This window comes from Gallinula chloropus (genome assembly GCF_964237585.1).
Source record: "Gallinula chloropus genome assembly, chromosome: 7".
NCBI classification, from domain to species: domain Eukaryota; kingdom Metazoa; phylum Chordata; class Aves; order Gruiformes; family Rallidae; genus Gallinula; species Gallinula chloropus.
In genome coordinates, this window is record NC_140092.1 from 14,859,322 (window position 1) to 14,931,170 (window position 71,849).

Sequence of the window (71,849 nt, forward strand, 5' to 3'; positions counted from 1 at the left end):
TTCCAGATGATGCTTCTTTCCACTAGCAGTTTTCTTGAGACCACATGGTTATGATTTTTCATTTAGCACTACAGACTTTGATCTTGCTTCTATTCCTCAAGCCCTTGAAGCCATCACGATTTTCTCCTGCATGATAAAGCAATCTCTTTGTCTTGAAGACGCCTCCTATCTTTGCAACATGGCCAATAACCTTATCTCCATACTAATACATACACCATTATGCATTTATGAGACTAATGAACAAGAGAACTCTTGCAATTTATCTTTAAGGAACTACATTAGTAAGTACCCATCTGTCTTTCCCTTTTAATCTTTGCCAGAGCCAGTTCCTTACTGACCTGCAGTTCCTCCAATATCCTTCTTCTCCATTTCCACTAGCAGTGCCATGCAGTATCATGCCATTTTTTCAACTCTGGAGATAGCTGAAATCTACAGCATTTCCTTTTTAGAGAAAAAGAACTCCATTTGACATCTTTCATAAACTTATATTGACTTTTTACTGATTTACAATTTGTCTTTTAATTGCATTCAATATTAAGAAATCTCATTCATTATATTTATTTCCAATATATTTTCTCAAGTATGTATTCATTCAGATTTATGTGAGGGTGGTGGCATCAGTAGCAACCTTCCCATCTTCTCCTCCAGCAGCCTACACTACATAAAATTGAGGTTTTTTTTTTAATCCTGGACATTTCAAGAGACTGGGGAAGGAATTAGAGACATCCTACCATAGCATAAGGAATTTTTATTTTCTTATTTCTGTTTTACTTAAATTCCTCAGTACAGATGACCTTGCTAACCATTTACTTTATTGATGTTTTTTCTTGTAAAATATAAAAAGATTATATAAATATCTTTTATTTATTCTTCAATTTATTTTAAACCATATCAACTGGCAATTGCTGAGTCTAAAGCTATTTTCAATAGATGATTCTCTTACAATATTTGTATTATTTCCAAACCCAAGACTGATGTAGCACCTCAGCTTGTTGACACAATGTTGATGAGGAATTTGTGATCTGTATCTCAGATTCTTTCATCTGTATCTCAGAAATCAACGTATTTCATAATGATGGGATTCCTGAGATCATTCATTCTGTTATTAACCTTCACTGTTACTGCCTCCTTAAGAGGCCTTATCCTTCAGTACCCCTTAACAACCATGCCTGTGATTTGTTATCCTGTCATGCCCATCACTAGTTGTTCCACTTTCTTCATTTTTGCTGCTCAAGACCCTCACTTTTCACAGAATTGTGCAAATACTGATTGGAAGGGATGCCGGGGGCAAGGTTGTCCAACCTCCACTTTGAAGTAGGACCATAGCCAACATGACATTGAGTCGCCTGTGGCTTTTTCTAGCTGAGCCTTGAAAGTTTCCAAGGATACAGACTCCATTACCTTCTGCCTCCCCAGTGGGCTATCAGGAGAATTACACTGTGCTCTGGCTGTGTTCCTTTTCCTTTAAGCATCTTTCCCAAGATATTAATTACCTGTGCAGTCTTTGCAATGTGAATTTTGTCATGTTGGGCGATTTTCCAGAGCTTTCTTCCAGCTCTCATCAGAATTATTTTAAACCTTACATCTGTGCATTGTTTCTTGCTGTGGACAAATGACTCTGAAGGAATCACATGACAAGTTTGCCAAACATTTTAATATACTACGGCTTTTGATAAAGGCCCGCTGCCTAATGTCATCCCCCAAGGAACTATCTGGAGTAGTCTTGGACAAATCGTAATGCTGTGATGTAAGACAATCGTACCTGTAACAAAGCAATCTTTTAAAAAGCTGTTTAATCTTTTGATTAGGAAAATGAGATCAAGGACATCTGCTCACTTGTCAGAATCATGCAACTCACTAAAATTCCTATTGAGAACAAGCCTATAACCAAAATCCTCATTAAACCTCAGTGAAAAAGCTAACAGTGAGTATAGAGTTTTCAACAGAGATTTCCTCAATTTCTGATGCATCTCTTCCCATGCCTGTGTATCCCATCAATTGATACACAATTGACCATAATATTTCAGAAGCTGGCATCCATGTCGATAATCTTGTTCTGTGTTTAACTCTTAATTTGACTTGTGATTCTTTCTATAGTGCTTACAATATCTTCATAATGCCAATACCTCCCCTGAATCCTACCTCCCTGTATTTTACATTCCCACTAAAGTAATTACTAGTGCCTATGCATAAGTAACCAAAGATTGCAAAAGAAGAAATGTAAGATAGGTCTTTTCTCCAAAAGTCGTAACACGGAAGGCTGAATTCAATAAGAAGTTATGAGCTTCAAAGAATAAGCGTCCATTACCAGCCACCATGGTCAATATATAAATCAGAAGCATTATGACTGAGTGAGAAACTTATCCTTGACTTATCAGTGGACTATCTGACTAATTGGTATTCTTGAGGATTTTTATATCTCAGTAAGAACATTTTCTGGGATATGGACAGCTTGATTTCATTCAATTTCACGCCACTTCAGCACATGATTAGATCAGATTTAAATGGATGGACTTTACCTATGACTGTTTGGAAGGACAAATCTAATTAACCTGATTGTCTTTCCATGTATTCTTTATCTTTTCTAAGTTCTAAGCTCTTATTGATTATCAGTGGCCACAAAAAAAACCCGAACAGTTGGATAAAATATGCATATACTTTTTTTTTTTGCAATGATTATGAACCTAGATAAATATAATTGAATTATACAGGATAAAATAAAAAATAGAGGGGTTAATTATATAAACTGACCTTCGGAGCATTTGCCTCATGTTTGGAATTGAATATGCTGTGAATGAATAAATACTGCCCTCCCAACAGCAATACAATGTTTACAGAAGACATGTCAATCCACTGAGTTTAAACAGTATCAAATATCATATGTTAAAAAAAAATCCCCATATCCCTGCAATGTAATCATCCATCCAGCTTTCTCTGACTGAATTTCTGAATGTGATCTCACAGCGAAGAATGCAGAAATGTATTGATTTCAGGGTTTATCTGTACCACAAAGCACTTTTGAAAATTCAGCACCTAGAGTATGTGGTAAAAGATGAAGAAGAATTTAGCAATATAATAAATGAGACCACTGGAACCTACCTCGGTTAGGAAGACATACTAGATTGTGTAAAAACTGTCTACACCCAAAAGCTTCTCTCCAAAGTCTCCCCTAATTATAATAAGGGTTTCTATATACACATGTAAAACATTTACTGCCTAGGTATTTTCATAATCACCACAGGAATGCAGATGATACTGACAGACATGAACAAACATGTAAAGATGCTTATGGACTAAACCAGAAGCAGCTTTGGGGGTGCAAAGAGCAAAAAAACTGCAACCCCTACATTTTCTGTAGTTGTGAGAAAAGTTTTGAACACGAACAGGGTGGGATTCCCCACATTCTGACTGTTAGACTTAAGTCGAGGGAAAATATCCAGTCTTTGGCTTGTGTGACCTTCAGATAGAAGCAGAAAATTTCTTGGTGGTTCATTTTCATTCATCTTACACAGCTTGCAAACTTCATTATTTATCTGCAAACATCTGCTTATTCTGGATGAGTGGCAGAAATATAACCCTGCTCATGAAAATCTCTGCTGAGAAAGACTGGACCAGAGATTACAGTGTTATTAGTCTTTAGCTGTTAGTGCAGTACCGTGTCAAGTGTCACCCTTGCCAAACTTTGTGGGTTTTTTACTAAGTTCATATAACAGACAGTATTCCAGAAAGGGAGTATTTCTTTGCACATTTTTATACATACATACATCTAATATTCCTCACATAATGGACTGAACTTCTCCTTGGGAAAGCTTACAGCTTTAGGGTTTTGTCCCTCGTTTTCTATTTATTCCCTTACAGTAGCAAAAAAGGAGCGTTTACCAACAACCCACAGCTGAGTTCGGCATTGATCAATACACTCTTCAGGCTTGCAGGAGGATGCTTATCAATCTTTCCTGCTGGGGGATTTCTAATCAGGCAGCACAGGTAGTGGAAATCTCACATCTATAATTCACTGAGTTCCTCCATTTGTTGATACAGTCTATTGCTGCAGAACTCTAAAATCTCCCTGATCTTCCTTGCATTTATTTAAAGAACACTTGCCCATCTGTCACTCCATTCTTAAGTTTCCAATATTTTTCATGTCCTTAGTGGATCTGGCATTGCAAATAAACCACCCTGGTAAAGCTGCTTTCTGATTCAATCACAGGCCAAGCCTTGTGCCATACCTCCAACCTTTAAAAAGATACATGTACATTTATAACAGTTCTTTGTGCCATCTTAAGCTTACACTTGCAGCTTCTGAGTCACTTATCTTCATAACACAGAGATATACCAAAATGCTGAAAGTTATGAAAATGATGACACAGAGAGCAGCTGGAAGGAATATCTTCCTATTTTGCACATCTTAAGAAAGGTTGTGGTTTATCATTTTCACTGCTTTGGCAGGGACTCAGTGATTAAAAGGGTAGTCCTTCCAGGAAGGGTGAGTAAATGGAAACTCCAGCTGTGAGGGAGAAGAAAGAAGACCATGTATGATATTGCTACAGACCATCGAGCAAAAAATCACAAAGCAATCTGGTCAAGAGAGACAGAAGACTTCTGTTTCTTTTTCTGAAAAATGTAACAGGCACTGACCCGATGTCCTTCATTGTTTCTCAAGATTTGGACAGCCAGCTTGAGATAACCACAAACAAGAACCAAATTGTTCATGACAACTTTGCATAAAAACTTATTTTAGCTTTGCGTTATACACTACTGACACAAATAATGGAGCTAGTTTGGCTGTGAGGAACTGCGAGCCTGTCGACCTTGGAGGAATGTTCTCTCTTTTATTCGAAATAAGTGAAATCTGTAAACAGATGTTAGCAACAGTACCTTCTTTCAAATCAGGAAGGACAAAAGAGATAAATCATTATCTGAACCTCAAGTGCTCCGTGTTGTAAGCTGGTGAACACCACGTAAACAACATGACGCCAGCTTCTGTTAAATTGAGAGTTGGTGGAACTGGAGATCACAGAAGATTGCATGCTTCTGGAAGTGATGCTACTTAAAACAAAATAAAAAGTTTAAATTTAAAACAACCTGTAATGCAAAAATGGCAGTTCTATAAAATATTTTATCATGGCTGCCAAAAGTTACCTAATAATAATTGTTGTGAAGTATTTCCAAGGTGTCTGTAGTAAGGTTCTCAGTCATTAATGTGAAACACCAAAAAGGCCTCCCTATTCTTCAGATATTCTGATGGGCTTCAAATCAGATATGGAGTGTTGAAAATGATTCATCTGAAGACACGTAGTGACTATGAAGGGAAGTGGCAATGGGGACTCAAGGAACTGTGGATTCCGTTTCCAGCCCAGCTATGATACAGCTTGTGTACCCGGAAGTAAATTACCAACCTTTTTGACCCAAAGTCTTCATTAACCATCTAACTCATAGTGACATCATGAGCATTAGTAAATTTGCAGAGTGTATCCTGAGTCTCAGCTGGAGCTAAACAAATGCAAAACATTGCATTTTTTTCTTTCATACATTTCTAAGAGATATTTTATAGACATGCTAAGCTGTTTTATTCTTTTTTGTCCAGGACTTCAAAGTGAGTTAGTGGAAGTAGGTGTATGTGTTTGGGCCTGAAAGGTCAAAATAGATCTCTTTTGCGTCTGTAACTTTTAAAATTAATAGAAAGCTAATCCCAGGTATCGTTATGGCCAATAAGTCTCCAATAGACTTATAAATTCACTGGGGGGCAACAGAGAGCTGTGTTAGTTCCAAATTTGTATATGTCTGTGCTGATCATGTTGGACTGCCACAGAGGAGAAATGGGACTGTATTGCTAATGAGGTAGATAAGTCCTCAGCAATTACAGTGATACTCTTCTGAACATCTGAACTATCAATCATCAATGAAAGCAAATTGGTGCCTTGATGGTCCGGAAGAATCCCCTTACAACTGTGGGAAACCAAACCATTAATAACACGGGAATCAATTTCTGCTCCTCCTCTCTGCTCAATCAGCAATACTACAGCAGAGGAGAATCGGGACAGGGAGAAGCCAATAGCTGAAACTCGATTCCTTAAGATAGAATTTAATGTCATCTCTCAAGTTTAAGTGAGCAGTAGTGTGGTCCAAATTCTCAGCAGGCAAGACTATGGAACAAGCAGTGACAACAGACGCAGAATGAAAGGGAAACTTGGGAAAAGAAAAATTTATATAAACCAAAGGGAACTTCTCAGCTGTAAAGGGCCAAGTGGGATATTCCTTATTACGTTTTCCAAAGTATTGCACTTTTAAAGCCATTAACTTTTGGGAATAAACAACAGTTTAACATTGTTTAAATGTAATGAAGGGCAATCTGTGAAAGACAACTTCTGCTAAATTAAAAAGTTTAGTGTTATGACAGAGAGCAAAGTAGACACTAGAAATTAATGTCTTGCACGCATGTGTATTCTGTCCTCCCCAAACTACAAATGCTAATAAATAAATAAGCACACCTGATAAAGACACGGATTTGTCGTCCTAGGTCCACTTAAGAAATACATAACCTTTAAGACTGATCAGAAGGGTTTGGGGTTTTTTAAACCCTTGTAAACTTTCAGTTTGGCAGCATTAAATACCTGGTGTTTTCAATGTGTATTGCCGCACTTCAGCTACATTAGAGAAATCTCTTGGCTATATTAATATTTTCTTTTGCAATAAAGAAAATAATCTGGCAATGGATAATCTTGATTTCACAGCACACTGACAAGTGTTTGTCAGTCTCTTTATCACACAATTGAAAACACCCAGCAGACACACTGAGAGTACTAATCCTGTAGTGCTGTTTACCTGGAGAGTCTCTTCCACCTGTAGAAAAATGGCCCCCAATTATCAGGTTGTTCTTGTGCCAACTTTGCAGCCACTTTAGTAAGAGATGAGTATCTGAGTAAAAAGTTGGAAATCAGGTTCTGCATCTTCAATTTTAAAAGTGTTAATTAGCCTCAAACCTTAATTTACTTTTAATTGTTATGGTATTAGAATCCCTATCAGTTGACTCTTTTTTGCTCTTTTTCCTGTCAACATACTTCATTACACATTCTTCTGATGTCTTCCTGAGTCTCTTCCAATCAATCTTCAAGTTTAATCATCCTAAGACAGAAATGAGGTTGATTGCGGATGTTGATTCCAGTGTCTTTGGGCACAAAAGTGTGGCTTTTTTCCCCTCCTAAAAAGTAATTTAAAGCATCTGGGAGTGATTAGAAACTGGAGCAGATGGCTTTATGGTGCTTGTGTTGCCAGAAGAGGGAACCTGCTGCACATTCTTGAGAGAAACCCAGGCACAAACCCCAAGAGGCTAAAGGAGCTGAAGGTCCAGAGGTTTCTGTCTTGCGGAGTGTGCTTCTTTTTATTTTACTTTGGTAATGCTTCAGCTGAATTATACTTGATTTAGAGTCTTCCAGCAAAGAACAGAAGCATGTTTGCATAGCTATCCAGCACAGATCCTTTTTTAAAAAAAGGAAGTAATTAATTTAAAGGTTCAGATTAATGGGGGATTAACCCTTTCTAAGACCTTGCAAATGGCACATGCTACATATTGTGGACTGAATAGGAGACTTTTGCTTTGTACCGCCCAACTTAGACCTCCTGTTGACATTGCCGATAGTACCTGGACTTGATTAAAGCTCCTTAGCTTTGAGGCTTAATCATTACCTGCCATAGGTTTAAGAAACACTGCTGCATGTTCAGTACTGCTTCCTGGATTTGTGTTTGGGCATGTGCAGCTTTGAAAAGGAGGTTTTTGGAGCCTTTTTACATTGTAGTGAACCAACAGCACTGTAACACATGGACACAGCCTGAAGCAGCGAGACACATTACATGATTTTTGTGTGACATTAGCGTGGCAGCATCAGGGAACCAGAAAGCCCTCTGCCTGGGACATCAAGACTCTCATTCCCATTGCTGGTATTACATGACTCCAGAAAGCCTATCTGGCCCTCACTGAGGAAACACTCCCCAGGGTAGTGCCGAAGCGAGCGTTAACAGCGTTACTATCACAGCACAGAGGCCCTGCGCAGCACGCTGCGCCACAGAGGCTGGGCCTGCTTGGGGCTGCGAGGCCCCGAGGCGCCGCACTGCAAGGGTCTGCTGCGGAGGAAGGGGCCAGTCCCTGCCGGACGGGCTAGAGGCCTTAGCAGCCACACACCGCTTTCCGGCAAGGCCTCGTGACGTTGCCAGGTGCGGTCGAAAACGTCACGTCGCCCGGCCTACATTGCCCGGCAGGCTTCGCGGTCGGTTGGAAGTGACGTTTGGCTGTGGCCGGGTAGCGTGCGGTAGTGGTGTTTTGCCGTTCGTGGCGTTTGCGGTGGGTCGTGGGTGGGCCGCGGTGGCGGCTGTTGCTGCTCGGCTCTGGGAGGCTGCGGTCGCCCCTGCCGCAGCTGAGGCGCTTCTTTCCCCGCAGGTGCGGCCATGGCGGACTCCACGCAGAACGGGCCCATGCAAGGCGGCGCCGGCGGCGGAGCCGTGGTAAGGAGCGCGCTGCCGTGGCGGCGGCGTTGGTGGGGGCAGTAGGCCGCGGCGTCCGCCCGGCTCCGGGCTGGGGGTTTTTGGGCCGACCGCGGCGCTCCTCCGGTAGCGCTGGCGCCCCTGGTGCAGCTGGGGTGGGAGGGACCTGCTGGGGTCGCAGTATGGCCGGCTGGGCGCCCGGGCGCGGGGAGGGCGAGGCGGCTCTTTCACTTTCTGATTGAAAACGCGCTGTTGCTGCGCCGCCCTTGCACATGTCTCCATCAGAGCTAGTTCCCTGCCGCAGCAGCTCTGTGTGCGAGGAAGGAGTGATACTGAGGCCCTTGCGGATTAGGTTAACTTCTGGTCACATAAAAAGAGAGTAAGGAGGGAAAAGCAGCCGTTGAAGGCTGGCTCAATTTGGAAACTTGTTTCAGCCCTTTCAGGTGAGAGGAAGGTGACGCTTGCCTCTTCTCTTAGGCACCAAATAGCCAAAAGTGTGTTGGGCTTCACTAGACCCCTTTTGTATGGGGCTGTATCAGGGCTGAAGAGGGCTCTGGCTGAGGAGAGTGTAACAACAGGAGATGTGCTAGATTACTGTTAAAAGCTTTTTTCCCCCCCTCTTTTTTTCTGAGGCCAAGAATATGTAGGTCAAACCGATGCTGTTTTCCTAGTGATGTAGTTATGCTAACTTCACCTAACTCCTTGTAGCCTGCCCCCCGTAAGAATTGTGGAGGTTTAGCCTCAGATGTGTGCAGTGAATTCTAAAAGGAGCCTTGAAGCAATAGACACAAAAGTCAGGTCTAAAAACCTTGCAGGATGCATTTTTGAAGCTGGCTGTTTAGTGAGGGTGGCATGTATAGGAAAGCAATACCTCCACAGAAGGTTTTACCCCTGTATTTGGTTGTAATGTACAAAGGAGCCTTTTGATTCTGAGGGAAGCTTAGCTATTTTTGATCTGGTTAGTAACAGTGTATGAGTCAAGTATCACACAGAACAAAAACATGCTCTTTGCTTCAAGCTATAATTTGATTCTATTCAAGGTTGGAGAAGGACTTGCAATTTAATATAGAAGGGAAGAATGTTCATTGCATACCAACGTTAAGATACCAACTTCTGCGGGGGTTGGGTTTTTTCTTTTCTTCTAATGTAGCAATTTCTGATGGCTAACAAGTTGGATACAGCAATGTGGATTTCCCGCTTGTTCACAGTTTACTGCTCAGCTTTATTTGTCTTGCCTCTTCTAGGGTATGTATTGTAATATTGCAAAATACATAAAAAACAACTATGTTTATTTTTGTAGAGTTATTTTTCATGTAAGGGTAAATTTCTGTTATTCAGCTTACTTGCTTTCTGTCAGAACACTTCACAGACCTTTTAGATTGGCTTTAAACTTTTTACATGTGTTTAGAAATTGTGTTGAGTAGTGGCAAATGCCTGTTCTTATGTGTAGTTATGGAGTAATGTATTAAGTTATTTTACCTTTGTTGCCCTCAGTAAGCCAATGTTAGGAGTTTTTGAGTTATATTTTGGTAACAGTCCTTCTGTACGGTAACAGAAATACTTCAGTATTGTGCAATTGTGATGCAATTCTCAAGGGTGAAAGACTTCTGAGCAGGGGCTTGGTTCATATGGTAACATCTCCTCTGATGATTTGCAGGTTGCATGAAGCAGCAAGCTTTTATCAGCGTGCCTTGCTGGCAAATGCTCTTACTAGTGCCCTCCGACTACACCAAAGGCTACCGCACTTTCAGCTTAGCAGGGCGTTTCTGGCCCAGGCTTTGCTGGAGGACAGCTGCCACTACCTGTTGTACTCTCTTATCTTTGTGAATTCCTACCCTGTTACAAGTATCCTTTCATCTTGGCAATGATGTAAAATAGCTTAACAACTTCATTCTTTTCATCAGCTGTGCTGCGACTCAAAACCCTAGAATACGTTTGCTATTCATAGAACATAACTATGTAAAATAGGAGGGGCTTATGTTGATGGATCCATGCTCAGGTCAATCACCTCTGTAACTAGTGCGGTCTAGTCTTGTGACTACTCAGATTGTCTTTCCCTGTGACTTCAGTGGGTTTCGTGGCCAGCCTCAAGTGATACTTTGAGAAGTTGGTGACTTTGATTTATTGCCAGTACAATATTTATATACAGCTTCTCACTGTAACTAGGTAGGACATATGTAGGGAGACATTCAGTAGTAGCTTTTTTGGGTAAGATATTAAAAAGATAAAATCTGCAAAAAAGACTTACTGCTGTAGCTTGTCAGAGGCTACATGCAAGAAGTGACTTTTCTTTGTGCCACTCTCTATGTATGGTTAATGTTCTGCTTTTAAAATGTCTCGGGCAGAGGAATGTGTATATGCTTGCTCTATAAAATCTGAATGCCTGGCAACAAAGAAACATCTTGTGTAGCATCACTTAATGAAAGAATATTATGAATACATTTGATAGATTTTGAGGATAATCTCATGTGTGCCTCATGCAGAAAGAATGGCTTACATCAGAAATGCACTGGTGTGTAATGGTGTATGCTGTGTGTTTATGCAGGTATGCAAAAGTACATTTTGAAGTTAATAGAAATGCATAGTAAAGAGGTATAAGAAGCAAAAGGAAGAACTATAAATATAGTTGTTAGACACATAGATGTCTTAATCTAGTATAGGTCATTTCAGCCAACCTCTTGCAAAGAGCCATTAAGCTGTGACTTCTATGTTTGCATAACTTCATGGAGAAATGAAGCACTTCTGCAGCTTATAATTTTCCTTATCGCTTGCTTCAGTGAGTATTTTTCCAGTTCTGCTGTTCTCTTTGCTTCATGCTGCCACATATACAAAGAAGGTTCTTGATGTAAGTATGATACAATGAATGCTGTTGGTATTCTTGGGGTTTGTAAACAGGTTTGAATTGCAGCTATGACTTCCTTTAGCTGCTCTGGAGGAGTTAGAGTGAAATTTCAGTATGGAGTCGTAACACAGAGAATCTGAGAAGGTTTCTCTTGCTTTTTTTTGGTTTGTTTTTCTATTTCTGTTACGACTTTGTATGTTTGAGGTCACACTGTTTTTCTTCAAATGCTGTTCTTTGAAGGAAGTAAATGCTGTGTAATAGTTAAGGTGTCTTTTCAAGCTAAACAATGCCCTGTGAAATGTAGTGTTCTGTTTTGGTAGTAAAAAAACAAACTGCAGGTTGAGTTGCTAGCAAGCAAAATACTTGCCAGTTGGACCTGCTGATTGACCATAGAATGGTTTCAGTTGGAAAAGACCTACAAGATCGAGTCCAACCATCTATCCAGGCCTACCAGGTCCAACACTAGACCATGTCACCAAGTACATCATCTACTCTTATTTTAAACACCTCCAGGATGGTGACTCAACCACTTCCCTGGGCAGCCTGTTCCAATATCTAACAACCCTTTCAGTAAGGATGATAAACTGCCTTGTGCAGCTCAGTGTTACTCCACTCTTTGGTGTTCATAACTAGGCTATCTTGCTACCACAGATGCTTCATTCTAGTGAACAGAATAAGGCTGATGAGCATTTCTGTGCAGTTGAACCAAAAAGGGGTGGGTGAGGAAATTGCAACCTCATGCTTTTAATTGAACTCTATGTAATTATGGAATTCCAGACCTATGGTAGTTTTCTTTGGGATACTAATTTCAACCTTTGAAGAATCTAGTCTGAAAATGCTGAAATGAGTTGTAAACGATAACTGTTAGTATTATGATTTCTTTATGCTAGAGAAGATAGGTGTAACTTGTATGTATTTTTGTCAATCTCTTTTGTTAAAGGCACGAAGTTCAAATAGTCTACCCTTTCTGAGAAATCTTTTAGAGAAACTGAGTGCTAATCAACAGAATATTCTAAAGTTCATTGCTTGCAACGAAATATTCCTGATGCCAGCTACAGTTTTCATGCTTTTCAGGTAAGAGTTGTCATAAATTTTTAAAAGCTAGAAACTTCACAAGATTACTCTTTGCAGTTGAGTGTTCTGTGGGTTGCAGATCTCCATCTTTCTGGTTCTGGCTGACCAAGACTTGAATTTAGAATTAAGTTTGATTTGTAAAATTCTCAGGTTGGTGCATTGTGAAATGAAAAACCATTCCCCCTGATATAACTGAACAGCAAATGACCCTTTCTTTTCATAGGATGGGTGACATTGTGGGGTCAAATCAAAGTTTTTCAGGTCTGTAACTTGTCTTCTCCTACGTTCAGTAGGTTTTATTTTGATTGCTGCAGTAGAATATTAAAATTTTCAGCTTCATTGAAGTGAAATCTGATTTTTGATGTCTGGATTATAGAAATGTAAGTGGCATGAAATTTCATTGTTCTGAAAGCATGGAGGCAGGAGTAGGTTGTGTCCTCTTCTGTGTTACATCAGACCAATGACCCATGTCCTTTTTTTTTTTTTTAATTTTTTTTGGCTGCATTTATTGTGCCTGCTGTGCAGCCTGTGTGATTAATGCCAGGGATCTTCAGCGTATGCCTGTGGGAATCCTACCGAAGTCATAGCATAGTGACCTGCCAGTCACTGAAGTTTGGGTCATTGCCTTTTAATATTTGGAGGGGAATAACACCTCTTGTTCTATACAATTCATAGCACAGTAAGACCATTTGTCCTGACAGTGGAAGGGAGGCTTTATTTTCTTGGAAGTTGATAGGATGCATAATTTGTCTTCATCTTTCAACATGTTAGCCGAACACTTCAGTGCTTCAGTTCTGAAGAATTCCATTTTGGTTGGTATACAAACTGGCAGATATGCCCTGGATCCAGTATCAGAAACATTCAAGTACTTTAAACTTGTCTTCAGAGAACTTTTTCCTTTTTCTCTCATTATAGAGAATTTAGTATGTGAAGTATTGCTGCTTGATTAGTCATCTAGTACATACTGAAGCTGGGACTGGGAAAAAATGGGTTTATCTTACTTCTTCATGAGCTGTTTCCCAGATCTTAAAACACCTCTAACCTCCTCCCTAGCTCCATTCTAAGCAGACCTCACTCTAGTCATGATTTCACTCCCTTCTTCCCCCCCGATCGCAGCACAGGGTGGGGCAGGGACTGGGAGATGGGGGCTTCGGTCAGTCCCTTGCATGTTGGTTTCCTTCTCGGCGGGGGGCATTCATTCCACACACTCCCCATGCTGCACCGTGGGGTCTCACCCACAGGAGATAGTCCTCCATGAACTTCTCCAACGTGAATCCTTTCCCACAGGGCTTTATCACTTTATCACAGTGTCTCAGTCCAAGTCCTTCGTGGGGTTATAAGCCTCCCCCAGCAAACCTGTTCTGATGCGAAACTCTCTCTTGCTCCATATCTCTTGGGCCGTGACTTTGGCCTTGAATTGCTTGTTGTTTGTAGTTCAGGCTGGCAGAAAGCTGTAACTGCTGCTTCAAGAAACTGTCTCAGCAGCACAGCCTCACAAAACTGCAACAAAGGGATATAAAGTGTTGCTTGAAATTTTTAACTGCTTCATTGAGCAGTTTTATTCTATGAGTTTCACCTTTCCTAAACGTATGTCTGTGTAATCTCTTGTCAGATCTAGATTATCTGAACCAGTGTGACCCCAATCTAGTAGCTCTTTTTGTGCCCAAGTAGTTTGATTGCTTTTATTAGTCTCTCTTTTTTCCCCCCATTGGTATTAAGCTCTACTTCTTTCTTCTCTTTCAGTGGGCAAGGGAGTCTGCTCCAGCCATTCATTTACTACAGGTTTCTTACATTGCGGTACTCCTCTCGGCGAAATCCATACTGTCGGTAAGCACTACGCTGACTTCAGGAGTTGGTGTTTAACTGGGTAGTGTGTAGGCATTCAGAAATTTTTCATTTTAAAATGAGTACATAACTCATATTATGAAATCTGCCAATGGTAACTGTAGAATGTGGTATAAATCTGCAAACAGTAATTGCAGAGTGTGGTACATACCTGGATGCTGACAAAGAACAGTTGGTTCAAGATTATGTTTATTTCATGTAACCAAACTTTTCTGAAATGTACCACTATCCTTGAATGGGAGCTTTCAGAATGTACCTGTGTAATTAAAACTACACTTTGGGAGAAGACATTATTTTAATGTTCTGCAACCATTTACCAAAAAGATACCCTTATTTAAGATCTATATGTTAGCAGGCACTTTGTGTAATGTCAGAAAAAAAGCTGTACATGATCTTAAATATTACTTCCTTTAGTTAAATTAATGAGTCAGGTTATTTATAATTGAAATAAAGCCTTATTTATTTTGTTTGAAAGTTGGTTAAGGCAATACAATTGCTTGAAACTTAAAACTGTAAATATTTCTGTGATGATTTGCTCAGGTCAGTGCTTTTTCAGAACTTTTCTTATGACAAGCATTGCATAGCACAAGATTTTCATGAAAATACTTTCCAGTCTGATGGCTGCTCGATTAGAAAATAGCTTACTAAAGTACCAAAGAAATGGCTTTTGTGCAAAGACAGCTCTGAGAACAATCAACTTAATCACCTCCTATTCCCTATTATTGTAAGAAATAATTGTTTCATCTTAGTACATTTTTTTAAAACAAAAAAAAAAGAAATCTATGAAGGTGATGAAGTTGTGTAATAATAAAACTAACTTTCAGTAGAACTAGTTTATCCAAGATGTTCTGCTGGCATTTATGTAGTTTTAAGGGAAACTTATGTCTGTCTTGTAATAGGGGTTTCTAGGGTGCAGGATTCTTGGGAGATGCAATGCAGACCCACAATGACTTCCTGACTCCTTAACAATACTTCAAAATATTACTTTTCTTAGCATGCTTTCCCCCCCCCCCCCCCCCCCCCCCAAAGGTGGGATTTTTCTCCTGTGTTTCTCTGTCCTCAGTTGTAAGTTGCTGGACTAAAGTTAATTGAAATGTTAGTGTTTAAAGGACAGAAGTCTGAAACTCTTGCTAGATACAGCAACACTGAGTTGATCTAATTAGAGTGTGTGTGGGGGTGTTGAGAACTGAATATGGATTTAGATTATACTTCTGATAAATGCTATAGGATTTTAAAACTCTTTGTATTTGATTTTTTTCAGGACTCTATTCACTGAGCTGAGGATTGTTGTTGAACATTTAATAATGAAGCCCTCATGCCCTGTCTTTGTAAGAAGGCTATGCCTCAGCAGCATTTCCTTTATAAGCAGATTGGCACCAACTGTTGCATAGCCAGATTTCAGGCACTTGTGTTTCGTGAACATTATGAGCAGCTGGCACTTCTGCTAATGATTATAAATTCCTGGTTTTACACTGATCTCACTCCAGGCTGTATAAAAATGTGTATATGCTTTTCTTGGAGATAATATGAAATATAGCATATCAAAAGCAAGTAATGGAAACTTAAAATTACTGTGCTCTCTTTCTAATCGGCGGGACAAAAATAGCAGCATCCTGTTTAAAACCTACTCAGTCATACAGAATTGTTTGGTTGTTTTTTTTAAATCAAAGATTGTTTGAGGTTGATTAAAACTAAGAAGTCTCTGCTCAGTAGATTTATGTTAGTTGGAACTATAGCTACTGTAGGATGGCTCCCATGGATAGCAGTTGGTACACATACCTAAGCAGTACACTTTGGACAGTATTCTTCTGCTTACTAAATGTTTCTGTAGAACCATTTTACCTAAATTACTATATGCAATGTAAAAATATGGCCCAATTTGAATTCAACAAAAGGGATTAAAATCTATCAAGTTGACATGGTTAATACCTTTTCGGAAGGAGAAGCTGTTCGTACTAATGTTACTTAAAAAGAGCTCTTCCAAGTTTCTACCTTGTGACATTAGTCTTACATTATGTTATTGGAAGAAATATCAAGAAAATTCTCTGCAGTTACCTTGTCATAACAAGATGTTTTAACAAGCCGAATTGCTGACCTGTAGGCTTTTCAGACAAAGATGCAATGCTTAAACTTTTAACCATCTCTTAAGTGAACTAATCAATGTAAACGAAGTAACTTTTGCAGAATCACTGCAGATTTGTTCTTGTGTCTACACAAATGTAAGACTGTAGTAATTCAGTCATGTCAGCTTTTTAGAAAATTAATCTGTAGCTAGCTCTATATAAATTGTTCTTCCAGTTTCTGAGACTCTCATTGTGATGGGAAATTTGCATAAAGGATTGCACCTGTTCAGGCAGTTTCTGAAACAAATGGCTGTAGGATTTTTTTGGCATGAATCCATCTGATGACTGATGTAGAGCCAGTGTCATGACTACAGCAGTGAATATTAAATTGAGTGCTGATTATGCATTCACCCGGCAGCTGAAAGGTAGGTCGTGGAGAAAGACTATTATCTGCCTGAACACAACTTCTTTCTGTAAATTCAAGGCAAAGTATTTGCCTGTACTTCTGTAGTTAGTGTTACTATTCTAATGGCATAAAGTTAAATGGATTTCATTGGCCTTTTGCAAACTTCTGTAGCACTGTACTTAAATATTCTTCCTTGGTCAGAGAAACCTTATGCGAAACACTCTAGTCTTGAAGGAAATATTTTCCCGAAACTATTGAGTTATCTTGTTTGTGATGTAGATATCATTCAGACTTTCCAGTTGCATTAGTTTGTTAGGTCAGAGCCATGTGTTTATAAACTTCATTTTTTGCTCAACCTCTTGGCACTGATGAACCAGTTGGCAATTTCATATAATACTCTTTGACTACTTGTCTTGCTCTCTGAACATGATTAGCTATTTATAGAACACTTGCACACTGCAGAAGCAACTGCATGCAGTAATGCTCTACAGCTGCTAAAGACTTGCAATGAGATTCACTATATGTATATCCTGTAATTTGAGGATTTTATAAAAAACTAGAATTTCTACTGCAATAAAAGGAGTGTTAAATGTAATCTGCTAGGCTCTTCAAACTTATTTCTTTTCTAACAGAACACTGATGCTTGAACCTGGAAGTTGAGCAGAATGCTGTCCTGTGTGTATGTGTGCATGTTCCTATATTCCCACTGCTGCTTCTGAATTGTGTGTTTCTAAATTAAAGGGAATTTTTGTCTTGTAAATTGCAAAAAATTATGACCCTTTCCTTCAAAACTTATTCTTGGGTTAAGTACTGCAACGACAGTATCGAATTGGAGCAGAAATCTACATGTGCTTATCCCCTTTTCAATTCTCAGCACTGTTCTGTGCCCTCTTTCATGTAACATGGTATATTTTTCAAGTGATGACAGCAGACTGTTCAAGTCTTTGCACCACTGTGATTTGAAAATTAATTGGGTCACCTAAGTTGATCTCCTGTACTGGGAATGGAAGGCAAATAATTACTTCCATAATTAGTGTAAGCGAAATAACATGTTACTTCTGAGAAAATGTCTGTTGTCTAAAACTGCTGTTATGGGTGCAGTCTATGGTTCCTTTAATTGTATGCTGTTACTAAGTTAGAGAGGAGCCTAAATTGGATCTCATGTATTAGACCTGTAACAAACATGCGAAGTCTTGAGATCCAGCTCTGTAAATGGATGAGGAAGATGAAAGGAAGTGAATGAGATTTCCAGAAGTAGAGGGTGGAAATACAGTGCCATGAAGTAGAGCTTATGTATTCGAATACCAGACTTCTTGTCAACTCTTTCTGTGAAGTCTTAAAAAATGTATCAAGAGGAAGAATATCTTATATATATGGGATTTGATTTGGGTAGTGCTACAATCTTAGCTATGCAAAGAGTTGCTTGACAAATGAGGCCTGCATTTTATTTGTCACCTGGTGAAACTTACCCCTCTGATGTGCCAAGAAAACATGCAACAATTGGGTAAGAATAACTTCCATGCAAAATAAATTGGGCAACTGACCTGCACTCTGCATCAACTTTTTTTATTATAGCTTTTAGGCTGCTAAAGTGGTAACACCAACTTTCCTCAATGGTGGCAAGAGCATTCTGTCCTTGTGCCTGCTTCCTTACTACAGTTTATGGCTGCTTTTATACTAACAATTCAGTTAAACACATGAAATGCTGGTTGTGCCCTAATAGCTTCAGAGTTTTTTGGTGAAGAGAACTGTGTGTTCATGTTGCAGTGCTGTCAACAGTTAGCTGTGATGCTGTAACAGAATCTGTGGTGGTAGAGAAATTTCTGCAACTCACCCTAAAAATACCCAAATGTGAAGCAGAAGAGTTTCTGTCCTACACAGAGGACCAATCTGCCTAATGTAACTGTTTCCAGTGGTGTAAATAATACGGGTTGCTGTTTTTATCTCAGCTTTAAGTTCCTGCTGTTGCATACATTCAGATCTGCCCCCTCCTCTGCACAAGCTTGCTGTAGAGGTGACACTCCAGCATAAGACTTGTCTGTTCTCACCTGTAGATAAATAAAGCATCAGGACCCAGTCAGTTTGTTGGAGTATCTAATGCCAGTTGGGATTTCTTACACACAGAGTAACTCGCTAATGCATCCATCCTTTCCTTTATTGTCTTATTTAATTGTATACTTTCATTGCCACTTTTGTGCTGTCAGTTTTCATGTTTTGCTCCCTTCTTTGTGTGTTCAAGGGGCGCAATATCTCTTAAATATTAAGTTACACATTTTAAGGATTTTTTTTAATATATTCATGAGCCACTATTTGTTCCAACCGTTTCTGAGCTGCAAACTATGTTTGTGATTGATTGTACTGTCCAGGCAAATAAAGTAGCTGCTTATTTTGTACAGTCTGTGTTGGACCTTTTTATTGTTGGGCACATGTGTTGCAACACTTGCTGTACAGATTCCTTGTTAATTAAGGAAGTACAGTTCTGACCCAGTTCACAGACAAGGATCTTGAGACATGGAAGGAAAGAACAGTCATCTGAAGCAATGTAAGAGCTCTGTCAGAGCAGGGAATAGGTAAAAAAAGTTGGATAGGCATCCAGGGGGAATTGATAGGTGTGGGTTTTTTTGTTCCTATGCTGCATATGACTTCTTGGTCCTGTTTTCAAAATGATACTAACTGCTGCTTAAACAGTTTCAAAATGAACTGTACCTTATGGTGCTCAGATTAAGGGTAGACCTTTGAGCTAGAACAGCATGTTCTTTTAAAGCGGTACCAAAAATTGATTCCTACTTCAGAGAGCTAGAGATGGTCCCTGGTATCTTAATCTTTCTGGTGAGGAAAAGTAACAGTAAGTTTGCAAGCACTTACATGCAGAATGTTAATAGGGTATGCTGATCTGTTGTAATTATGTATGTAATTTTTAATTGCTACAGTGCAAGTATTTGCAGTTAAGCTATATATACTGAAATTGGTTAGTGTATCTTTGTATTGTAACTTAATGTGCTATAGTTTCCTTAAAATCACAGGAAGAGTTGGGCTGTTTTAAATTGTCTTTTAAGGATAGAACCTTAAGCAGTCCTTTATTCCAAAGATGCATTATTAGTATGGATAATGTAATTGAATTTAATCTGAATGTGGATTCAGAAATATCTTTTTTATAAAATGTCAGCATTACTTATTAACTCTTCTGCAAAAGCTAGAGCTCTGTGATAATAGCAGATACTGTGCAGGTGAGGGAGTTTCATTGCTTAGTTCTGTGCCATCCAGATGGTACAAACTTCTAAAATGAATTGAAAAATTCATCTTTTACTTGTATTCAAGGACTGAGGCACAAAATGCTAATGTAAGGGCTCAGAGGGGAAATATAGTTCTCCTGCATATTTGAGAAAATGTGAAGCCCTTTCAAGAAAATCTAATAAACATAATAATCACAGGCTGCTGACACTAAGGAAAAAGCACCTCATTCGCTCTTTCTTTTATGCAGTGATTTACTGGTCCCTACTGATTTTCAAATTGGATCACTGCAGTAAATTATCCATGCCAGTACCTGTGAAAGAAAGCACTGGGATCCATATTTGTTTAGTGCTGTGCTTAAATCAGCAGGAATGATAAATTTGATGGTATGAAATTGGAAGTATCAAGGGCTTTTCTCAGTGAATGAGCAAGTATCTCCATTTGTAATTTATTGCGACCCTTTTTCGCTGTATGTGCTTTGTATGTCAAATATGTATTTTGAAACAAATTAAATTGTTTTCTGTATTGATACAGCTATGGTTTTGTTGATGTTCCTGAAATCAAATTGTATAGGGTTTTTTGGTCTGGATTTAAAATATTACCAATGTTGTCTTGCAAAACAGCACTTAGAGTTTGAATTACTGACCAACAGCTTCTTGTGTTAAATGTTGTAGCTGCATGTTGGGTGTTGTGGGCTTTTTGTGGGAATTTTTTGGTGTGTTTAGTGTAGGGTGTGGCAAGCTACTGTACTTTCTTTTTTTCCCCTGGTGAAAAAGGAAGGTTGTGCTGTATATCAAAACAAAAAGCTGATGTCTGTCATTGGAGCTGTTCTGCTTTACGTGTGGCATAGGTAACACCAAATTATGTGAAAAATAATTTACCTCTGTGCTGTATTTTCAGTGCAGGTATCAACAGAGGTGACTATACACCTGTGTTTTTGCAGGAGTCCTGTCTTTTTCATCTTAGGTTACTTTGTGATTATGATTATATCCCACTCCATAAATAACAGCTGCTGCTGAACTGCAAATGATTTGTAGCTAGAACTTGATTACTTGGAATTTATAGCAGTCTGATAATTTGTTTTGCAACTAGAAAGCAAAATGGTAAGCCAGTGTTGTTAATAGTTACCCTCTTCTTCTGGATTAGGCTTAGTTCATTTGTTGAATGTTAAATAGCGGACTTCTGTTCATCCCCAGTGCTGACTAGATGGGCTTTATTCTACCACAGTAGGTTGCCACCATTCAGCTCTGTTTTTTTGTAGAAGCAGTAGCATAGATTGTATTCTAAGGAACCATGAAAGACTTGGTTATTAAAAGAAGGCAATGGTTAATGTGAGTTCATTTCCCTTTATCCATGTTTCCCTGTGCCTGACCATGATACCTTGCTTTGTGAGGCGAGTGGCGTGTTGCAGTGGCCCGGATTCCTGCCTGGAGTGGGGAACCTGGCTTCCCTGAGAACAAGTGCAGATCACAGTGGTTTTGTTTGCTGTGTGTGTTCCTATGGATGTTCTTGTGCACCTTGGCCAATGTGAAGAGTAAGGTTACATTGGATGAAGGTGGTGAATCAGTTGGTTCAGAGATTTCACAAGAAAACTAAGCTGAAAATCAGAAATTCTAAAGGTGCAGGGCTAGATTGTCTGCAAGGGTTAAAGTAATGTGAACTATAGTTTTCAGAAAGGTAGAAATTAATAGAAGGAAGAATGGGGAGAAAAATAACGAGAATGCAGAAGAGTTCAGCTCTGTGATAAAAAGAGGTTTGGGTGCTATGTTGCTTCTATAAGCCCTGATTCACCATTCATGGTTTTACAGCATCAGTATCCTCTGGATAGTGCTTAAGCTTTCTAGCTGTAAATTATTTCTAATTTAGTCTCTACTAAAATACAATTGGAATAGCACATTCAGAGGCTGACATGTTGTAAGAGAGCTGACAGGCTGCTCTTGGTTTACTCAAAATGGAAAACGGCTGCAGTGGGAACTATGTGTTCCTGTCTATTTAATGTTTGAGGCTCCTGTAGTGGAAACCCAGAGAAATAAACACAAACTATAGTCAGGGCTTCTCTCTTTCCATATTGCTTTGCTACATTTTCATATTGGCAGTCTAGGGGAAAGTGTATGTGCAACCACATGGGGTTTTGTCCTGATGTATGTTTTGCTTCTGTGTGCAAAGATCATAGAATATGATGTGTAACTTAAAATACTTTTACTTACAAGGTAATATGCTTTATACAACAAGGCTCTAGAGTTTTTGCAGAAGGATACCTGAGGAAATGACCCTTATGGTGTAGTCAGCCTCCCATTTCTAATGAGAAATGCTGTATCAAGATCTTCATGCAATAGATGTATGAGCAATCTCTGTCCCGTAGCAAGAGGGTTCAGATGGCACAGAAACCCCCATACAAGCATACCATATATATATGTATATATTGCTCTTTAATCAGGTCAGAGTTTAGCAGCTTGAATGTGAATAAGGCTTTTTTTTCTGTCTTGATTTCATGAAATGTGGGCTTGAAATAGCTATTGAAGAGCCATTATTTACAAATAAAACTTAGGATGCAATTCCAACTATACTGAATTAAAATGTTGCCAGTCAATGAGAAACAAGGTCTTCTCTATGATTCTCTATAGTATTCTTTGCCATAGACAAAAAGTTGCTTAACATAGTTTGGATGTGCTGAAGTATGTAAACAGGGGGTTTCTCTTTTCATTGCTAGTGAGTGATAACTAATGGTTGTGATGCTCATAAATAAGGGTTTAAGGTTTTTGTCTTTAGGATGCTGCGGGTACACACCAAGAGGCACAGTCATTCACCATCAGTTGCTGTGTGCACTTGGCTGCTATCCCGTGCTGAACAAGCTTTACTTGATGTCCTTTTGCTTGTTCTTTGTGTCCTTTGTCAGGTTTCAGTGTTTAGCAATAGAAAGGTTCAGGCTGACCCATTGATGGTCTAAATCCTGGTTGACCACAACGCTGGTAGTATCTGTTAACTTGACAGTGTTATTCCAGTTTTATTATTTTCCTTCCTGTTTCATATTTGCAGCAACAAAACCAGACAAGGCAAATTCAGTTACTCAGCTGGACAAAAGAACATGAAATAATTCAGTAATTACATTTGGGTTTGGATAGGAAATGATAAACCTGAAGAAAAATATTTTTACAAGTAATTCAAGAGTTACCATCTCTTCTAGAGTATAGTAGATACTCTTCAGCAATTACGAATGTTTCCAGAATTTATATTATTTCAAATATTGTTTTGCAGGTAAAAGAAAGTAAACGGTTAGCCTTACTTTTCCTCTACTTTTACTGTTAGGCTCTTGCCAAAATTAGAAGCAGACAGCAAACCCTACATCAGCTGTGTGTTAGACCCCAACTAACATTGTTGAACTGACTCTACCTTTGCTACTTTACAACTTGCAGCAAATTTAGTCCTTAACTCCATTGCTATACATCTGTTACTTAATGATACAGCATCTGTTTCGACAGACTCCTGATTCACTGGGTAGGGCTACGATTGGACTATTGGGAAGATGGGTGTTAATTATTTTATGCAAGTATTTCACTTCAATCTGTCTCCATCGGGCTTCTATGAAAACTTGTACTGGCAATGCTAATGATTAGCTGGCTGGTAAAGAAGTTAGGTGCCAGCAGACCTTGTTCAAAATCTAATTGGGTATGTTAAAGACAGGCACCGTAATAATTCTCCTCAGCGATCACATGCTTTGTGGATTATCAGGTACATTCATTATCCCAAGTCCCTGCCAAGCGAACTTCTGGTGAGCTCCCATATTCCTCACAGCGTGCAAACGAAGCCAAGGAACCCAGAGGCAGTTTGTCAGGGTCACAGAAGCTACTACCAAAAATATTCTTGAAAAAATTAAAATTGCCAAAAAGCCTTCTTTTTAACAGAGAGAGTGTAAACTGCTGCCAGGCGGCCTGATTCCATGCACGGCCCTGAGCCAAACTGTAGGTGAGAGAGGCAGGAGGTGCCGCAGCAGGGCTGAGATGGGGACACACACCCCCGCAGCAGGGTGCTCCCCGGGCACCCCAGCACCGGAGACAGAAACAAACGGGCTTTTTGCTGGGTTTTGGTTTTTCAGCACTGGGTCAGGGAACTTCTTCTAGGGGAGACCTAAGGGTAGGGAAGAGTATTCCCCCATAAAAACCTCGCAGAGCTTCAGCGCGCCTGTTTTAATACTGTCTCCTACCGTGGCTTTACCTGTGCTAAGGCACCTGGTCCCCGTGCGTTACGCACACGCGTAACCCGCGCCCTCTTCTGCGAGCAGCAGCTGAACAGATCCTGAGCGGGAGGCGCTCCCGCCGTGTACTGCGGGCGAGCTCCTTTCAAGCGCCGGACCGGCGTGCGGCCGCCCCGTCCTTCCGGGGGCCAGACGCTGCTTCCTACCAACTGCGCTTAGACCGCCGCGGGCGCGGAACTGAGGCGCGCCCGGGTGAGGCGAGGAGACGCCGCGGCACTCGCCAGCGGCCGCTCCGCGCAGGCGCAGCGGGCGGGGCGGGTGAGTCAGCGGCGGACCCGAGGTCCCTTCGCACATCCGGGTGCCGCGGCACCGCCCACCACCGGCCTCCCGGTTACGGCCGCCGCCCGGGGCCAGCGGGGGCCGCGCCGGGCGTCTCCGATGCGTATCGCCGTCCGCTCTCCGGCCGCTGGCGTGCGGTGGGGAGCTCTCGGGCTCCGTGTGCGGTCGCCGCCATGATGCCGGCGCTGGCCGCTCAGCGGCGGGGCTGCCGCGGCCTCTATCGGCTGTACCTGCGGTGCCGGGCGGCGCCGCTCCCCCGCGCCTGCCACGGTGAGTCCCTTAGGGCCCGGCCCGCTGCGCCGCGCCGGCGGGCAGCCGGGAACCTCTTGGGGCGGGTAGGGCCGGGCCAGGTCAGGTCAAGTCAGGTCGGCGGACCCTCGCCTGCCCCGGCCGAGCCCCGTAGGCAGATGTAATGGCGTGGGGAAAAGCGAGCGCCGGCGCCCGCAGGCGTCTGGTGCCAGGCGGCCGCGGGCCCCGGCAGGGGCGGGAAGGGGTTCCTGTTGCGGCAGTGACACTGCCCCGGCTGCGGGGCATCTCCGGGCCGGGAGCCGCCCGAGAGCGCAGGGCGCCAGCCGAGTGCCCACTTTCCGGAGGGGGAAGCGTTCAGGTCGTAGCTGCCTGGGGAGGAGGCGAGGCGTGTCCCGAGGACCGCGGTGCCTCATCGCGGGTACCTTCACACGCCCTTTGTAGGCCTGCTGCCCTCTCAGCCCCAGTCTTACGTAAAGCTGTTACGTCACGCCCGTGCTGGGGTTGACGTTTGCGCTAATTGTATAAAACGAAGCGCAGCCTTAGAGGAGTTGTGTTGGCCTGAGAACCCAGTGCCAGCTTGTCCTTAAGGCACCCGGCCCCGTGTTTTAGATGCTGACCTGCGTTGTCCCTCTTCACGTAGTCGCTTATGGTTGAGGCAGCAGATGCTCTTTTTCTCCAGAGGTTTCTTGTCTTTTTACAAATTAGTAGGAAAAAAAATCCTCTAAACACACTGCTTAAGTTCCTGTTTTTCAATTGCTCTGGTATCACTGAAGTTTAGGAAAAAATGCTACTTATGTAGTGCCGTATATTGTAGTCTTTTACCAGTTGTAATCAGTAAGTTCACTGAGCTGTGCTGATTTTTCTGGGCTTTTGCCACACCAGCAATAATTAACAGTCAGTCAGAGCTTATCTGACGCCTTTTGGTGAAGTTCTCTAGGGTTTGGCTTGGTGCGTGGATGCATGCAGGTGCTTCGGTACTGTATGGGACCGAAAGGAGAGCCAAGAGACTCTTATGCAATAAGCAGTTTTATAAAATAACATTGCTTTGTTGATAGGTACATTGTTTCTGTATGATGAGTCATACTTTGTATGATTTGCTTTACAAGCACTGTATCAAAATTTTTTTTAAAAATGTTTTTCTTCCTCTAAAGAGTGCTTTCTAAAGCAGTTGGTTTACGTGTTGCATTTCTGGTTGGAGGAGTTATGTACCCTCTCTACACAAGTGTGTTTACTGCCTGGAAGAAACTGTTTCCTAACAGGTTGGCTTGTAGTGCGTAGAACTCTATTTTCACCTAGTGTTTTGAAGTCGAGGATTGCGTCCCCAGGGTCGTTTTTCAGTAGGCTTTTTTACATGCTTATCTTGTAATTTCTCTGTTGTAAATGGTGCAAGTTTTAAGATTCTTCTGTATAAAATGTTTTATGCAATGTTGTGTGCTTTTCAACATAATTCCTATAGCAAGTTGCTCCCAATGCGTAACTCACGTAGGTCAGTTTTTAACTGGTGAGCTGTGGTTTGTACAGAGCATGCATGGAGTGAAATGAAACTGCACTGCTGGCAAATAGTTTTGTCGGGGTGGTGTTTGTGCTTTCATTGGTACTTGTTTTTTAAAGGTTTTGAGGCAGTGTGACTAGAATGGGGCTTAATGTATCTGTAAGCCAATCTTATCAAGATCACCTAGAGTGTATGAGAAAAAAACCTTAACATTTGAATGAAGTTTAAAAGTGTATATTTGAGGGGAGGCAGTGAAAGCATGTCATGTACTCCCATTTTGTAATTCCTAAATGAGTAAAATAAGCACAGAACACTACTTAAAAACTAACTTTCCATAACTTCTGCTGGTATATAACTGGATCTTTTTTTCATTCCAAAATGGTTGCCTGTAACATCTTTTTCTTCCCCCTGTTAGGATGGCAGGCTTCAATGAAAGCTGGGAGTCTGTCATACATTATACCATGCAATCGTCTGCCTGTGCAGTTGATGAGTCAAGTGAGAGTTTATACCTCCAATGGTCAGAAAAAAGATCTTGGATCAGAAGGTAGAAGTGGGTCAACCCCTGAAGAAACCCTGCATAAAGTTGGAACAGGTAGTACTCACTTAAAATAAACAACATTTATATATGTGTAACAACTTTACATATTTAACTATGGATAACCTTTCCCCCCCAGTTGTGTGATATTATGGTTGAAGAATTCTTAGAATTTGTTGCTTATGGGCACCTATATATGAATTTTAAATACATGAAATTTATTTGTCATTCAAGTATTTAAAGGATTTAAGTTTAGAATAATCAGATTTAAGGTGATGGTGAGAAAATGTGGATGTCAGAAGGGATTAGTTAACTTAAGAGAGAAGAAATGGAATGTATTACTTGACTTTTACCACTTTGCTTGTTTGCTTGAATTCTTTTTGTAGCATTTAACACTTGTGTGAAATGAGTTTGTGATAAAAATTGAATGAATGTGACTACTGAGCACTCTGACTTCTCTGGGTTAAGCTACAGATGACTGGTAAAGAAGGCTGAGCTGTTTGGTTTGCTAGAGCTTTCTAATCTGACTTTGTCAGAACTGCAGCATTCACATTAAATTCTTGACACAGTGGGCATAACGTGACCCTCCTTGCTGTTTAGTTTGATTGTCAATCTTGTGCCAGTTAGGTGTTTGCTTAAGTGCAGGACTACACAGATATGTGCTTGGAAGACTACTGTGCTTAAGGGATAACGAATGCTTTTTGAAATGAAAGCTCACTTTCTGTGTGCTTTTGTCTAAAACTAGTTGTTTTATTAAAGAAAAAATTCATCTTTTCATTGTCAGGCTAGCAGGTTTTCATTCTTTCTTTAGTACTAACTTGTAGATTCTTAAGGCTTGCAGTAGTCTTCAAAAGCTAACTATAGCCAGCTAAGAGTATTGCATTTCTGATGTTTGAAAGTCCCAAAGTGATCGTAAATGTTGTTTAGAGTGTAACAATTAGATAATGTTCCTTAAGTCTGTGATTTGGTTTTAGGAGAGGATAATCCTTAAAACTGTTTATGTTTCTTGGAAAGTTTTCTAGAGGGTGAGATTCTTGCAGAAGAATGTCTGCCTGAATACAGTCGAAGACTGTAGAGCCAGTTGTAGTTGTTGATATCTTCTGGGTTCTCAATGCGCAGTTGAAGATGGGACAGCTGAAGATAGGATAGCACTATTGCCTTCAGGACTGCCTGAAATTTGTAGAATTGATGATTGTCATCAAAAGGGTCGTTACCATCTTCTCTCATGGGTATCTAATTACTCCCTCTTTTGTACTGGCATTAATGATCTTTAAGTGTGTCTTGTAACAAAAAATAGTCACTTTCTTGTTTTGCAGAGCTAGGGTTCAGATGGATTGGTAAGTTGATCCTGCTCACTGTCTCTGAAAAGGCTGGGGAGCCTCCAGAGAGGCTGCCAGCCTTGAGTCCTAGTAAGCCTGGAGTGGAGCTGCACCTCACGGGCACCCTGAGACTTACCTTTACTTTTGGTGGGGGTGGGGGGGAGTGGGGACTGATACATGCAGTGTATATGAAATTGCAGCTTAGAGATACTGTGTGTAGATGAAGAAACACTTTGAAATTTATTTAGGAATGCATGTGGTTATATGCTCGCTTCACATAGGGGTGTTTTGTGGGGCCTAGTGGATACAGTGTTCTAATGCATTATGGGCATATATTTAAGGAAGCATGTTTTGATAGTATTCTGAAAAAGTAGTAAACTACTTTTGATGATTCCCATACTTTTCCAGCAATTTAAATATTTAGCAAATAATGGATCTCTTTTGGGCCTCCATTTCTTGGTCAGGAAACTTGAGAGATGCTTTTCCTGGTTTTGTGATACTGAAAATATTAATGTTGTTAATCTTGAAAGTTCCATTGTATGAAACTCTACTGGTCTGAAAAAACATAGTTGTGAATTGAAGTATTTCCTATTTTTCTCACTAATGAGTAGAATTTTGTTCAGTGTCTAGGCTGAGATAGTGAACTTTAAAAGCATACCTGATGTGATCTCTGTGCATAGATATAAATATTGGTATTTTTGTGCCTTTTCCCCCCTCTGAATTATGGCCCAATCTTCTGTTAAATAATTTTGGTGATATTTCTTTTAGTGACATAAATGGTTGCACGCAGACTTTCTGAAAAGAATCTGCTACAAAATTTTGGCTGAGCAATCTTAGATCAGCTGCCTGGTGTGTTAAACCAGGTACGAAAAGAAAGGAACAGCAAAGTGTTCTTTCTTTTCAAGTCGTACAGTAACTGATAGGGGTGACTAGTTTAGGAATGCCAGTTTATTTTCTGGACCAGCCTTATTTGTTGTGTAATAAGATCAGTTTCATAAATTTGTAAGTGTTACTGTGCCAAGAAAGTATGCTTGGATTGTTATTAGCCTTAGTCCTCAGCTGCTGTTAGGGCAGTAACTAATTGCCTGATGAAAAGATAGTTATGCAGTCTGAGCTTCAAGAATATCTGACCTTTGAGTAATTTGAGTAGCGTGTTAAGCTAGGAGTGTCTCATTAATTATCGCAAACCTGCTAGAAAAAAATTTTTTTTAACATATTTTTTAATATGTATTGCAGTAAGAGCAGTTTTAATTTTGCTAATGACTGTGGATGTGTGGCAGACCTCCAGTGTTAGAGAGTAGTATTGAATATGTTGTGGTGATTTCTTAGAATAATTTTTTTTTGGTTCTGAAAGCTATGTTGAGGTGTATGAGATAAGAATACAATATTTGTATTTTTGAGTAGTACCTCCGATTTCTAAGTAGAAATCTCACTGAAATTACTGGACATTATTATTTTCCAAATGACGAGTTTCACTAAATAGGTTATGTATTTATATAAATATATTTTAATGTGGGTTTTTTTTTAATTGAGTCATATCCTCAGATTTCAGAACCAGCCAAAATGCTTGGGTTTCATTCTAGCTCCATCTTGTGACAGAAGCATTCTGGATTTTAATTTGAATATTCTATATGTTAATGAGCTGACTTTTCATAACTGAAAAAGTTTCAGTTCCTTAAAATTGAATTGCAGCTTAAAAGCTCTGTGAGACTCAGGTGATCAGCAGCCATAAACTGTACAGAACTCGTATCTACTTACTTAAAATTTTGCATAAAACTTTCTCCAAGCTAAATACACTTTCTGAAGTATGTCACAGTTTGGTGGTCTCCTGCAAGCTACTATGAATTTATTGATCAATGCTATATTAAATATATATATATATATTTTACTGTTTCTGTCTTTGATTAGAGTTTTAAATGTTGAAAATCTAGCAAAAATACTTGTAAATTGTAGGGATGGAAAGCAATATTAAGATACGTTCTTATTTTGCTACATCAACCACCAAACTTGTTACTAAAATGAAAAAACTATCCTTTCATATTTCCAGCAACCTTTATTTTTATTTTACAGGACAAGATACAAGCAGTGCAGGTCAAAAGCCGTCCTTCCTTAAAGAGCCAATCCAAGTAAAAGGTAAAGAAATGCTTCCTGTATTGAGACTTCACTGCTGTCTGCTAGTAGTCAAAAAAGATACGTGTAAGGAAACTCTGGTTCCTCTTCAACTGTGTAACAAACTACGTGAATATCATGTTAAAACACAATTACATGTCAGCTTTTTTTGATACCTGGTAGTTTGAAAATGACTTCTGAAAAATCAAATACATCAGTATTCCTTCTAAACACTTGCTCTTCTATGTCTGTTTTTAATTGTTTCACTTAAGCTAATGAGTTTGTCACGAAAAGACTGGGTTTTTTGTCTGTTACCACAGTCTGTCCTCCTTGCATGTTTTCAGGCATCGTCATTCACCATCTCAGACTTAGTATGGCTAAGCTGAATACTTGATCTTCTCCTGTTCCTTGTTCTAAGTCTTCCTCTGTTTCTTCTTATTGCTCAGTTAATCTAATCAGTATTGCTTCTAAATATATTTTGACCACATGAACTGCCTAATCTGAGTCCTGCAATGTTCCCATTTCTGCTAGTAATAAATATGTGCTTCTGTCTTTAGCTACGTTATTAAAAAACATAAGTGGATAAAACACGAGCATAACGTTCTTTCATGTTTTTAATGTATCATGACTTAATTTCACTCCATCTTCACTGCAGTAGTTTCTGTTATGTTATTGTGAGAATTATGCTTTTAAAAATCTCTACTGTTGTTGATCACTCAGCTTTCTGTGTATGGGATAAACTTTTATCAAAACAGATATTGCTGTCTGTCTTTAAACTCTGTCAGAAAAAGTATCTTAAGTGACTCAGCAGGCTATAAACTCTTATCAAAATTACTTCCTGTCTTTCCCTACATTTAAAGAAACATCAATCATAATGCTTGTCAGTAACAAGATGAGATTGGTGTCTCTCTGTGTATTTTTCATAGAATTTTGTCTACATCCTTTATATCAGTTTCTTTGTGTCTGTTGTCACATTGCGTGCAGGGGGAGTATAAAAGATAGATAGGAGAAATTAGATGGATTGTGAAGTAGTTGTAAAAACAGATATATCTTTCAGTGAGTAGGGAGTTTTACCTCTCTAGATTATAGACGTGCAAGTAAAAGCATTTATGTTAAAGATTTTGATAGTGCCTCGAAGGTAGAATTCTAGTGTTTAGATGCTGCTGTGTCTTAGTAATACTTGGATCAATAAGTTACTAAGACAGTGACATTTTTAAAAGATCACTAATTTAAAAATCTGTGCTATTTAAAGTGCTTTGTTTACATCCTCTTTTATTTGGCTTCATCCTTCTCTTGGAAATACCAAACTGATTTTTTTTTCCTTTACATGTATTATTGGTTTTATACTGTTGTTTGAACTGGGGGTCGGATTGTTCAGATATGCTGCAAAGTACAATTGGTTATAGTATTCTCTTTTAGTGAAATTTACATGTGTTTCTGAAAGGTGGATTAATGTTTGATAAATCCTCAAGTTATTTTTTTACTAAGGTTAATACACTTTGGACATATATTTGTTTTAAGTAAGATAGGAAATGTTTAAAATGTTCATCCCCTTATTATGGAGTTTTTTGGTGGTGGGCTTTTTTGGTAGGATTTTTTTTTTGTTGCTTGGGTTTGGGTTTTATTTGGGTTCTTTTAGGAAACCTGTAATTTTTTTGTCACCTTTGCTCAGGAGCATTATGGGATGAATGTGATTACACAAGTACTTAAAACAGTTTTTTTAAGTTCAAGCTGGGTGACAGCAATCAGGTTATTAGGGTAAATAATAATACTGATTATCTGTAGTGTTAGCGGATTGTTGAGTGCCAAGCAATGTATTTTGCCTTTAAGCTTTCGAAACTCAGAAATATGGCAATGTAGAACTCTGGGAAACTTTTTCTCAAAGTATTTAAATACAGTATTTTTCTGTAAGTAGCCTGTGACTTACGGAGACATTCTGGCCTAACTATAGAAATTATTCCAGTCCTGTGATCTTGCCTGCAGAATTTGAGCTTCTTGTTTTCAGTTGTGTTCTTCAGTTCTTCAGCAATTGTAACTCTTCTTCCAGTGTGCATAATGTTTTTGATGGAAGTGAGTGTATAGTGACTTAGATTTGAAAATACAATGACGTTATACACATATTGACAATTAGGAAATAACGGAATAAATTTTAAATTCCATTTATCCTTTTTCTGAATAGGTGTGGTATTCTTTATTACTTTTCTAATTGCATGAAAATCTGATATGAGTACATCTTCTGTCTGTACAAAGCATTATAAATAATAAATGTATATTTTTGTTGTAAGTGACCAATATTAAATGTGTTTCCAAAAGTAGTAGTTGAGGAAAGTGGCATGTACAGTCTGTCTCAGTTCTCTGTATGGTCTGCAAAGGACAAAAATAACTATAGAACATTGATTAAGCATTGAGGAAAGAAAAAAGAAATGGAGCTCTTTGTTGCAATTTTGTTTGCTAGAGCAAGGGTTTGTGTGTTCAAATGCTAAGTAGTTTAACACCATCTCTGATGTCAGAGTTGGAAAGGTAGCTGACAGTGGCAGTTAAGTATGTGGAATGTTTTGAGTCCTGAGCTACAACTTAGTAGATAGTGTTTTTAGGGGTAAATAATTCTACTCTTACTCATTTCCACTCTTCACTGCAAGTTTTCTGTCTTGCTGACAGCAGTGCTTTCAAGATCTACACTTGTAGGTATGACAATAATAATACACTGGATTGAATTGCCTCTGGAAGTTTCTGCTTTAGTCTTCATGAGTGACTTAACTTGCTTATCTATTTCTGTTTTTAAGTGAAAGCAGTCCTTAAAAAAAGAGAGTATGGACCAAAATACACACAGAATAACTTCATCACTGGAGTCAGAGCAATAAATGAGTTTTGCCTTAAATCCAGGTATGTTGTGTTTGGGTTGAAATTCAAATTGTGAATATTTGTTTGTTCGGATGTGCTTCAAAAGTAATTGTGAATAAAAAGTGATTTAGCACAGCAACTTTTTCTAAATGTGTTTTTGGTACACATAACAACAAGTGGCTGAAGTTAGTTCTTGTTTACTTAGATTAGGAATTTGCACTTATGTTTGCTTGTTTCCATAGTGGCTTCTTAAAATAGTTTATTTGTACTTACATGGCCGTAAGTCTAGGTGGAGGGGAGGTGGTGTTCACCTCTAGAACAGCTGGTCATAGAGGAGAATGACAGTTAACTCTTATTTTAGCATTTTGGGGTCATGATGATTTGACATGAGTGTCTCTAAAACATCAGTGGAAACTTTGTTATGTGAGGTCTGTAACTTGGAATGAAGTGGTTCATTGTCACCTGACTATAGTTATTTGATTCATATTTACTGCCTTTTCCTATGTGCCATGCCTGCCAGCAGGCTTTACTGAGTGTCACTGTAGTTGAGGTGTCTGTCAGATTTCATGCATGGTGTGTGTGACCCATATTAGATCTAAAGTCTTAGCAGCTTTAACTTTTTACGTGGTCACTGTCCCTTCCCAGTTTTTACTTATAATGTATGTTACCAAACTGGGTCTTTGGTGAAAATCCAGTGGCAAGTCATGTCCTCTGCTATATTTTTGTCGCAACCGGCTGCTTGTGCAGAGAAATAACTAGCTAAAGTTTTGCTGGGTTGACTGAAATGGGGGGGGGAGAACAAAAGCTAAAGAAAAAGTGAAGATAATTAGTTGGGCTAAAAAACCCCCAACTAAATCCTTAATGCTATATCTCAGTGTAGGTGCTCTAATGTATAACTTAGCGAGGAAATGTATGTGTTCTCTCGAGTAGTCTTATTATATCTAACCTTTTGTAGCTTGTGCTGGCTGTGTAGGTTCTTACATTTTTATGTCATGTGACTTCTGATTTCCATGTAGAGCTCTTAAGATATGAACCCTCTCATTTAGCACTTGTGCAAATTATGAATTACCTGAAGATGATTCATTGGGTATTTTACTACTCAGTGTTTTAACACTTTGTCTTCCATGTATAATATTTCATGGTGTGATTTGGACTTCTGAATGTGGAAAACCCAGTGAATTTTCAGTAGCATCCCAGAGATTGCTTGCTTCATGTTGTGCATTTGTTTGGGTTAAGTAAACAACTTCAGGTTTTTTATTGCAAATTAATATAAAATTGTGGAAGATGACCCAGACAGAAAAGTAAAATTAGGATAATATGAACTTTTTATTGCACTGAATTGTTTATCTGCTTTCCTTAGTGATTTAGACCAGCTGAGAAAAATTAAACGTCGAAGTCCCCATGATGACACTGAGACTTTCACTGTGTACCTGAGATCGGATGTAGAGGCAAAGTAAGAACACTTTTATGAAAAATGTTTAGATTGTGTAAAATGGTTTATATGATAGAGAACATCTTAAAAGTCAGGTTTACAATGTCAAAGGGCAGTAATGTTTTTCCATTTTCTATCTGCACACATTTTATGTCTTTGTTATTGTAATAATTACATGCTTTATATAAAGTTAGAGGGTATGTTTCATGTGTCCAGTGATTAAGTGCTTGTCCTCAGCCCCTTCATGATTAACTTTTTATTCTGTAAAGTAATTTTTGTGGCTTCTTACCAGAAAGAATATGATGTTCTGCTTTTAGGAAAGGCTTTTGTAACAGTCAAACTGAAAAGAAGTTGAATAAAAAGCACCCTTGTTAAGTTACTTTTACTCTGTGCAGGTCTCTTGAAGTTTGGGGTAGCCCAGAGGCTCTTGCTAGAGAAAGAAAACGCCGTAAAGAGGCAGAGATCAAGTACAGAGAAAGTGAGTATAGATTTTCATATAACTTCAGATGTAAACGATGAAGTACGACTGTTAGAAATCTGCTAGATGATGTGTTGTTTCATTGATAACACACAAATTTGAAATTAGCAATTCTTGCTAAGCATTTATTAGCATAGTGTTAGAGTAACACGTTACTGTCTATGCAGATACAGTCTACAAGGTGCTTATTCCAGTTATGCACCTTAAAATTAGAAATCTTTTTAGTTTTTTGAAATGGTTTTGCCACTGGAACACTCTCCTAGTAAAAAGGCTAGAGCTCCAGGCCCTTAAGATACCTGTAAGTAAGTGTTTGTACTGAGCATGTGTTCAGTGGCCTCAAAATTTTTGAATAATTCTTGGGCATAATTAAAAAATGAGCTTAAAAAAATACTGGGCCATAATAGCATAATGAAACATTGCATACGTGAATGGGTAACTCCCTATTTTACAGACTGGCTTTGATCTATTTAAATTGTGTACAATGTATTTTATTTAACTTTGCAGGAGAGAATCTAGCACTACAAGCTTCCAGATGCTTTAGTATACCAGGTTTTATTTTGAAGTTACTGAACATCACTAGTGGATGGAAAAATACTGACTTAGAAACATCCTTCCCCCTCTTCTTTGCAGCAGACAGGTTTAAGGGCAGAATGCCTGTTAGGTATTCTTCATAACTTTTTTTTTTTTTTTTTGGTGCAGGGGTATTGAAAGATAACTATAACAGTGCATTTTGAGTTTTTCCCTCTGTTTATCATCCTTTGGTAGAAATGGAAGTGATGTAGAGGACTGTAATAGATTGTATTTGGCATTTTGCATGAGTATGTAACAATATGTGTTTCTAAATAGCAGTATTAGGAGTTTTTCACAAAGATCCCTTTAAGAAATTTTAGTTCAGTAGGAGCATGTGGCTCTTACTAGAAGTTTTTGATGCATGCAGGAACTGGAATTAAATTCCTGAAATTACTGGTTGCTAGGAAGTATTCAAGATAACAATTTTGTATTGCAGATCTATTTAGAAACCAAAAGCTGTTGAGGGAATACAAGGAGTTCTTTGGAAATACTAAGGTAAGAGATGTTTTAAAGTTTTTGGCTAGAAGAGCACTGTGAGATGTACCATCAGACCTTTGATGGGAAAAAGTTGTGGAACAGTTGCTTAAGCTTAACTAACTGAATACTGTTGAAGGATTTATTTGCGTTGTAGTATATACCACATCTATCACTGACTGTAATGTAGTGGTAAAAGTTGTGATGCCAGTGTAAATTGGTTCCTACTGTGGCAGTGTAATCCACCACTAAGGTGGGTTTTTGTCAATCGCTGCCTTATTAACAAAATTGCAGCTGTATTTATGATGCCATCCATAGCCTGTAAACATATTGTTGATTTAAAAAAAGGAGATAGGTTTCTAAAGGAAAAAAACCCAACAACCAACAAACCCGTTAACATTTTGCTCCATGTCCTATGGGCCCTTCCTCATTGCTTAAGCAGACCCATTCCCTAGATCCAGGTGTTCTGCTGTGGCCTTTCTGCTGCACAGCTGACTCCTGTCGGAATGGATGGAGTGGCCCCTGCTGGAGGCATGGTTGGTTGTTCTTTTTTATTTTTATAGCCATCCTTTTGTAGGACATGTAAGACCAAACTGCAATGTGGGTGAACATTCAGTAGTAAATTGCTACACTTCTAGGACTGTAGCTTCACTTTTGCAATACAGGGAAATACAAAGTTTTTATTTAATAATTTGTATGGTAGGTCCTTCATGCGGTCAAGATTTGGTTATCTTATTTTAATAATGTCTTATTTCTTTATATAGCCACGCTCCAGTGCAGCTGCTATGTTTTTCAAGGGACCAGGGAAGGTGGTAATGGTAGCTATTTGCATGTAAGTTTAAAAAAAATAAATGTGTTGTTTATGCAAGTGTGAAACTATTTTTATTATCCTGAAAATGAGAACAGTATGTATTCAAGCTAAAGATACCTGTGTCTCTGCAACTGAAGGTTATAAATCACTTTATTGTTGATGGGAAACTATTTAGGTAAATACATCACTATATAGGCATCAGGGACAGACTATATGTCTGAGCAGAGAAGAGGAAATCTTTTGAAGTCGATCCTGCGAAGCAAAACCTAAAATTTTGAAGGACATGGAGAGGCAGATGTTTAAAGTTGTCCTTTTTTCTTGCTCCTCTTCTTTTAAACAATTTCCATATAACTGACAGAAAACGCATATTTCTCTTCTGCTGTTACTAAACTCTTTTCCTCTCTAGCAGAAAAGGGGATATTTTAAGGAGGTTTTTGTGTTCACATATCTTAAAAGTTTGAATGAAACTAAACTAAACTGATGGTCCTGAGTTTAGGCAGATGAACACAGAGACTGTCTGGTGTCAAGTAAACAGAAGTGTGTTAAGTTTCTCTCAGGAAACAATGGCCCAAACTTACTTGCCATAAAAATTGTGAATTTTTAAAATTAATGTGATTTATAAAAGTTATTTGCTTGCTGAGAGTCTTACTGATATAAAGGAGAAGATGGAAAATAGGGAAAATGCTTTTTTTGGTGCAGGAAATAACTGTTTTGAGTTTTCCTACAAAACTATATGCTTAGGGCAAAAACTTTAAGCTCATTTGACTGAAAACCTCCCTCTTTACTTAGTATTCTACCAGCAAATATTCAGAACTTTCTAAGTTAAAAATATGTAAGAACTGCTAGTATAGGTATGTCTACTGGGGGAAAAAGGGAGGAAAAAGGGAGGAGGAAGGTTTTACGGTCACGTCTACCTCCTTTGCTTTCTTTTAGTTGTCTAGAGAAAACAGACCTTTCCTCCTGCTTTGTAAATAGGAGCTTGCTATAAGCATTGCACTCTTTTCATAAATACTTTTTGGATGATTAGGCACTTTTGTGAGATGACTGCCTGGCAACCTGTCCAGCGTAAGTTTGTAAAGCCTGTTGTATTGCTTCAGTCATCTTTTGTGGAGCTTTTTTAGAAGTTAAAGGATCTCTTGTGGCCCTCGAATACCTGATACATTTCAGATTTAAGTCAAGGTCACCATCGGTGCTGCTTTTTTTGTGGCCCTGATCTTCTTAACATCAGCATGATTTTTAATGGCAGCTGGTTTTGGGTCAAGAAAGGCCAATTTATTTGAAGTTCTCTGGCTGGAACTGTTTGATAGGCTTTTCACAAATATCAGGCTTCTCCAGTGGGGATGAAATGTGTTCAATCAAAAGCAGAATTCTTATCTACAGATCCACGTGTGAGGGTATAGACCAGCTGCACTGGTACACTCTGTGGATGTTAATAGCATTCTGTGTCTAGGGAGAGAAACTTTCAAGGTCTGCTAGAGAAATGCAGGAAGGCGACTTTGTTTATCAAAAATGGAATGATCTATTATTAGCAAAACATTCCTCAGAGTCTGGTATTTTTGAAGAGGTTTCGTTGTCATACTAATACTTTACCTTTTAAGTAATACAAAGTTTGCAGGGTATGTAGTATTTAAAAAAACCCAACACACAAGTGGTCAAGGATGTTAGTAATGTCACTGCTTCCTTGGAAATAGATGTGGTGAAACACAGATAGTTGTCAAATCTAGAACATAAAGAGAAGGGTTTTTTTTTTTTTGTTTTCATAGATCTATAATGGATCTGACTATGTGCTTGGATTTTTTTTTTTTTTAATAATTTTGGCTTTTTAAAAATCTGACCTTTCTTCAAAAGCCTACATATTTTATGTGGGTAGTCAGGGATGGCTGTGTAAATCAGGCCAGGTCCTTACAAACTATTATCTTCTGCTGTAAGCTAGTGCATAAAAAGTGGGCAATTACATGATGGTCCCATTCCTTAGGTATATTTCCGAATTCTCCATAATTCCTGTTCCCCATATAATTGGAGTTTTGAGCTGATCATCTCTGAAACAAATTTGGAACAATATATATGTAAAAGCAAGTATTAATGCCCTTTAAACTTCTAAAGTGTATGGTTCCCTCTGGATAGATTTATTTGGATTTGTTTTAATTATAATTTAAATTGTTAAATTAGGAACATTTATTTGAAGAACTGATTTTGATCTACTTTTGCATCTGTGTATTTTTTCAAAGAAAGGTCGATTCTGTTCATGCATCAGTACCTTTCAAAGTTACCAATTAAATTTAGACTTTAAACTAAAACTGACAAGACATCTGACGCCAAGTCAGAGGGGTATCTGTTTCAACACTTCCCTCACCCTGCCATTTTGTTGGTGAATGTCTGCCTTTTTAGGGATTTTGGAGTGCAGTTGTAAACTAGTGCTGAACAAAGCAGCTTATTTTCTAGGTGCAGAGGAGAGGCTTATTGGAAAATGCTGCATAGTGGTGGGCTTAGTAGCAAGAGAACTGTCTATTGAATCATGGTGGTGGTGTGTGGTAATTTCTTGTCATGATGTCCAAAACTTGATAATAAATCTTTTTCAGACTAAGCTTTGGTTTAAATTCTGTTAATATTCCTACAATTTCATGTCCTTGGAGGTAAAAATGAGGTAGCTAAATCGGTCAGTTCAGTTTACTTAAGTACAACAGAGAAAATACTTTCCAAGTTGGTGGTTACTATAGAAGATAACTTTGTTCAAACTGATTCAGGCTATTTCAGTAGACGCCTCAGAATCTGCTGGTTTTGGATTATTTTTCCTCCACTGTTTAAAATCTTTGTAGTATTTTTTCAACAGAATTTAGGCTTTTATAGTTTTTATTCTGTGGTGGTGAATTTGTTTTTTAAGCACTACATATTTTACTTGTTGTAAAAACTCTGACTCCCCCCTCAAAAAAAACCTGACCAAACAAACCCACCCAAGCAGAAACAACACACCTGACTGACTTATTGTCTTATATTGTTGTGAACGTGTAGTCAGACAGGAAGCACCAGATAACCTTGATGACTCTGTAGGCTCATTAGGTTTTTTGTGATTAATTCCTATGTAGCACACCAGCTTTTTATCCTATGTCTCCAACTTGCTGGACAGATTGATTTTGCTGGACCTTACATTTGAAAATGTTACTGGTGTCTTTTTTTTTTTTAGATTTTTAAAAAATTTCTAGGATGTCAGGATTTGTGGGGGTGAAATAAAATAGCAGCTGAGTGCCTGTTGTGTCATCTGAACAGGTGGGGGCCCCACAGCTGAATTGTACCTTCAGATAAGCCGTCAACTTAATACAACATTGAGAAGAGCAATACAAAAGCCAAGAGACTGTGCTCATGAATCCCACTGTCATTTATTTAATTTTCTTTCTATGCTAAAGATGCACTGTACTGTGAGTTGCAGAACTTGTAATTAACACAGGGAGTTTAAATGGTGAGTTTGTGTTACAACAGCCTCCCTTTCTTCTTGAGTATCCACTAACTTACACTTTTTTTAACTACGTACCTGTAAATTATGGTGATGCTTCATCATCCTTGGATGGAAGGAGGTACAGAAAACAGTGCTACCTCTTGCTTGGAGAAGTGGATGTAGTCTTTAAGTGTGACCATGGAAATTTATGTTACTTAATCAACTATATAACTTAGTGTGTGACAAGGGATTTCTGCTTAAATATAATTTCTTGGCATACAGTTCAAAAATGCAACTGCAAGGTGTTAATGTTTATAACAAGTTCATTTGAAACTTTAAAAAATTGCCAATAAGCTAAACTCAGATACATGAAAGAAGAGAGGATAATACTATAATCCTCTAGTCTGATTTTCTTTGCAACATGATCATTAACAGCCTATTGATTCTGATAATGTTTGAAGTGAGAACATAGACTCAGATTTTAGTGCAACATAACACAGTGCTTACCCAGTGAGCTTATAACCTAAAAATGACTTGACAAATCACAGCAGACATCTTAATAGAAAAGTTTTCACGGATAATTTTTACAGTGCAATCCTTGTCTTTCTGTCTGTTGTCTTATATTTGTACCCTATTGGGAATTACCCATGCTGAGACTGAAGTGGGAAACTTTGGACTCAGTATTAGGAGGGGACGTACAGGAGGAAAAGGAAATAGTTAAGGCTTGTATTCTCCCACTGGTAGGCAATTAGTCATTCTGAGTCATGAATGTCATAGTAGTTTTCAGGAAGTGTAACTTAGCCCTCCTTAGAAGTTAAGGATTTTTGAAAGTTAAATTGTCTCTCTAGTTTAGCTGAACGGGCTTAAAAAGCCTTTTCAGTAAAAAGCTGTTTTACCAGTAACTATGCAGGCAATGTGTGTGCCTTATCTGCCTGTACAGGTCTCCAGTGATCAAACTGATACTTGGTTTCACCATTTGCTGGCAGGTAATGCATGATCATGCAGCACTTGTGGCTTTGCTGAGAACATTAAAGACCAAATATTCTGTTGTTCTTTAGCTTATTTCTTCTCTTTGTTTTCAGAAATGGGTTGAACTTTTTCTTTAAGCTGCTCGCTTGGGTTTACACGGGTTCTGCAAGTATGTTTTCAGAAGCCATACATTCTTTAGCAGACACATGCAACCAGGTGAGTATTTCTTCCATTCTTAAGTTAGCACTTAAAATAATTTTTCAGGCATAGAGAGACAGATCCTTAAAGTAGCTGTATTGCACTGGAAAGCAGTAATTCAATCGGCTAGTGTTCTCTAGCTTGCCTATACTGTCTAGATAGTAAACACCAGAGAAATGAAAACATTTTTGGGGAGGACCAGGGCTACTTTGTGTTTCTTTGTAAGGTTTACTCATAGATAAGATCGACATTGTAGAGGAACCCAGGAATTCTAAGTTTATTAGCCGCAACTCTTACTAAAAATGACCTTCAGACTCTGCTGTGCGCTTCCTGTTCAGTACCTGTGATCACTTTGGTGCTGTTTTACACGGTTTACGTGCTCTTTAGAATTACCAGTAATATATTTCAGGAGGAAAAAAGCGAGTACTTAATCCAATGACCATTTAAGTAATATTGAAGCAAGCCATGCTTTTTAAAAATAGTTTAATCTTTTTATCATAATGAACTAGTTTATCTGCCTACATCTTTATTAAAAATATATATATAACAATAAAGGCAAATTTTGTCAGAAACTGACATTACTTCAGAAATACTGCTAAGCCCAGAGCTCTTTCTGCTGTTCCCCAGTCTTAGTGCAAAGCTGCTGTTACTCTGTGGCAGATTTACTTGCCAAGACTAGTGGTTTCAACTAGTGGGTTTTGGTGGCTTTTTTTTTATACTGCTGCCAGTAATTTGTTGGAGGGTTTATGAGCTAACAGTAAAATAACTGATCCAGTCTGGAAGCCTTAAATGCAGAAGGAATCTAGAGAGAGTCACTTGTAATTGTAAATAAAACCTGTTTGAATGGCTTTTGGACTAGTAATTCAGCTAATGTAATACAATTCTATTTGTAACACATCTACATCATTTCAAACTGCCTGCCTCGGTTACTTCTGTTTTAATCCATTGGGTTTTCTTTCCTATAACTGATTGTTCCATACTCCAGTTGCTGTTTAGTTTCCCTATAACCATCAAAATGAAAGTGCCCCCAAAAGGTTAAACTGATTATAATATTAGTGAAGTACATGAACGTTAGGCAGTAAGTCCTGGGACAGGCTTTATTTTGTTTGTTGTGGTGCATATGTGTAACGTGACCAGCCTTGCCTTTACGAAGTGGTCTTAAAGTAAATCTCAGTAATTTAGATTACATTCTCATTCCTCTCTAACTTGCTTCCTGCCCCTCCTGAACAAGAATGATGTATTGATCAGCTTAAAGTATTATTGAGGGCCTGTCCAGATACTAAAAAAATGAAAATTGTGTGGTTTTAAAAATTTATATTAGTGCAAGAATATTAGTGAGAACGTAGATTCTTAAGGTGGTTTTTTTAAAAATTAGTTGAAAGAGAGGAGTTGTAGTGAGTAGAACTGTACTCAGCTACCTCATGGATCATAAGGTGATGTACAAAGTACGCCTCTCTCTTATTTTGGTTAAATATTAATTTGAGATACTTTTCCTGTCAGTTACTGTAATAGAATGACAGACTTTGCTTAGTCATCTCTTGGTAGAAAAACTGTGAGAATGTGAGCATCTCTTTCTTCTGTTATTCCTGGGCTGCCTCAGCAGCCTCTCACAGCACAGGTAGCCACATACCTGGTACGTTTACTTTGATGGGTGGTGTAGCAGACTCAGAGCTGGGCACATAATAATGGTGTATAGGGACAAAATTAATGTTGTCTTTTCCACTATTTTCTTTACTACGCTTGAGGCATACATTATGAGACCTCAAAATCTCCCCTTTTCCCAATTTAGAAGGAATCTCTTTGTTGCAGCTTTGATATAGCAAGGCTTTGGAAGCAAAAAAACCCCGAACTTGATGAGTGGCTGAAATCCTCTTACGGTACAAGCAAGAGGGAATCACTGGATAGCTTGTGACTGATAAAATGTAATAGTCTTGTGCTTCTCCAAATTTGGAACTGTAGAGAATACTTCACATCTTAAAAAGCGTCTGAGCGTAACTTTTGCTGCTGTTATGCATGAGCTATACCTAGGATGCTTCTCTGTGCCGAAGGATTGAGTTGAGGACTCATATTTTCTTTGCTACTATTTTTCTGTAAATGGTTTACACAACCATTCAGCTGTTCCAGCTACAAAGTGAAGATGAGACATACCTGCTAACTCAACTGATAGGTGAAGAAATTTATGGGGAAGCAGCCTTAGAATGTATTGGTTTTTTTCTCTCTCTCTCTTTCCCCCCCCGCCCCGGCCTTCCCCCTTGGTTGGCCAAGTGTGTCACTGTATAGGTGAACTGAGTTTGATAGGGATATTATCTGCCACTTATATGTGGAAGAGCTATTCTGGGTTTTAAATGTGAAAGTTAACAGTCAACTGGGATATTTTTGCTCAAGTGTTCTGAGAATGTATTTTTGCTGAGAACATAGGAGAAACCTTGCCGCTGTTAAAGACTCAAGTGTCTAAATTCTAGTACTTGCAATGATGTTTCAATAACTCGTAAGTCCTAAAACAAAACACATGCTTTGCAAAATTGAGGTGTAGATTTATAACTTACTGAATCAATAGTTTAATACATTCCTAATTAAATATATCCCAAACAGGCCATTTAGATAGCAGGAGGTTTTTATTTCTTCCTTCAAAGCAATTTTTTCTTTAGCTTGGAGAATGCAAAGTTCAATACTGAAAGAAACTGCAGGGTAAAAATTATTGCTCTAAATGTATGTAAATGCCATGACCGTAGCCTCTGTAAAATTTCTCTTTGAGAGGGGTTTATTTAAATATCTTTGTTTCCTGAACAACTTCATTCCTTCACATCAAAGCAGAACAAGACTACTTGTGATTGCACATAATGTTCACTTGTGGTTGCAGTTCTAAAATTATAATTAACAGTAATTATATATATACACACATGCTCCATAGACACTGTAATTACCTACATATTATATATAGGTATAATTAACAACTTTTGGGGGCGGTAGATTTAGTTGAGAGATTTTGAGGATTATATTCCAGCTCTAAAAAAATGTTAGTTACAAACCATATGTGAAGATCAGCACATTGCATCTACCTTTCCTTTCGAGTTCAGTTGATATGGAGAGCTTCTGAATATCTTTTCTTTAACAAAGTTTTTTTCCTTTTGTCCTCAATAGGCATTGCTAGCTTTGGGCATCAGTCAGTCTGCAAGAACACCTGACCCTAGTCATCCGTAAGCTTTTTGAGTAAATGATGATATTGGTAATTATATATAGGAGTAACATAAGTTCTTGTTTATACGTTGCCTTGTGCTTTTTAATCTGCTGTTTTGTAGCCTTTCTGAAATGCATTGCTTCTGATTTTACAACAGATAAAATAAGAAAAGGCATTTCTTCCAAATGGCAAGAATTTTAGCTTCAGTGGCTTGGTGCATGTTTTGTGCCATGATTTTTTTTGTGTGTGTGCTGTGCTTTTAGATGTGTATTACTTTAATTGGCATTATTGCTTTAAGTTATTCTGGGTCTTCTACCTCTTCAAATGGATAGATTTACTTTGTTTTAAAACATTGTTCATGTGAATGACAAGATTTTTTAAAATATAAAACCTCCATCCTTTTCTATTTTCAACAAAATGCTTCTCTGCAAGACACCTACTTGTATCATAAGGAGGTGTGTTTGGCTTAAACTACTCTTTGTTTTTATCTGAGTAATAGGAATATTATTGGTAAGTTCTTAGGACTTCATAAAAGTTAGAACCCATGTTTGGGCAAGTCACCACTAGCTCCAAATACTTCTAATTTACAGAACTAGTTAAGCTTTTCTTCATTAAGAGCATCAGGTAACTTGGAAAATATTGTGTAAAATCTGTCTAAATATTCATTGTATTTCCTTCCCTTCTCACTTTTTTCTCTTTTTAAGTATAGTCTTTTTTACTATTGATTTTTAAATGTTGAAAAAGAAATGTACTGTTTATAGTAGCAGTTAATACCTAAAAAAGGAATAAAGGTACACTTCTAATATCACTTTAGCTCTTACTACTGCTCTTAATACCTGCAAGTCTGCAGTTAGCTGAACTATTTAAAGATGCCACAAATTTTATTCCCTTTAAATTAGCATGATAGAATACCTAGAGTGACTACCTACAAGACTGCATTTTAAATTAGAAGTAGCATTTCAATAAAATGTAGTGACATTATTTTTTTTTTACTGTAGTAGAATCTTCATGCTCTACAGAAGAGCTAATACAGCTACGTAAATAACTTGTTTAAAAACAAATTAGAAAAATATTTATGCTTGATGTTCTTGCATGTACTACATATTCTCTTCAAGGTGGCTTTTTTATTTCCTTGGTTTAGGTTGGATTTAGCAGCTTTGTCTTAAATAGATGCCCAGTCATGATGATAATGTAAGATGGGAAAATTAGTGGAAACAAACTTGTAGGTATGTTTAGAGAGGTACAGATTTTTTTTTTCCTAAATCACTCTCTTTGTTTTCATCTAGGTATGGTTTCACAAACATGCGCTATATTGCCTCCCTTATTAGTGGGGTGGGCATTTTCATGATGGGTGCAGGACTTTCTTGGTATCATGGGATCATAGGTTTGCTTCACCCTCATCCTATAGAATCTCTTCTTTGGGTAAGTTGGTCTTGTTTGATACTGCATTAACAGTGATAACTTCTAGAAAGCAATGGCACAGTCTGAAATTCACTTCCTGAGTCAGTTTGAATTCTTACACAATTAACTCAAATCATCCTTAATGTGTTTTTAAAAAAGGTCATGTTAAACTCTAGCTGATCTTGTAGCAAAATGAGCAGTTCTTTAAACCCTGCATCTTCCCTTAACACATCCCAAGAGGTCGTCCTTTCCTGTTTTGCAGTATATTGCAGAATCAAAATATTGTTGCCTTCTGTTTAAGGAGAGCCACACGGCACAGTGGGTGATGGGGTTTGGAGTGCTGCACTTGGATAGTCTATGGTGAAGTGATCTGTACAAATAGGCATGTAACATGATAATTGAGTGGGTTTTTTCCCTCCACACAGGCGTACTGCATTTTAGCAGGGTCGTTGGTATCTGAAGGAGGTATGTAGTTTTAAGAAATACTTCTATTTAAGCATTCATGAACTCTTAAGAGTGTAATGGAGTAATTACAGCAGTAATTTCTCTTTGCTTACACAGTAAAGTTTTGAGCTCTGCTGCAAATACTCGTGGAAAAAGTTTTTTGCTTACCTGTATTTAGTAAGTTGAAGAAAACAATTAAAAAAGTATACATAGAATACCTTTTTGGTATTAAACTATCTAAATATCACTGTTCCAAGTCTCCTGCTCTGGCAGGAGTGTTGGACTAGATGATCTTTTGAGGTCCCTTGCAACCCCTGTCATTTTGTGATTCTGTGATTCTGTGTGTGGGAGATGCATGTAGAAAAGAAGGTAACTGCTTTGTCACTATTCAAAGTATCAATAATCAGAACTTTTGTGATGATCTGTTGCTAAGTTATAAAGAAAAGCTCCCTTTTTTCAAAATGGAAACAGATCTTTTTGCCTCTAACCATTTTCAGCAACTACTTTGGTGTTGTTTCAGCTACCCTTCTTGTTGCTATAAATGAAATTCGCAGGAGTGCTCGAGCCAAGGGTCTGTCATTTTATCAATATGGTATGTGTCATTATAGCAGTAAGATATGTGGCTATTTAAAATAGAATCCATTTCATTGTATTTGTATAATGGTAGAAACAATTTTGTCTGTTTTCCCTTTCCCCTTTTATTGATCTGTTTTCTATTTTAGTAACAGCTACATGTTACAAATTGGGTGAAAACCTGTTGATTTAAGTAACACTACTTAAATACTTTTACTAAACTACTCGTGTTTTTCAGGATAAATGCCCCTTCAGATTTTTCAAACTTCTGGGAGAAGTTTCCATAATTGACATAGAGCTTGTTCTGTGTACTTATGAATGCTTCCAGAAGTGTGTGCATATGTAAAAATTCAGTTTACACCTATATAATTATGGAAATTTTTCTCTCAAGTTGCTGGTATAAGTATAGTTTAAGTACTGTGCATAACGTAATTAAGCTTTCCAAATGAATGTAATTTTTTTTGTATACACAGTTGTGCAGAGTCGTGATCCTAGTACAAATGTGGTGTTACTGGAGGATGCTGCAGCAGTTCTGAGTGTGGCTGTAGCTGCTACATGTATGGGTCTGACTTCTTTAACAGGTAAAACCCTGCTTTAAACTGAGGCAAACTTAATGTGAATTTCCTCCTGTGCATGATATGAACACACAGCATTTAGTTTATATTGGGTATTTTTTAATAAATGGTGGTAGGATTGCATAATTTGAGCTGTTTTTTTCAGTGGTGTGCAGCTCCATGTGCACATGGGGAGGAACTAGGGAAGCAGGGGAAGCAGTTCTTCCTTTTGATATGTAGTGGTATTAGTTTTATCTTCAGATTACAATAGCCACTTTCGAACAGTGTGACAAACTTAACTCTCACAGGTAGTGTAATCTATATGGCAGCTGATTTAGAGTCTGTCTTTGCTGCATAGCTAAGCTTTCTAAAGAGGGAAGATTGATTATTTGTCCCTTTTTAAGTATTGCCTTTGGCTTTTCAGTTGTTTAAAAAATGGTAATTTTGGTTTTTTTGTGACTTCTAGTGAGTTAATCATAGTTGTAGAATGGATAGATTCATATTTTGTATTAAAGTCAGGTTTTTTATTCCATCACTAGTTTCCCCTCATACACTTAAAAATATGTTACTGTTTCTACAAAACTGAATATGAATGAATACTTGTTTAAAACTTCCAAGTACTGTATTCCAGAAATGGTTAGTGCAAGTTTTTGAGTTATTGTTAAAAGAACATTTGTGCTACTGCCTGTGTTCAGGTGTATAAATTTTTATATTAGTAAAGATAAATCTATACACAGAAAATCCCACCAAAAAAGCAAGCAACCCCAAAAACACCTGCTCTTTTCAGTGTGAAATCTGAATTATCTATGTGTTAGAAATGCTCTGTGGAACTAATTTGACATGTCTTACTTAGGAAACCCTTATTATGACAGTGTGGGGTCTCTAGGTGTTGGAACTTTGTTAGGAACTGTGTCAGCATTTCTAATCTACACTAACACTGAAGCCCTCCTGGGAAGATCCATTCAACCTGAACAGCTGCAGCGACTCACTGAGTTACTGGAAAGTGACCCTGTAGTAAGGTAAGCATCTTTGTAGCTCACTTCTAAGAGCAGCAAAAAGCAAGAAAATAACATTTGGAAAAAATAGTTTGAGCACTTGAACTGAGAGAAATCTGGTGGGATTGATTATTTTTAGAGTAGATTCTTCTGTATTGAGGTTTATAGAATCCTACTACTAACTTCTATTTCTGTGTTAAAAATTTCAAGAAGTGAATACTCATACCTCTTGGATGTGCCACAGCTGAAATAAAATTACAAATATGTTACATTAATTACAGGACCTGACATAGAATTAATGAGAAAGCCATCACAAACTTCAGACTACTATCAAATGCGTGAAATGCAAGCACTTAAATGATACTGTTGCTCTTACAGCTGTTAGCACTTAAATGTTTGAATTCTGATTGTGTTCAGTGTCTGGAATTCTGTAGCAGTTGGCAGTGAAGTGCTACAGTATTATTATGATGTGATAGATTCTGCTTAGAAGCTTGCACAGTGAACTCTGCTAATGAATCTTTCTTTGGAAATCTGCAATTTGTAGTGAAGCGAACTTACAGCTCATTGTAATTCTGAAATCTTGTTTAAATGCTTTTTAAGGAGCTATTTTAGCTTACTTTAACCCCATTAGCCTTAATTTAGAAGCGAAACTTTTTTGTTTTCTTCTTAATTCAGGGATGTATTTCTGTGTCAATCTGCTATAATACTTTAGTGCTTTTTTTATTTGTAGTCATTGCTGAGCTCTGGAGGGGAAAAAAATCCCCAAGCTGATTACTTAACACCAGAATACTTAAAACTAGGTGCTGTATTACTTCAGTTGCAAGCAACACGTCTCGGCAACATACTTTTCATTCCAGATGCTAAACAAGATTCCTATTTTTGCATAGAATTGCATTAGAAGTTTTACATGTCAGTAACTAAACTCTGTGAAAGTATTTGTGGTGGCCCTGGATTAATCTGAATGGTCAAACATGTCAACAGTGCTGTTAGAGTAAGTAAGTTCACGTGGTTATTTGTACATGACTTCTGTAGTTCTTTTTCCCAAAAAGCTTTTGCTTGGCTCTGACTGGACTCAGAAAACTTCTCCTATTCCAAGCACCACTTTATAGCCATCTATGGAATGCAATATAACGTAACCTTGAAACAGAGCAGATTTACTTAATCTCCTTCTTGCTGTAGACTTCTTTTTTAAAAAAAACAAGAAGTAACTTAATTAAAAAAAAATACATGGAGGAAAAACAAGTGAGGACTTGATAAGAAACTCTGTATTTCTCTTAGGTTAGAAGCTGAAACTTATTTAGGTACTTCTCTTGCAACTGTTTGCATGCCATTTGTATGCACTTTGCCTTGAGTGATCTCTTTCTTAGATGCAGTATCTGCTTTAATTTCTTCTAGTGCACGCTTTGCCTCTGACCAAGTTGTTCTTGTAAAGAAGCCTAAAATCTTGAGCTTGGTTAATTAACGGCTTCTAATAAGAGAGCCGGGCTTGATCTCGGAATTCTCTGAGATGTAAACATATATTGCCCTTGTTTGTAACCATGCCTAGTTTAGGGAAGAAACTTCTCAACTTTTTCCGTTGAAATAAGGAAGCCTCTTAGCACCAAGTATTTCTTCCAAAGGCTACTTGTATGTTTTCATCAGCATAGCTTTGGGCTTGTAAGAGTTTCAGCGTTTTCTTGAACATACAGGCTCTCCTATTTTCTTAATTTTTGAGTTGTGTAGTAGTATGTTCTACGCTTACATTTTTTCCTGACACCAACTATAAAAGAAGAGGTCCCAAGTATGAGTCTGCTTCTAAAGCTGTGACTGATATTTGCTGGTTTTATTTCACCTTTTCAGGGTTTTCACCTGTCAAACAAGACCTACATTCCCTAAAACTTTAATGACTGGAATTCATGCTCTGAATACATAGTTTCCTCCCCACACACCTTTTTCACCATTTTTCTTTGGATTGTCAGGTGAAGTTGTCTTTAAATAAATGGATTGCCTCATTTGCTGTTCTTAATATTTTCACAGTGATGTTAATCTACTCTTTTTTTTTTTTGTTTGTTTGTTTTTTCAATTCTCATCAGTATTGCAGGATGAAAAGTTAATTTGCCTTCACAATTATTCTTAGTTCTTTTTACTCAAGAATGCAGGTTACAGAGCCTGATGAACTATGAGCATTTTTTTTCCTTTTGAATATCCACTGTGCCTGTCTATTACTAATAAGGAGATGCCTTGTTGTATTAATATATTGTTTTGCTTTTTTAGATCAAGAAAACAATTAGTATTGCATATTTCTGCCTATTCTGTATCATTAGTAGCAATTCTGCCATTTCCATCTAGAAGCATGCTTGTTTCTAGGTTATCCTTTGGGTTTGCATCATATGCAGTAATTTTTCCCCATCAGTTTGCTGGACCTCATAATTTCTTTTATAGGGTTATGGCTGGTTTTCTTCCCTTTCATTTTGCTTGGTAATTTCTAGTTGCTCTTATTTCATTTGTGGTCCAGAATGGGCTTTCAGAGTCAAGTTGTTTGCAGCTGGAAAACTGTTTGATTTCATTTTTTGCGATGCAGACATTGCTTTCTTAACTCTCATTCACAACTTTGATGCCTAAATTTTCCTTGTGTTTGTCTTAACTGAAGTGTAGGAGATTAGGCTTTCAGAACTGTGAAGTACAATATATGATGTGGTACAGCCTGTCCTGTTTCTGTTGTTGTGGAACGTAATCATGGATCCATAAACGTTAAAATGGTTTTAGTAACTGTTTCATCTTTAATTTTTACTTCATTGTAACAGCTATTGGGTAATTATGCTGTTGTGCTGGAAAATCTCATTCTGGTTTGGAGGAGAATAAAGTTAGTATTACAGCTGATGTCTCTAAACCAGTAACATGACATCCTCTAATAATTTTTTCTTTAATGTGAAACTTGCTCTTTTCCTTACTTTGAACTGATGGTGTCTACTAGGCATCCAGCAGCTTCCATAAGCAAGCTTTGTAGCTTAAGTTTTAGCATACACGTTTGTATTTTTGAATTATTAGTGATTTTTCTCCACTTGACTCACTGTCTTATCTTTCCTGGACAGATTATAAGCAGCAAGGTAGACCTTTTTCTTCACATTTACAGAATATGCATCATTTTGCTGTATTTTATCAGGTTTCTGCTTAATGGGAATCTCAAATATCTCTTGTTACCTTCTTGCTTATTTCTGATAGGTACTTGATACATCTTCAACATTTTTTGAATCTCAGAGATTCAAATTCTTTTCAATAGCCCTCATTGAACCACATCTGTTATCTTAAATACCCTCTTGTGTGAGGAGGTGGTTTGATGCCAGTTAGGTTACTGCAGTTAATACTGTTTTGATTTGGTAGCTTCCCACAGAATAGCTGTGTAAATCTGATTGGAGCTGAAAATTCTTTATTGCTCCTCATAAGCTGGTAGTTCTGTTTAATCTGCTTAAATGTTTACTGAGATGTATTTTTTGGGTGTCTCTATATTTAGTTCATGTTCTCTTTCTTTTTTAATGTGCTTTACCCTTCCTCCACCCAGAGTATTGCAAGAAATATTCCATAAACATTTTCTGCGACTGTTCATCTTAAATTTCTGCCTCCTGTTCTTTGGCTGTTCACTCTAGCAGGCTACCTCCAAAATGCATGCCTTCTGCTTTCTCCCTCCACTATGAAGCTAGTTGTGATTTAGAAGCATTCAGATGAGAAAAAGCATTTTTAATTGGGAAGAGTAACTTTGCTTAAGACAAAGGGCATGCTATATTTAAAGATGCTGTGAAATCGCACATTTAGTAAAATGAACAGGGGCAAAAAGTTTTGTACTTCAAGTGAGCTTTATTGCTGAATCTACATTTTGTGTTACATATAAAAATAGTCAAGATTGCATTTTTATGTTAAAAACCAAAGTCTGTGGAATATTTGATCTTATACTTGTTTTGCATTTGAAATGTCAGAAGAAAGAATTAAAAAAACTTAAAACCTCTTTGTGATTTATTTTAGTCTCCACTTTTTTCTGGCCTTGATTGGAAAAATGTGGGAACTTACTCTTCAGTAGCAGTTTTAAATTCTACTTGGCTTTAAAGATAATCTAAGTTTGTGTTAATCCAATTGAAATACTCTTGGGTGTTTTGTTTATTTTGGTTTGTGAGGGTTTTTTTTTAATTTTATGATTATTCTGCTGTTGAAATGTACCACATTATGTCTGGGTTCTAAGTTGTCTCCGTATATTATTACCCCTGAAAAATAGAGGATTGCGGGTTTTTTTTGTGTGTGTTTAATACCTATATTCACACATCACAGAGTTTATCCAACAAACAGCAACAAAACTATGCTATAGAAAACCAGTAGTTTTCAAAGGCCAAAAATATAAACATACTGCAAAATTTATGTTCTGGTATTTATTAGGAACCTTTCAGCAAATATACTTTTCATGCATTTGCAAACAGCTGTATTATGATTTGTTGTGATCAGTAATTCACTATGTTCAAAGCATGAGTTCCCAATGGTATCCATTAATAACAGCTAATGTAACTTTGAGTAGAAAGTTCTCTGAAAGGCTGTGCCTTCACAAGTTGTAGTTACCTAGGGTAGGACACTTGGATAACTGCAATCTGTGCATTGTAATTGACAGTATTGTTCCTTACCTCAGAATTGACGGTACTTAGAGGTTGTTAAATAGTGTCATGTATATGCCAGAAATTTTTGTGTAGTAGTAAATAAGTTGAACTTAAAAGTCTGAATAGAGAACTTACTTTCTATTGTGGGATTTTTTGATTTTTTTTTTTAAATACTATTTGTCTGGTTCTAAATCTGCGATGCTTCTTGTAGTCTGTCTTTATTGCAGTGAGCTGTTCACAGATGTGTTGGTGTAGCAGATATCTATGGGAAGTGATGCAACAAGTTAAATGTAAACCAGTATTTAATGGAAATGTGTGATGGCAAAATGAAGAGATGTTAGTAGCAACCTTTTAAATTTACAGGATTGCTTTACTGTGACAATATTGTTAACATCAGAATTAAAACTAGCTAGTTGTTTTTTTACGATGTTCTGTAATGTTTTCTTTAAAAATTATCTGTTTCAGAGCAATTCATGATGTTAAAGCCACAGACATGGGAATGAGCAAAGTGAGATTCAAGGCAGAAGTAGACTTTGATGGACGAGTTGTTACTCGTTCTTACCTGGAAAAACAAGACATTGAACAGCTGCTACAGGTATGTTTAAAAAATATTGTAACTTCTAATTTTTGATACTTACTTTCCATTTTCAAGTATATCTAAACCAAAAATTTTCAGTTAGATGAGATATACTCTACTTCATTTTGAAGGATTGCAGATGGTTTTACTTTGTGTTAGTGTGTAAATATCTGTATATGAAATCCTGTTTTGTGCTACTGAAATACAGCCACTTCACAGGGTTGAGAGGGACTGGGTAGGAGGGGGGCAGATTTTTTTTTTTTAAATTCAGGTTTTTGTTAGAAAACATGGATTGTACAAAACAAATTTGGGGAGACTATAATTATTCCAATTATGTAATTTTTATAATTCTTCCAAAATAATTTTTTATTTAACTACAAGATACCTAGTTAAACCTGGCAGCCTGTCACTTGGGAATAAGCATCTGTTTTGGCAGAGCCATTCCACTTGGGTGTTGAATATGCTTAGAGATGCTCTTAGCTTAGAGATCCTGCCCTTCAGACTAGGCTTGAATATGGATTGCTTACATCACTTGATTTAGCATTTTGACAGTGTTTAACACTTAACTGCCATTAAGTAAGTGTCTGTCTCTAATTTTAGTGTTGTTCAGAGTAGTTGTTATTAATCCTTTTCTTCAGTATAGAAATGGGAATCTGCTTTTGTGTGGTAAAGCTGTGAAGAAAAGAACAATTTATCTAAAAAACATGAAGACTTTTAAGTGGGCAAAATGTTTTGCATACTTGCCTGTTTTCATCAGTAACTTGCTTGTGTAGCTACAAGATTTCTTTCTTTGCTACCCTTTCACAATGAAAAGTAGTTGTTAATTTTCTGTCTGTCCATTAAACATGGCTTAAATGTAAACTGAGATAACCTCTAAATTGCTGCAATTTTAAAAACTATTAGTCAGTGTCCTGGCTTTAAAATAAAGTACTGTCTTTTAGTATCAAAATAAGAATGTATATTTATTATATAGAGAGAGCAATAAGTGAATTGTTCTTGTATTGGATTTCGAATTGTTATGTTTTTGAGAGGTAGAGTGCTGTCAGCTTTGTACAGCTGAGGCACTGCAGGCTTGCTTGGTTTTATATGGCCAAGTCTCAGCTGCTTTGCTGTTGCAGCTGTTTAGCATGCTACTTTTCTTTAAGGGCTTATTAGCTTTTGTTCTTTACCCACTATTCCCTTTGAAGATTGCATACAACTTTGCTGGTTCTTCTAACTGGTATTGTTGAGAAAGTTCTCCTGGTTGTTTGTAGGTTGGCAGCTGTTTCTTACACAGGTCATTGTAGTTTCGTGTAGTAACCTCATGTCAGCTATGAAACCATCGTTGGAGGATAGCTGCTTTCAGCAGGACTCAGCCCCCTGAAGTCAGGGGCAGGCATAGCACTTGCCTTTTGATAGGTTTTTTTTAAAAAAGTAGCTCATTCAACAGCTTTGCCATCAACATTACCGCTTCTAAAGCTGTGAAATTTTTGTTGACATGCTGTCATTCAGGTTAATCTTGCTTCTTGTCAGACTGGCTGTGATGATAGTCGTAGGTTATTGTGGTTGGGTTATCTTTTAAGCTTATTCAATTGCATTATTCCTCTCCAATTTTAAAATAATGGGGGGGGAGAAAATGGTGATGTGTTGTAGTTTTATACACAAGGAAGAATTAGCTATTTAATAATTACTGTCTGTTAGTTATAACCTGTTTATTCTAAACATACTGCAGTTGTATCTCCTGAACTATGGCTGAGATACTACATGGCAAACTGCTTCTGGCCAACTTGGTGTAAGACCTCTAAGGAAAGCTCGTGACAATGGTGCAATACCTGCTTTGGTGCTCCTGGTGTCAGTGGTATTTTGGAGGAAGGAATATAGCATCCCATCTTCCTTAACCTCATTCCATCAGTCCATTATGCAAAGGGTTTCCTAGTCAACTATCTTTTGAGTTTCTTGATATCATGGAGGAGCTATATTTGCAGCAGCATTCAGAATAACCCTTCTGGATTTTCAGATGAGTTGGTAATGGGGTGCCCAGGGTAAGCAGTGTAGCAGAATAGCAAGCATGTATGAAAAGAGGGAGAGAATACACAGGGGTACCCTATTCTGCCTTGCAATGAGCAAAGGACACCCAAAAAACTTACAGAAAATGAAATACTGTAACCCTATTTGGAAAATAAAGAAGGAAATCTGTTAAAGATGGAGGAAGGTTTTGTATTGAGTGCAGGTGTAATGTTAAGGCAGCTGTTTTCATTAATAGATGGTACATGCTTTGTTTTTGAGATGTAAGAACAGATGATACTCTGAAAGGAAATGGCAAAATCTGAAAAGTACTTGGGTGGTTTTTGGTTTTTCTTCACTTGTCAGGATCCTGTGTAGTGTTATTTCTTTCTTTTCTTTCCCTCATCTCAACCTCTTGTATTTTATTTCTTCCTAGGAAATTCAACAAGTGAAAACCCTTGAAGAATTAGAAGCCTTCATGCTTAAGCATGGTGAGAATATCATTGACACGCTGGGAGCTGAAGTAGACAGACTTGAGAAGGACCTAAAGGTAAAATTTAGCTGCTTATAAGGGAATGCTTATTCTGTGATAAACTCTAAACGGTATCACTGCATCTACTTTTTTGAATTTTGTTTGTAAATATGGGAGAGGCAAGAGGTTGATAGTCTTAATGCAAATTTTCTTGCTTACAGTATCATTAATTAAGATCCAACAAGCAGTAAACCCTTACTTTACCATTGATCTGTTGTTTATGTATTTTATTCAGTTTTACACCTCTGTGATATTTTTGTGAAATGAGACCTGACTGTGTCTTTGTTACTGCATTTTCAGAATGTCAGGTTATTTACAGACTACTGAATTATGTTTGGGTTATAAAGAAACAAATTTCTTATGATCTTTTTTTTTTTAAATTTTTTGTTAAAATCTGGTTCTTAGCATTGTGAAATTACAGTGTGGCTGTTAATGTTACTTTTTTTGGCACGACTGCAGAACAATAAGTATACTCACTGACAGACAAATAGTCCTGTCGTGACTACCTTTTCTGGTCATCAGGAGAAGGCACTGCTCAAGAGCATGTCTGTCCTTGTTTACTATAACTGATAAATTTTCTATCTTTAGTTTCTATCCCTACAGTGGTACTGTTTTAAAATCAAAATACTGCTTTTGAGTTTAATTGCACCGGCAAATACAGATCCTTGTAGTTTTTAAGGAGTAGGATCTTGAGTAATTATTTTATAAATGTGAATGCTGGGTTTTTGTATAGGCAAGGATTTCAGTGATGGTGTTGCTCTTCAATATGCTTTGCTAGTCAGATTTACATGCTGGATGACTTTGAAGTCAGTGACTTTCAGTAAACTTCTCATGGATTATACAGCCCATGTAATGATGATATTTTTACATTACCATAAATTCGTATTTCTTAATAGAAACAGTATTTGGAATCTTTTTATAAATAGCTTCACTGGCATAGCAGCCTTATCCATTATTCAAGAAAATATCTGTTAAAACTTTCTTAAAGTAAGGCAGTTTGGCTTCTTCAGTCTTGAGAAGAGAAGGCTCCAGGGGGACCTTATTTTGCAGACTTCCATTACCTAGAGAGGCCTACAGGGAAGCTGGAGAGGGACTGTTTAGAGAGGCATGTAGTGATAGGACAAGGGGTAATGGGTTTGCAATGAAGGAGGTTAGATTTATATTGAATATTAGGAAGAAATTCTTTACTGTGAGGGTGCTGAGTCCCTGGCACAGGGTGTCCAGAGGAGCTGTGGCTGCCCCCTCCCTGGCAGCGTTCAAGGCCAGGTTGGATGGGGCTTTGGGCAACCTGGGCTAGTGGACGGTGTCCCTGCCCATGGCCGGGGGTTGGAACTTGGTGGTCTTTGAGGTCCTTTCCAGACCATTGGTAGGCTTCTATGCTTGTTTGGAGTTTTATATAAAAACTAACTGCCTTTTTAAAATCAAGATTGCTGCTTCATACTTTATGAAGCCCAAGAACCGATTTATCTGTGAGATTGAAGTGTTTGTCAAATAAAAAGATGGCTTAGCCTTCAGAAATTTCTTATAATTTGGGCAGTGTTTGCTGAAGCGACTCCTCATTTTGAAATAGTCCCTATGGTACCAGAAAAGGGGATTTTAAAAGAAATCTGGTTGTAAATACCATACGAGAAATACATTAATTGTATCCATGTGCAAAAATGTGTTTGAATATTTTTAATGAAAATGTATTTTTAAAAAATTTCATTTCAGCAACGAAATCCTGATGTTCGTCACGTGGATTTGGAGATACTATAGACTTGGCAGAAGAAATCTTCAGGTTGCTACCATTTTGGAGAGAAGTCATGTAAAGGGCTGAGAAGCTTCTGAAATTGCAGTGACCTCGGCACCATACATCGTTTACTTTTGCTGTAGGCTTCCTGGACTCTTAGCACTGCTTCTGTTTCTGGAGGAGTGCTAGACTCAGACAAAAAAATTCCATGGCAAAATCTGTTTCAAAAAGCTTAAATTCCACAGGAGAGTCTGTCAGAGTATACTTACTGCAATTCAGAACTTAAGACTTGAGGTGTAGTTTAGGCAAATATAGCTGCCTGAAAACATACAACAGAGTTTTTCGGTTTGTGTCCCTTTGCAGTCAGTTTGCACTTCTTTAGTTTCTTTCAAGATATCATTAAAGGTTCTTGGGAGATATTAAGATTAGCTAGGAAGAGTTTGTTCCAGTGGAACCTGCCAACCTTAAACTAATTGTACTATTTCAACTGTGTAATTGTTTCACAGTTTTTCTTTTCTATGAGATAAATTCTTTCAAACAGGCACTGACCTTCTCTCAAGTACCATGACCTGGAAACCTGCTTTTTGCCACCATAGTTTACCAACTGCACTTCAGAAAAAGGAGGTTTTTCTCCTCAGTGGAGTTAGCTGTACGTGGTTAGCCAGAGTATGTTAAGTTACTGTGAACAAATTACTGTGTAGCGATTTCAGTGAACTTTCTCTTTTTTTGTGGGGTTCTTTTTTTTTTGTTGTTGTTGTTTTGTTTTGTTTTTTTCCCCCATACTTTGATACATGTTCTCTTATTTGTATATATCTTCAGGTGTAATCTGGGAGATATTTATGGTAGTGCTTATTAAAAGTTACCTGGCATTTTTTTGCTTTTTATACTTTTAATAGGCTGTATTGACAGGTGAGGTCTTTGCTAGAAGGTGTAAGAGATGTAGTTGGAAGTTACAATAGTAAAAAAATGTATTACAACTATTTATGATTAAACAAATGAATACATTGTATTTTTAATTTATTTACCTTTAGACATTACCTGTTCCCTGAATTCTCAACCACTTGCTTTGTGGGGTTTTCTTGTTTTGCTTTGGTTTTTTTTTTTTGTAAAGAATTGACCATGCTTGTTTGGGAAAGTAAACTAATTCTCTCAGTGGTCCTCAACAATCTTGAGATAAATGCTTAGAGCTTACAGCTTTGAAATGTGCAATTCTAGCATTGTATATAATCTGTCTTAATTGCAGTTCTCTTCTGCAGTAGGCACCTGAGTTGTACCAGGTTCTTTGAGAGCCAGCCTTTATTAATAAGTCCATGAGTGTTGATCATGCAAGTTGAAATATAAGTGAAATAACTGCATATAAGTAATTGTATTGAAGATCCCGTATGCACTTTAACACATTTCAGTAAAATGAGAATGAGTGAGAGTTGGTACTGAGACCCTCCTAGTCACTCAGTTGCTTAGTAATGACTGACCTGCTGAAAGAAGAAATGATATGAAACACAAGTCTTCAAAACTCAATTTAAGGTTAAATTATAAGCATTGCAGCAAATAATAATTGTGGAGACCAACATGCCCAGATTTTACTAGAAGCTTTTTAGAATTTTATTTCTTTTTCATATGAAGTGTCACTTAGCAGTAAATTAGGGGACTTTAAAATAGCATGCCTTTTGACAACTGCAAAGTGCTTTGCATGCAGGTCATGTTAAGTAGAAGAACATTCCAGTTTAGTTATAGATGGGACTTGACATACAGTAACTGTGGGTGAAGGGGTCTTCCCAGTACCCTTGTCCGTAATACATAATCCCTGGTGGCTTCTTCATAGCATATTAGTTTCTTATGGCTAATGCAAAAGAAGGCTTACTTTGTCTGGTTTTCTCTTACTGCAGAACTAGTTACTATATTTAAGCCTGATGATTTGAAATGCAGTTTGAAGATAACACATTATAAATCATTGGCCTTTCTCTTCACCCTTCCTTGTAAACTTCATCTCATCTCAGATTGCACTTTGCTGATATTAGTCGTATTCACAAAGAGCGCCGGAGTCTGATCCTGCATATCCTAGGATATTTATATGGATTTTGAATTTGAATAAACACTTTGAGAAACCCATTATTCTGGAAATATTAAAAATCTGAAGAAAGTAAAACTGGGAAAACATTCTAACTGGGGAGGTTAGTGCAAACAGCCAGTGTGATAGAAAAGGTTTGTAAGGTGGAGTTACGGAAGAGTGAGTGCTGCTAATTTGCACTTTGCAGGGCAGAGATTTCACTGAGAGGTTAGGGAATGTTACCGAAGTGTTCCCATGTCTTGTTTTAAGAAGAGGTGTGAGTTTATATTCTTAGAGGACATCTACTCCAAAAGCCTATAAAAATGATTCCTTATTCATCAGAGATGTAGTTTGTATGAATTAAGATCATAATTTCTTTTATCCAAGTCAGAGGCACACCTGTCCACACACACTTCATTTGTATTCCGAGATACAACTCAGTTACCTTATGGATTATAGCATCACATGTTAAATTTAAGAAGGCAGAACCTGGGTATTTAAAAGTTGCATAGTTTGAGGACCCAGTTCCATTTTAAAAATGACCTGGGTGGTGATGTACTCTGAGATTGTGTATCTTGCAGTTGGATGAAAATACCAATTCACTGAGCCTATCGGGTTGGAAAGGAAAAACAATTCCAAGCTGTTATATTTTAATAGAATAATTTGGAGACTTTTTTTTAAAAATCAGTTTTGCCATTTTTACTGCTTCCCCCCCCCCCCCCCCCCCACGTTCATTATTACGGTCTAAAGCTTGAGGTGATGTGGGCCCAGTACTTAGGTTAGTTTTGGTTTTGTGTTTTTTGGGGGTGGAATGTTTAGCTAATACATTTACATGGTACAATCCTCTGAGTTAAAGAAAAAGTAGCAAATATGGAGAAATGGATTTTTTTCTTTATTGCAAACACAATTACATAATGTTTCTTCTAGATTGGTTTTTAAGAACAAAGATTTTAAGGAAGAGGAGTGAGGATTTAGCTAGCAATGAAGTTCTGTTCTAGGGTTTTTCCAGTTAAGGTATGGTCTTTTAAAAAAGAATTCTATTTTTGTAGACTGGCCTTGCAGGTTCTGTTTTTTCAAGTACTACTGCCCTCTGCTTTCCTAAAGATTGCTTATGTTTTGTGCAACATCTCAGAACTCTGTAAAACTTGGCAGTGTTTGAAAAAATTTTCTTAGTGTTCCACTATAGTGAGTGATCTTAATGTATTTTAAGTTACAAGTTGTCTGGACACCTGTAATAAGTATTTTCCTGTATAATTTTTCTATAAAATACAAAATTCTGAAGTGATTATCTTTCCCTTATGAATGACTTTCAAGTCTAAAATTGTCTCCTTTATATAGTGTGGAATTCGGTATTTGATGTGGCATCCCCCACTACCCCTCCACTTCCTAAGGCATTTATTAAGCATGTTGGAGTAGTAAATACTTGAGTGCATTACTAAATTACAAGATTCTACCCTGTGTTCTGGTCTAGAAGTAGCAGGGACTTGGGGAACAAGAGAACATATTTTTTAAGACTGAGGTTTATCTTTTTGTGACTAATACCAAAGCTGAAGTTTATTTAGCTTCTACTACTCCTCCTTCCTTTAATTCCCCCTCCCCCAATTTTATTATTATAATAACTTTGAGGAGGAAGCCATAATTAGCATCTTAAGTTTTTAATAGCTAAATGGTACTAAAGCCTTTTAAAAGGCTCAATGCTACTCTTGTTCTCTAGATTTTGTACTGAACTACTTGTTCATGGGCAAGTATGGTTTGTGCAGGTAATACACCAATTCCAATTCTGTGTGCTCCTTATTTACTGTCATTTTAGCTGGCTTACCTCTCTTGTTATTCCATAACAGAGAAAAAACTGCGTTACGGAAGTACCTCTGCTAACGATGAGTGCACCGAGCACAGGCCGCCTGCACAGACTTGGGCAGGCTTTGTGCCTTGGGAGTGTGGCAGCTTTTGAAAATTCTCAATTAAGTAACCCTTTTTCTAAAGTTGATTCAGATGTGTTTCTTACAAAAGACTTCACAGAAGCGTATTGTTTAAGATTTGAAAGAAGAGTGTTTCATTTTATGGTCCTGTGTTCTTCAGGCATTTTGGCTTGGTAGAATAGAACAATTGATTAATATTGACTCCGGTTCAAACACTGAACTTCTGTGCATGCCTCAAGGCTTATGGTGCAGAAGTGAGCATAAAATGGCAATGTGCTTTTTTCTTCTGGCTTAACTATTGTGCTGCTTCTGTTCTCATTGTTAGCTCTCAATAGAGAGTACAACTAACATCTCTTTTGCAGTTTACCTACTTAATGTAAATGAGAAGCCAAGATGTACCAAAAAGACTTTTTCTTTCTTTGTAGAGGGGTTGCATAGCTTAAATAAGTAATTTTGCCTTTCTTGTTAGTGAGACACAAATAATTAAGATCAAAAGTAGACTATATCACATAGAAAAAGAAACAGGAATCCAGGCTTTAAAGCACAATAGTCGGATTTTTGAAATGCACATCCTTTGAGGAAAATAAAATGTGCTGGGTTGTATGGACTATAGAAACTGCAGTCAGTCAGGCTTTGCTGAAGCAAAAGAAAAGAGACTGTAACAAAGTGTGTGTAAAAATAAAAAAAAAGAACACAAGGAAAAAACTAAGGTGTTGAGCACTTGGGAATAGGAAGGGATAAGCACAGTCTAAAAAATGACAGAAAGAAGAAATGATGACTGGAGAGAAAACAAACAGTAAGAAATTATATTTTATTAGAATGCATAAAACAATGTAGTATGGCATTCTCTTGGCAGTATTATGATAGTTGGGTGATTCCTCCCTCTTACACCCCAGGAAAAACTCTTCTTCCCTCCTCTACCCCCTCTTTTTTTTTTTTTCTGTAATGAAACTCAGTGCTTCCAGTTAACTGTTTCTCAGAGTGGTATTCAGTTTTGCAGGTGAACTTACTTGCTTTCTGAAAACTTAGGCTTGCTGCAAGGAGTGATTATAGTGTAATGTCAGTGTGGAGCTTTGTTGGTGAGGTATGTGTTTGGTGAGTGGGGAGAGAGCAATTTTAATAGTGGAACGAGAGCTGGAGTGAATTAAAAAGAAAATGGATTGAGCCAGAAAATGATTGAAGCACCATACTGAGGATGTTACAGAGGAAAACAAAAAAGGGTTCAGTGTCATAAGGTCTATAGAATTCTTGCAGTGGATTGTAAAGCCTTGGTGAATATGTCAGCCCGTATTTTCCAGGTTGCTTAAACATCTGTGGGTAAGCAAAGATTACTAGTTAAATCATCATGTTGTACGGAGGAGTTAGCATTCAAGGCATGATGTGAAAAGGATGGATGGTTTTTTTTATATACCACAGTCAATACATGATAGATTATAGTAGATAGGCAGAAAATTATTGTTCTGTTTTAGATTACAGGAGGCTCTTGAGGAAAATGTCTTTTTTTCTGTGTGAATGCAAGCCACCAATTAAAATAAAAGGTCTTGGTTACTTTTTAGAATTGTTACCCTATCAGCAGGCCTGGTCAAATTTTTGTCTTGCCAGTGTTCATCGTGCTGTTACAGGGAGAAGGTGTCTGTTAAAATAGTGGAATACACCTCCACTCTTCAGGATACTTTGATTTTTGTAACCTAAATTTAGACTGTTTTATAAAGCTTTTGAGGTTGTGATCAGCTGCTTCAAATCTGAAGACAGAAGAAAAAATATGCAATGTTGTATAAATGGTGTAATATAAAGGGTTTGGGGTTTTTTTTTTGTAAGTCTCTCTTCAAATTAAAGACACTGAAGTACTGTGTGGGAGGAAGCTTTGAAAAACATCTAACGCACTTCGACTGTTGCCAAAATTGTATTGAATCTGAAAGTCAGTGGTGAGGATTTTCACTGGTGGCAGAACTTTCAAAGGACAATCTCAGAGTTGGGATGTGTTTCTCTGTGCAGCCTTTTAATCAAATGTATTCTCTTCTCCCCATTCTGATGTTTGTCAGTGTATTGGCTTTTTCATCTGTGTCTGAGTCACTTCATACTGATACAGGGAAGTAATTTTGTGAGGTGCAGGCATTTAAATATTTCTCCACATAAGTTTTCTTTTGTAATTACAATTGAATTTGGTTCATCCTGTAAAATGTCTGGACGTTGTAATTACTCAGTAAATGTCACGTAGCCAGTAAAGGTGGTGTGCTGTTAATTCGAGCTGTTCCATACGTGTTGCGAAGGTAAGTGCTAACACTGGCTTCAGGCAGTTGATGATGATTTGCTGCCTTTCTGAGTGCATACAACTATTTTATAGATGCAACATGAAGGACATACCCATCTCTCTGTACTAGTTACTCCCTTTGCCTTTATTGACAGTATGTGCTCAGTTAAATAGCGAGGGCTCAGTAGGTGAGCAGCCTGTGCAGGCTGGCTGGGCTGCACTGGCCAGTGCTCGGCACGTCACTGGCAGCTGTCCTTGCAGCCTGTTCAGCCCCAGGGAACGCCGTCCATCCCCAGTACTCTGCCTGGCGCAGAGACCCCACTGGTGCTGGCTCCAGTTTGGACTACCAGTCCTGATCTGGGTCTAAAGGTAACATGAAGGGTAGCAAGAGATGGGTTTCATGGCTGCGTATAGTCCAAGATACGGAGAATTTCTTGAAGAGGTTGGGTTTATGTGTAAGACTTGGGCCTTAACTGTAACTTGACAACCCCAGCAAAGCAGTCAGAGCCTCCTTTAAAAAGCCAGGTGCCATGGATATGAAATCAGTTTAGAAAGGATCTAACATACTGTCTGGTTCATTAAAGTACCTCTTTTACCATTAATGAAAACTGGTGATCTGCATGTGGCTATAAAGAAGATACAAAAATGCAGGAAGCCTGGATGGTAGGCTGAGGAAACCTGGAAAACTGGAGGTTTTGTCTGTATGGTGTCAGTGATGAGAAGTAGTGTACTTCTCACTGGTGGTCGAGCAGTATACTGGAGGAAAGGTGAGAAGGTGGTTCTTCATCTGAACCTTAATGATTGATCAAGTTCAGATTGCTACAAGACTCAGATTCACCAGCACACACAGGCAGCGCTTCAGATACCAGTTTTCTTTACTCAAAAATAAACTGGGATAGCGTATGACTCCTGGAAGATCAAGCTGTCAGTAACCATGTTTTGGACGTGCAGCATATGTCTTGATGGATAAAAATGTCTTGCAGGACACCAGCCATTAATGTGTGGTGATCAGATTGTTGAAGGCTGCACATCACCAACTCGACTACTGTGTTAAGCAGTATTATTTTTGGGTGGCGATACCATTGCAAACAGCTTTCTACTGAACCAAGGGGCACAAAATCTGTGCAGCAAAGTGACAGACTTTCGGGTCTTGTATGCTCAAGATCAGGTCCAAATACGGGACTCTGGGGCTGTCTGAATAACCAGGCAGATGGTCTCAGACACTTTGGAAGGTTGCGAGAGCTCTGCCTTTTCCCATAACATAAGCTGGAATGCTTCAGAACCTTTTGGGGTTTTCCCATTGGTGGCATTTGTTGAAAGGCCATTTTTACATAATTGTGTGAAATGGTTGGTGAGGGCTTGAAGGGGACCTTGCAGTCAGCTGGTTGGAGATGAGTTCCAGTTCTGCTCAAGAATCAGCTTGGTCCCTGTGTTTCCTAGTATTTTAAGAGGGACTTCATTAAGAGATGATGGAAAGTAAACCTACCTTTCTGTCATTTGAACTAAGCTTTTTGAAAGCCTTGGGAACAGGGCATGATTTCTGCCTTCACAGAAGCCTGGGAATCTCGGTGTCTAGTAAATTGCCTATATTGACTCAGCCAAGTTCTCCAGTGATCTTTGAGGTTTTTTTATTTAGATTCCTTCAGTTTGTCTGGTGCTGAATTTGGATTTAGTAGCTTCTGTTTGGATCTCTTCTATGCCCCCTTTCCTACAAATGGGGTGGCTTAAATGTTAGCCAGTGCTCTATTTGATCAATTTGATGGTGCTTCAATGAATTTTTCCCCCAGAAATACTGATTGAACAGCAGTTTGCCATTGAAATCTATCGGGCCCGTCTGGATACATTAAGTTTTGGCTCTAAATGTCTTTTCCAAAGCAACCTGTGGTTTTACTGTTCCTTACTACTATTAAATTATGGTTTATCTTGCATTCGATACACGTGTAAGCAGATTGATATATGAACTCGTGTCCCTGTGTATTACAGTTGTATGTAGGTATCTCTGGTTGTAGATTTGGACCTCCTCATTGATTTTCTCATGAAAGAACTGATACCTTTGGAAAAATAAAAATCTAAATGCTGTGGATGAAGATTCTAATGAATTTGGATAATTTGGAAACGTTAATGAAAGGGAGAAGTTTCAGTGAGGCTGGGGCCTTGAGAGAACTGAATTTGTGGTGGTCTGCCCTATGTTTTCACCTCGCTGCCATCAGAGGTGGCACAGTGAGGTTTACCAGACCCGTGGTGGAACCCTGGGTAGCTGCTTGTATGCTTTCAGCCACCCTGTTGTTAGAGGAAGAAGGTGGGGAAAACTGAGCAGTGAAACTTGATGAGTGCATTAAAACAAGACACCTCACAAGAAAGGGGGATGCCAGAGCTATACCACCATGTATTACAGCATGAGCTGAACAGAAATGGAAGAGATTCACATTGGGAAGAAGTCTGAATTGTGTTATGGTGGAGCAGCTGCTTTGATATCCTCAGTCTCCAATGGACATAAAAGAAGGAACTTTCAACTTTCTATCAAGTGACCTGGATTTTTTTTCCATGCTCTCAGCTCACTTTTGTTTGCTAGGGATGCATAATTTTAATCTCTCTGTGCTAAGGATAATTTTCTTTTATCCATTCTTCAGTCTCCAGGATGGTTCAAAACAATTGATTGTGGGTGAAGGAGACTAATTCCAATTCTTTCTTCCAAGAGCCCTGTCCACTCAGGAGACAACTGGACACTTCTGGATCATTGGGGGAGACACATGGGGATGTCCTGTTAGCACTTGGTGGGTGTAATTATTTTTTTTCTTGGAGATTAGTCTCTCTCTGTGGATGCTATGGATGGGAAATGTAACCTGGGTGCTTCCCTCGCTTTCCTTTTGTTGAGAGCCTGCGCTAGAACTGCTGTGCTGCTCGATTAGCCTTTAGGAAAAAACTTCCCTCTTTCCATCAGTTCAAGTAGTACTTCAGTTGTTGGCTCTTTCTGTTCCACATCCTTCTGTAAGAAGAAACTTCAGTTTTTCACTTAGGTTACATGGCATTTTGGAAAGGCTAAGTTAACTTTTTCTGCTGTACTACTGACCCTGTTCCTTAGCGGGAACTAAGCTTGTCTAATGGGAAACTCCTTTGAGGCATTAGCAAACCTGTTTCTTTCCGTTTTTCTACAAAGGCTGCCGTAGCAGTGGCAATTACCTCTGCCAGGTGAGTGGCAGACTCTGTTAATGTAAGATCCTGTCAGGTTTTTTTTCCTCCTGACTCAGATTATCTGCTGGTTTGGGTTTTTTTTTTCCTTTCCCCCCTTAACACCATACATCTGAGGCAGAAACTGCTCTTACACACTTCAGGTTGTTGAATCTTTGCAGGAGGGTTTTTGTGTCCACAAGGCAAGGTCATGTACAGGGATCTGCCCAGGGGCCCGGGCCGTGGCAGGGAGTCCCTTCTCCCAGCTGCAAGGCTGCTGCCACCCAACCTGCTGCAGGAGGAGGATGCTCCTTCACCCCTTGTGGAATTTTGTTTGATCCTCATTTAGTGGTCTGTGGACTGGCTTTATGTACCATGCATTCAAACTCTGCTCAGAGGCTGGTTTCTTTGAGGGCTTTTGGCCTTTTTTATTTTGCTTATCACTACAGCCTTCAGTTCCTGGGCACTAACCTTTGCCAGAACCCTATGAAAAGAGGTAGATCTATCCTGGTTTCCCAGCTTTGGGCACGGCAGGGTGAAGCTTGAACTGTGCTGCCTCACGCTAAGCTCCCCGGACTCTGATGTTTCAGAGTGGTCTAAGTGCTTTCTGTTCTGACACTCCTCCTTCCCCTGGACTCAAGTCATGAGGTGCTTCTGCTGAGGGAAGGGGGCAGAGCAAGCAGGAGCTCCTGCCTGCCTGAGCTTTGTAACGTGAGTAGTCTTACTAAAATAAGGTTACAAAGACTTTCCTTGCATGAGCTTGTGCATGAGCTTGTTCTAAGCAAATGAGGTAAAAACCCCACTCCTTTGTATGCATGAGATTCAGTGGCTGACTTGGACCTTAAGGTCCTCTTCAGGGACATCTTAGCACTTGAGTACTTGAGCTGCCACAGCCAGCAGCAGTGGGCCATATACCACTTTCACTGGATGGACCAGCACTGAGGCAGGAGTGTCTGTTAAGACCTGCTCTCTCTGGGCACCTTCACAAGCTTCAAAACCGTAATTGCTGCTTCTGGTTCCTCACCTACATGCTCTCCTGCCCTGCCCCATCACCCCCTCTGTTTCCCCATAGCCCAGCCCTGTTCAGTCCTGCCTCTGGATCTACCCTCTGGCACTTCACATCATTGCCAAAGCATGGTGAGTTAGAGCTTGCCAAAGAGAAGTTAATTATGTTGCCTTTGGGTTTTGGTGTGTTTTTTTTTTTTTTTCTCCAGAGGGATTAACAGAGTGGGGCTTTTAAACCTGTGTTTTTTTCAGGATCACCTGAAACTATTTTGGTGTTTTCACTACTGTGGATTTTCACAAAAATCACATAAGGTTGAAGAAAATACCAGCCCAGCCCCAGCTGGTTTTGCATCATTCCAGACAGCTGAAATTGTTGTTTTATAATGGAAATATCTGGCACCTGTTTCTAATGGATGACATTGGCCTGAAGTCATACTGATCTTGTCTCACAGCCCAGCAGAAGGGGTTTGCCATGGTGAATGTCTGTCACCATAATTCCTCTACAAATTATTTGGAGTTGGGCTTTTCTAAAGCATATAAGAGAATAGAAGAGATTCAGCCATCCCTGAATTTTTGAATTAAAATGGGATTAAACTTCGTCACTTGAAAATCTGGGTTTTAGAATTGCAGGTGGGCACCTTTGCTGAACAATCTTCTGACCAAAGCAGCGCATAAATACATGTGGTTATGTTTTGAGGTGCAAATGATTTATGTTGTAGTCATCATTGAATTCTTCATAATCTTTCACTGCACTTGCTGATGCTTCATACTTAACAAACATTTAATGCAAAAGACAACCTCTAGCCTCTTATGAAATTACAAGCATAAAACTTCAGGTATCTATTAACTTCAGGTAAATCTATACCAAGAGCCAGCTGTGACACGTCACACTGACTCTATGCCTGTAGACAGAGAAGAAGACAGGGTAACCAGAGACTAACTTTTATTGTGCATTTTTATGCAACAGAACAAATGGAACTGGAGGTATGTAGTAATAAAACCAATATTCAAATTAGAATTAACACCTGAAATAGTAAACTGTAGGTAACAAATGTCTTTCTAATTAAAAAATATTGACTGTTTAAAAAATTCTCTAAGATTTTATATTCTTTAAAAGAAATGTGTGTTGCCACATAGAAAACAATTCACACATCCTATAGAAATTGTCACAAAAACCTTACTAGTCTATATTACACTATGCACTTTTTTGTACAATATCTGGTAAAGGTCTATCCCTAACCTGTACTTACTCTACACAGTACAATCATCATTAGAAAGTATTCATAGAATTAACTACACCATAACAATAAAAATATCAGGATTAATGGATTTTTTTTTTTAATCACAGTTTTTCCACAAATATTTGTCATAGAAAATATAGCGAAGGCATGTTGGCACAGACGGGCGTGCGGTGCTGCTACACAAAGTTTGAGAGAAGGCAGATACATAAATGACAGTAAGATTAAAGAGCAGGGAAGGATAAGACAAGAATCTCTATCCTCCTGGGACTTTCTGGAGTGACATGATAGATAGCGGTTCCCTTCTGTCGCAAGCCTGCCGTCTACATCCAGCGCGGGGAAGGGATGTGCTGACTTACCCATCTTTAAGCAGCGCGCTTTGTATCGCGCTCCGTGAGGGCTTGCGTGCCATCTATTATTTCAGGTCCCGTGGCGTTATACCCAACGCCTGGTGGGTATGCAAACACTGCAGTGCGTATGGATTTACGGTGCCTTGTCAACAAACTAACTGGAATAAGCAGGTTCTGAAGGGTTTGGTTTTGCTCTGGGTTTTGTTTGTTGTTTTTCATTCTTTAAACAACATGAGTGGGTCAGGTGCCTGTGATGGCAATTAAACGCAAAAAAACAACCCCCCCCAAAAGTTGTTGCACTTGTGTTGTTATTGTAAAGCCGAACAGGAACAAAAGCAGATGAGCTGGTGTCTGTGACTATGATCCGTGGCACTGGCTGGTGCGCACAAGCAACTGAGGGCAAAATGTTGTCCTTAAAGAGAGGTCCAAACCTGCAAAGCCATTTCTAGTGCCAAAGCGGCTTTCAGGCCGAAACCAGGCATTTGGTTATTGTGCAGTATGAGAGCAGAGGATTGTGAGCGGGTCTGGGACACTTGGTTACACTTCTTACACTAAAAATAAAGCTAGGCTTTCAGCCGATCTTTAGGTTATTAAATGAGAGAGGTCTGTCCAGTATTTCTGTTCTGTGGGTGCTAAAAATGAAGCGCTTGTATTTTTTTTACCTCATACGATTAAACATTTGGAAGGAAACCATCACACTGTTTACAAAAATACGGCATGATACATATCGCTGCGGACAAGTTTACAGTATAATGTTGACTCACACGTTCTGACATGTTTTACCAAGTAGTTCTGGCATGTGTCACCACATTAAACATAGACCAGCAAGACTTACACCATCTGAGCAATGTAACATCTTCTATTAGAGTTCTTTTTTAAAAAAAAAAATGTGTAAGTTCAACACTGAAAAGCTACTATAGGATTATCTGTACCGTGACGTTTCTATACACCGAGTTTCTCCTCCAGAGGTCTGTAGCGAGGGATGCTGTCCAGTGTGACTGAACTGCTCATTCACTTGTGGAAAATACATGAGTTATTCTGGGTCAAATGAGTGCCTTTCCACCCCCTTTTTAAAAAAAAATCACCAAAAATAAAATGAATTGAGAGGTATCAGGCATTTGAGGGCCTAGAGCATATCCTGGCTGCGTGATGCCTTATCTATAGGGGTGCACGGTGGAGCCCGTGTCCCAAAACAACCTGTGGGCTGACTGAGAGAGCACAGTCACCACAGCAGGCCAAGAGGAGGCAGATGGATGGAGCAAATTACTGGATGTGCCAGCTGTCCTTGAGACTGCCTCAGGCCGGAGCTAGAGGAGCATTTCAGCCCAGGGGGCCCTTCCTAATCTTTGAGGAAGGGGCTGGGTGCCTCCTGCCCTTCCCATCATGCTGGGAGAGGGTCAGGAAGGAGAGAAGGGTGAAAGGAGCAATCAGTAGCTTCTCTTGTGGCAGTTAGGAAAGCTGGGGGCTATGATACACGCGTTCAGGAGAGTCAACGCTGGTGAGGTAGCACTAAGGATGGTCAAAAGCGAAGTGAACTTTCTCTCAATATAGTGGTTCCCTGTACCTGCCAGTGAGGAAATGTTGCCCCAAGGAGAGCTGGTTCTGGCTCCAAAGGATGCCAGCACCGGCCTGAGTGACCGAACAAGGGCAAGGAGATGGAAACACCCTGACATGGAAAGGGTATCGTTTCTTTGGCATTGCATTTCTGGAGTGCATCAATTTTGAGGGACAATGGATTCCTAAGCCTTTAAAATGAAAGGTTTTCAGGGGACTGATTTTTTTTTTCTTTGAAGTTGGCATCTGCTTCTGATGTCGTATGCTGATGTGAACTGGCTTCCGCTCTATTCCAGATCTTTTTTACAGGTCTTAGTTAGTGTGGACCCCATATTTACTTAGAACAGAAGGTTAAATGAGGCTC

General features: G+C 38.5%; 2 protein-coding genes across 3 annotated transcripts; both read left to right on the forward strand.

Annotated features, from left to right (window-relative positions):
- Positions 1–8,325: 8,325 nt before the first annotated feature.
- Positions 8,326–17,459, forward strand: TMEM33 (transmembrane protein 33). Of its 2 annotated transcripts, XM_084266693.1 has the most exons (8): positions 8,326–8,335; positions 8,432–8,496; positions 9,626–9,720; positions 10,133–10,320; positions 11,253–11,320; positions 12,258–12,391; positions 14,135–14,218; positions 15,498–17,459. In XM_084266693.1, exons 2-8 carry the CDS (start codon positions 8,440–8,442, stop codon positions 15,625–15,627), a joined length of 756 nt encoding a protein of 251 aa, XP_084122819.1. In that variant the 5' UTR covers positions 8,326–8,335; positions 8,432–8,439; the 3' UTR covers positions 15,628–17,459. The 2 variants fall into 2 exon arrangements, with proteins under 2 accessions (XP_084122819.1, XP_084122820.1); XM_084266694.1 differs by lacking the exon at positions 8,326–8,335 and having other exon boundaries at positions 8,354–8,496.
- A 7,166-nt stretch (positions 17,460–24,625) lies between these two features.
- Positions 24,626–57,979, forward strand: SLC30A9 (solute carrier family 30 member 9; the record flags this gene model as incomplete). The annotated part of the gene is made up of 18 exons (XM_084266791.1): positions 24,626–24,737; positions 26,624–26,800; positions 30,133–30,195; positions 32,955–33,054; positions 34,373–34,465; positions 34,840–34,922; positions 35,929–35,987; positions 36,731–36,798; positions 41,290–41,392; positions 44,516–44,571; positions 45,839–45,974; positions 46,379–46,418; positions 46,918–46,989; positions 47,444–47,551; positions 48,378–48,543; positions 53,598–53,727; positions 56,129–56,242; positions 57,935–57,979. Exons 1-18 carry the CDS (start codon positions 24,641–24,643, stop codon positions 57,977–57,979), a joined length of 1,710 nt encoding a protein of 569 aa, XP_084122917.1. The 5' UTR covers positions 24,626–24,640.
- Between the last annotated feature and the right edge of the window lie 13,870 nt (positions 57,980–71,849).

Bases quoted from the DNA above. Each gene is read 5' to 3' on its own strand.
- TMEM33 (XM_084266693.1), top strand. From the start codon at position 8,440: ATGGCGGACTCCACGCAGAACGGGCCCATGCAAGGCGGCGCCGGCGGC. The intron at 10,321-11,252 runs GTATCCTTTCAT...CGCTTGCTTCAG, and splicing joins GAATTCCTACCCTGTTACAA to TGAGTATTTTTCCAGTTCTG. The intron at 11,321-12,257 runs GTAAGTATGATA...CTTTTGTTAAAG, and splicing joins ATACAAAGAAGGTTCTTGAT to GCACGAAGTTCAAATAGTCT.